This window comes from Oryza sativa, chromosome 6, assembly GCF_034140825.1.
Source record: "Oryza sativa Japonica Group chromosome 6, ASM3414082v1".
In the NCBI taxonomy this organism is placed as follows: domain Eukaryota; kingdom Viridiplantae; phylum Streptophyta; class Magnoliopsida; order Poales; family Poaceae; genus Oryza; species Oryza sativa.
The window spans coordinates 17,080,882-17,152,970 of NC_089040.1; the positions used below are offsets into that span (position 1 = coordinate 17,080,882).

At 41.2% G+C, this 72,089-nt stretch overlaps 3 protein-coding genes and 1 non-coding gene across 8 annotated transcripts in view; 2 read left to right on the plus strand and 2 right to left on the minus strand.

Moving 5' to 3' along the window:
- Positions 1-11,566: 11,566 nt before the first annotated feature.
- On the minus strand, positions 11,567-14,393 carry LOC9269586 (eugenol synthase 1). Its single transcript, XM_015786113.3, has 4 exons — positions 14,037-14,393; positions 13,799-13,933; positions 13,470-13,708; positions 11,567-12,071 (listed from the first exon to the last, which is right to left on the minus strand). Exons 1-4 carry the CDS (start codon positions 14,253-14,255, stop codon positions 12,017-12,019), a joined length of 648 nt encoding a protein of 215 aa, XP_015641599.1. The 5' UTR covers positions 14,256-14,393; the 3' UTR covers positions 11,567-12,016.
- A 10,600-nt stretch (positions 14,394-24,993) lies between these two features.
- LOC112939481 (small nucleolar RNA R71) lies at positions 24,994-25,097 on the plus strand. Its single transcript, XR_003243194.1, has one exon. It is a non-coding gene; the product is annotated as a small nucleolar RNA R71 (small nucleolar RNA).
- Positions 25,098-31,659: 6,562 nt separating this feature from the next.
- On the minus strand, positions 31,660-38,058 carry LOC4341049 (U-box domain-containing protein 6). 5 transcript variants are annotated; one of them, XM_015788715.3, is made up of 8 exons: positions 37,749-38,058; positions 37,606-37,656; positions 37,414-37,470; positions 35,709-35,798; positions 34,854-35,039; positions 34,600-34,707; positions 32,992-34,151; positions 31,660-32,676 (listed from the first exon to the last, which is right to left on the minus strand). In XM_015788715.3, the coding sequence occupies exons 4-8, from the start codon at positions 35,763-35,765 to the stop codon at positions 31,902-31,904; spliced, it is 2,286 nt and encodes a 761-aa protein (XP_015644201.1). In that variant the 5' UTR covers positions 35,766-35,798; positions 37,414-37,470; positions 37,606-37,656; positions 37,749-38,058; the 3' UTR covers positions 31,660-31,901. The 5 variants fall into 5 exon arrangements, with proteins under 5 accessions (XP_015644201.1, XP_015644202.1, XP_015644199.1 ...); XM_015788716.3 differs by having other exon boundaries at positions 37,414-37,473; XM_015788713.3 differs by having other exon boundaries at positions 37,606-37,661.
- Positions 38,059-59,761: 21,703 nt separating this feature from the next.
- Positions 59,762-72,089, plus strand: part of LOC9269452 (protein RADIALIS-like 1) — a 12,530-nt gene continuing 202 nt past the window's right edge. Inside the window, exons 1-4 of the mRNA XM_015785897.3 lie at positions 59,762-60,070; positions 62,320-62,559; positions 69,185-69,572; positions 71,775-72,089. The exon at positions 71,775-72,089 is cut by the window's right edge and continues 202 nt beyond it. Coding sequence (XP_015641383.1) covers positions 69,340-69,572; positions 71,775-71,793 — 252 coding nt within the window. The 5' untranslated portion in view covers positions 59,762-60,070; positions 62,320-62,559; positions 69,185-69,339 and the 3' untranslated portion in view covers positions 71,794-72,089. The remainder of the gene's footprint in view (positions 60,071-62,319; positions 62,560-69,184; positions 69,573-71,774) is intronic.

Genomic DNA, 72,089 nt, shown 5'->3' on the forward strand with positions numbered 1-72,089 from the left:
ATGGTCAATCGTGTTATGATAATTAATTGATAATTAAAATATGATTAATGGTGGATTGTGAGCACATGGTTTTGAAGGTCGTGCTCATGACAATTAAGGACCGGTTCGCGAGCTACTATTGTGAGACATTAACCGTGCCAACCACAAGCTAGCGTGGGCAACGGCTTTACCTTTTGTATAGCATAGTTCATTACGGGGTGCCAGACTGAGAAGCAGCGAGAAGTCCGTGGGGGTCGCTGGGGAGTCCATGCCTCTGGTTTTTGAGGGGGTGATTATGATCCAGGAATGGTGCATTATGGTGAGTTGTGTTGTGCGAAGGGTATTGTCACGATTTCCTCCTTTGCAGTGCTGTGGTGGTACTTTAGGGCATGGCAACAAGTGTGGAATCGTGTCTTGTGGGTACAGTGGTACATCTCTGGCCAGAGTAAAACTATTCGAATAGCCGTGCCCGCGGTTATGGGCGGGTCTAACAATGTTTTTCGTGATTAGTCCCACACTACTCATTAATGGTAATAATGTGATAATTAACTTGACTCCTAGTTTGGAATGGATAATTCCTGGTTTGGAGGTTTGATCTGTACGATCGGGGTTGGTTGTTCAGGTTTGGTTGGGCCTGTGCAGCATTGGGGTGCTGTTCAGTGTTGATTAAAATTGATGATTAATTACTCTACTGTTTTACTTCTCTTAAATCTTTGCTAAATGCTGCTTTCGCAAATGAGCCTATATTATGCCATCCTTTGGTATCCTTGTGCACTTGCATATTTGCTGTGTGGCTTGTTGAGTATGTCATATGCTCATTCTTGCAATAATTATCAAACCTCAGTTGAAGAAAAAGGATCCAGAAGGAGCAGACCTTTGGCTTAGATCCCAGTTGCGCTGTCTGTGGGAGTGGAGCTGAAGCTTCGCTAGATTTTATTTTCCGCTGCAGTTTTCTTCATGGTGAGGACTAAGTGCCTCTTATGTAAGTATTTATCATTTTAGTTATTTTGATGAATCTGTATATTAAATTGTCAGTTTGTGTTCCTCGGTTGATTCCTGGACGAGGATTTTAATGCACAAATTAGTTCAGGAATTACTTGTGAATTTCTGGGCGTGACAAGTTGGTATCAGAGCCATCTCGACTGTAGGTCAAGCCAAACGGTTAAACCCATAAGGACGAGTCTTTGCAAAAACAAAAATCTATTTGCAAAAGTTTGTTTTCCTCCTTATCCCATTGCTCCTTGCAAAAGCTTTTCCCATCCTCCCTTCCCCGTCTTTCAACTTGCTTTAGATGAATCCCTACAAGGAGAGGTTGGAAAATATGATGGCACGCTTTGATGAAATCTGGGGTGATGTGCCCAAGAAGATTGGTCAGATTAGTGAGAGGAGCAACACAAGAAAGCAAGGCATTTTTCTAAAGGACTAAAGTATCTATTCAAGTTGGAGACCAATTGCATTGCAAGACAACCGGTACTCTCGTTTTTGACAAGGAAGATCTTCTCCAACTATCATTTACTAGTGAGGCCAATTGTTTCTTCTATGCTTGTGAAGGAGTTGTTTACGAAGCTTTGTGTCGTCTCCGGCATCATCTCAAGGATCGTCTCGAGAATCCTATATATCACTACCATCTAAAACATGGTGATGATTTTTGGATGATTTGTGCACATAGTCGGGGAGGAGAGAATCAAACTATGGTGCAGATGACTACAAGGTTGGATGCTATTGATGACCTCCACACTAATTACAAGACTCAAGCCATAAATCATTTTAGTTATTTTGATGAATCTGTATATTAAATTGTCAGTTTGTGTTCCTCGGCTGATTCCTGGACGAGGGTTTTAATGCACAAATTAGTTCAGAAATTACTTGTGAATTTCTGGGCGTGACACTATGCTAGAGACAAATAAACCTTCAACATACTGCTAACAAAGCTCTCTTTTCTCATTTTTTTCTCATTGTCATATTATTGCTTGATAAAACCATGAGGTACAAACTCCCCCTCAAACCATGCCAAAAGGATGAATTACGCCCAATTCACCACAAAGAAAAGCAAAGAGATTAGAATCCAAAGGTTTAGTGAAAATATCAGCAATTTGCAACTTGGTGTCCAAAAACTGCAATACAACATCTCCTTTCTCAACATCATCCCTCAAAAAGTGAAAGCGAATATCAATGTGCTTTGTGCGTGAGTGTTGAACAAGATTCTTAGCAATATTGATAGCACTAGTATTATCACAAAAGAGAGGTACTTTCTCAAAATTAAAACCATAATCTTTCAAAGTAGATAAAAGCCAAAGAATCTGTGAACAACAACTAGCAGCAGCAACATATTCAGATTCAGCAATTGATTGAGCAACACTAAATTGTTTCCTAGAAGACCATGCAATCAATGATGTACCAAGAAAATGACATGTTCCACTAGTACTTTTCCTATCAATTCAACAACCTCCAAAATCAGCATCTGAATATCCACTTAAGCATATAGAAGATGAAGTAGAATACCAAATTCCAAACTCAAGTGTATGATTCAAATACCTCATTATTCGGTTGACCGCTTGACTATGTGAAGCACGAGGAGAAGCTTGAAAGCACGCACACAAACACACAGCAAATTCTATGTCTGGCCTAGAAGCAGTTAGATACAACAAAGATCCAATCATACTTCTATACTCCTTTTGATCAACAGCTTCATCTTCATCAGGATCCAACACAGCTGTAGAACCAATAGGTGTAGAAATTTGCTTGCAATTCTCCATCTTGAACCGTCTCAAAAGATCATTCGTATACTTCGTTTGATGCACAAAAGTACCTTGAGGTGTTTGCTTAATTTGCAATCCCAAAAAGTACGATAACTCATCCATCATGCTCATCTCAAATTCCCTGCGCATAGTCTCAGCAAAATCTACAACCAAAGCGTGAGTCAAACAACCAAAGATGATATCATCCACATAAATCTGAACGAACAGTTGATTATCACCATGCTTAAGAACAAAAAGCGTTTTGTCAACCTTTCCCATTATAAAACCTTTCGCAAGCAAAAAGTTCTTAAGCCTATCATATCATGCCCTAGGAGCTTGTTTCAAACCATACAAAGCTTTAGACAATTTAAAAACATGGTTGGAAAAATCAGGATTTTCAAAACCTGGTGGTTGTTTGACATAAACTTTCTCCTGTATAAAACCATTTAGAAAAGCACTTTTCACATCCATTTGATACAAATTAAAACCTTTTGAAGCAGCAAAGCCAACAAAAGTCTAATTGCCTCAATTCTAGTAACAGGAGCAAAAGTTTCATCAAAATCCAAACCCTCAACTTGAGTAAAACCTTGAGCAACAAGTCTAGCTTTATTTCTCACAATCAAACCATCCTCATTTTGTTTATTTTTGAAAACCCACTTGGTTCCAATAATGTTATGTCCAGAAGGTGGTTCAACTAAAGTCCAAACTTTATTTCTCTCAAAATTTTCAAGTTCTTCATGCATGGCGTTAATCCACGATTCATCAGTTAATGCATGTGACACATCTTTGGGTTCAAAAGAAGCAACACATGCAGAATTTGCACAAACATCATGAGTCCTTACCTTAGACCTTGTAGTCCGCTCACCTATATTACCAATAATTTGTTCCGGTGGATGTCGTCGTTGAATGTGCAAAGGAGCAGCAACTTCTGAAGTTGATCCACGTTCTGTATCCGTACTGGTCGAAGTTGTAATCTCCGGAGGACCATCTCGATCAGCATCAACAGATCCCTCAGCCGACGACCCTGGCCGGTCTGACCGCACGTCATGCGCCGGTTTGACCGGAGGTGTGCCGGCGGTCTGACCGGCCTGGCGCCCGGTCTGACCGGCCGAGCCGACCTCGTTGTCGTCGTCGTAGTCGCTCTCGTCTTCAAAAATACGACCATCCTCCTCCTGAACCTGTGACAGTGTACCTGCGATTTCATGTCTAGTACCGGGACTAGCCTCATCAAAAGAAACTTCACAAGTCTCCACGATTTTGTTAGTCCCCAAAATAAGTACACGATAGTCACGAGTATGTGCGGGGTAACCAAGAAACAATCCATCGGTAGAACGTGCCTCAAACTTATCCAAATTTCTAGATTTCAAGACAAAGCACTTGCAACCAAAAACACGCAAATGTGAAACTTTGGGTTGATGACCAAATCGAAGTTCATAAGAAGTTTTTCCAAGTTTAGATCTCAAGAAAACCCGATTTGAAATATAACAAGCAGTGTTAATAGCCTCAGCCCAAAATTTTCTAGGAGTTTTATATTCATCCAACATCGTTCTAGCCATCTCAACCAAAACACGATTTTTCCTTTCAACAACACCGTTTTGTTGAGGAACACGAGGAGAAAAAAATTCATGTTCAAGACCTCTTTCGTTGCAAAATTGTTCAAATGAAGCATTTTTAAATTCACCACCATTATCACTTCGAATTCTTTTTAAAGAACCAGGAAATTCAAGATCCAATCGAAGAAACAAACCACGAAAGTGTTGAAAAGCTTCGTCCTTAGTTGCCATAAAGAAAACCCAAGAATATCGGGAAAAATCATCAATAATATCCAACACATACCACTTTCCTCCAACAGATTGCACTCTAGCTGGACCAACAGTGTCCATATGTAATAGCTGTCCCGGTGCATCCGTCATCACAGAAACAATAGGAGCATGTGGAGTAGAAACCATCTTAGCATGACGACACGGTATACAAACCAAATCAAGATCTTTCTTAAGTTTAGGCAAACCACGAACAAGATCCAAACCACTTAACCTAGTGAGATGATCAAAACCAACATGTCCAAGTCTACGATGCCAAAACATCACATCTTTATCAAACTTAGCAACCAAACATGTTATCACAGGTGAAACAGGATTTTCAAAATCAGCTTTAAACACTCTTCCATAGTGAGAAATATTCAGCACAGAATCACCACAAGAATCAAAAACTTTACTTCCAGTTTTCTTAAAGTGAACCTCAAAATTTTCATCAACAGTTTGTGAAACTGAAAGCAAATTGTACTTTAAGTCTTCAACCAAAGCTACATTCTTCAATTCAAATTTTTCATTTACCTTAACCAAACCTGTAGCGAGAACGACACTTGTAGCAGTATCACCAAAGATAATCGATTCAGTCTTAGATGCCTTCTTTAGGGAGGAGAACCAATTTTTATCACCGGTCATGTGCCGCGAACAACCAAAATCCACAATCCACACGTTCTCCTTCCTTGCCACCAAAGCCTACACACAAGCAGAAGTCGAAGCCTCAGTACTGGGGTTAGATGATAATAAAAATTTAGGAATCCAGTACTGAGACACACGACCAGAAGATCCAATAGACAAATATCCACGTGCAAAATCAATTTTAGAATTTTCAGAAAAATTCATCCGAGGCCGGTCTGACCGAGGTACGGTGGCCGGTCTGACTAGGGGCCGGTCTGACCGAGGCTTCACCGCCGGTCTGACCGGTGGTCGGTCTGACCGAGGCTGTTCAACCGGTCTGACCGGTCGCCAGTCTAACCGCGGGACCCACTGCGGTCTGACCGGTGTCCTCGAGGGAAAACCGGATTTTTGCCACTTTGATTTTGCAAAAGCAATCTCTCTCTCCTTTTTCTGTTTATGAGCTAATCTGAAACAAAAATCAACAATATGTCCATCTTTGCCAAAAAAAAGAACAAGTATATTTTTCACGTTGTTTAGACACATTGTTAGAGCCAGAAGATTTAGCAACACAAGCAGAAACAGGAGGTTTTGCATGCACAACATTGGATTTTGAAGAAGATGCATTCATGGTAGACATGATACCAGCAGATTTAAACACAGTTTTATTAGTATCATGTTTAATCAAAATCTCACCACTTCTAGCACCAACACCTAACACAATAGGAGGATGTCTAGAATTATGAGCATAAGGATCAAAACCTAAACCACGGTTATGTGTGCTAACCTTTGATTGATCCAAAATCTTTTTACCATCAGAAAATCTTAGCAAAGAATTTTTCAAATAAGAAACCTCTTTTTTCAAATTAGCACAATTTTTTCACAATCTACCATGACACCTGTCACGTCCGGAAATTCACTAGTAATTTCCGAACTAATTTGTGCATAAAAATCCTTGTCCAGGAATCAGCCAAGGTACACAAATTGACAATTTAATATACAAATCCATCATAAAAATAACGTTACATACTTACAAAAGAAAAGAAAACAGCAGCGGAATAACGGTCTAGCGATGGCTTCAGCTCCACTCCCACAGGCAGCTCAACTAGGGTATAAGCCAAACGTCTTCTCCTTCTGGATCCTTTTTCTTCAACTGAGGTTGATTGATTATTGCAAGGTGAGCATATGACATACTCCGCAAGCCACACAGCAAATATGCAAGTGCACAAGGATACCAAAGGATGGCATAATATAGGCTCATTTGCAAAAACAGCATTTAGCAAACATTTAGAAGTAAAACAGTAGAGTAATCAATCATCAATTTTAACCAACACTGCACAACACCCCAATGCTGCACAGGCCCAACCATCCTGAACAACCATACCCGGCTGTACAGATCTAACTCCAAACCAGGAGCTAAGCAAATCATTATCAGTTATAACATCCATAATTATTGTGAGAGGTGTGAGACTAATTACGAAAAACATTGCTCAACCCGCCCATGACCGCGGGCACGGCTATTCGAATAGTTTTACTCTGGCCAGAGGTGTACCACTGTATCCACAAGACACATCCTCAACATCATGTCTACCATGCGTTGCGATACTGGAAAGTACCCGAATAGAGGCTGTGACAATACCCTCTGCACAACACAACTCACCACAGTGCACCATACCTGGATCATAATCACCCCCTCTACAACCAGAGGCATGGACTCCCCAGCGACCCCCACGAACTTCTCGCCGCTTCTCAGTCTGGCACCCCGTAATGAACCATGCTATACAAAAGGTAAAGCTGTTGCCCACGCTGGCTTGTAGCTGGTACGGTTAAGTTTCACAACAGTAGCTCGCGAACCGATCCTTAATTGTCATGAGCACGACCTTCAAAACCATGTGCTCACAACCCACCATTAATCATATTTTAATTATCAATTAATTATCATAACACGATTGACCATCGTGAGCTACCATTAAATATTACCATAAGTAATAATGTAGTATATATGATTCATCCCATTAATGAGCTAATGTTTCTAAGCATGGCTAAGCAATTATATATATATATATATATATATATATATATATATATATATATATATATATATATATATATATATATATATATATATATATATATATATAGCATTTAGCTGAACCAATCCAATGTGTAAGGTCCAAGCTAATCAAATTATAACCCAGAGGAAAATAAAGTCATCTTCGGCCATAATCAACTGGGAAGGCTCACCACCCGATGACATTCGAAAATAATGCATACGTTGAAATAAAACAATAGCTTTAAATGGGTTCAACATGCTCAAAGGGTTGTTTGGGATCTGTGTGACTTGCCTTGAGCTTCCGCAAACACTTCCGAACCTTCCTTAACGAAAACGCTCTCCTCCGGAACGTCGGAAACTAAAGCGAAAGAACAAAATCAACAAAACAGTACAAAAACAAGCATAACCAGTACATGTAGATATTTTTAACATGTAGATCTCGATTTTAGATGAATTTAGCAACTTGAACCACTCGAATCTGAGTTACGATGATTTAGTTATGAATTTCCGAAGTTTAATCGATTTTCATCTAATAAAGAAAACTAAGAATAGGGATTAATGATGTCATCGCTGACATCATCAATGTCGACTCGACATCAGCGACGACCTCGCCGGCGCTAGAAGACTCGGCCGGACTTTTGGAGGGTACCTACGCGTAGAGGAGAACAACGCGATCTCACCGGTACTAACCAATGCGACGAACGACGACGGATGACGACCGGCGACGAGCTTGTGCGGCGGCGGCGGTTCGGTGGACGGCGGCGGCGGCTCTCCGGTGACCGGTGGCGACGGCGAAGGGGCGGCGGAGCTTCTACTCCACCGCGCGCATCTAACGGCGGCGACGGGAGGCGGCCGTGACGACGCAAGCGGCGGCGTGAGGCGGCTGTTCGCCGGCCGGCGACGGCGGCGGTTTGGGTGGCGCGGCGGCGGCACTACGGGGCACGAGAGAGCTCGGGAGATGGGTCAAACGAAAGAGGGCGACTAGGGGATGCTATTTATAGGCTTGGATTGAAGAGATCGGACTCCAACCGAGAGGATTTGAGCCGGAAAAACCGAGGGTTAGTTGGAGAGATAAACTCGAAAACGAATCCAATTTCGCGTCGAATTCAAAGGGATAAAGTCGGATTTTTGGGGGAAGAGATAGAGGAGGATAAGAGGAATATTTCCCCTCAACTAATTTTGCAAACGGAGCACGGGATGCGGCGGATTTGGTGGAGGAAGCGGCGGTTGCACAGGTACAGGACGGCTGGCTCGGGCTCTGTCCAAGCTTGAAGACGACATTGTAGCAGGGAGACGAATTAGACTTTTCGTCTTGGGCTGGCTGAAAACAAAGCAAAGAAAGAAAGAGGAGGAGCTCGGCTGGGCCGACTTGGGCTGCACAGCACGCGCGCGAGGGAGAGACATGTTGGGCTGAAATCAGCCCAACGGCTTAGGAGAGGATTTAAAAACTTTTTCCAATTAAAATAATCACTGAAATGATCTTTGAATTGTTAAAAATACTTCCAATGCTCAAATAGTTTCAAGAAAAATCCTGAAAATACTTGGACACTCAAAGTACTTAAAAAAATTATAATCAGACCATTTAATGATTAATTTAATATGTGGATAATTACTGAAATGTTCTTTGTAGGGTTAAAATTAGGAATTGAGTTCCGAAAAATCCGAGAATATTCCAGAGAGTATAATTAACCATGGAGAATTTAATAAAAATTAAATCCATCCATGCTTTATATTTAGGAAATTTTATTTCCCACATTTAACTTCACTTATAAATTAATGAACATTTAATATAAATTCTAATAATAATTTATTAAATAATTTTTTAAATCCTAAAACGAAAATCAGGATGTGACAACACCTTTGTTTTTACGACATTTGGGGCAAGAAAGCACTTCATTGTTTTTCACAACATCTTCCATGTACTCAACACGACCTAAAGCATCTTTTAGTTTCATCTTATTCAAATTACATGTTGAGCAATCCAAAACAACATGAGGTTGTTTTAACTTTTTAGCAGAAATCATGTTAAACATCAAACTAGCATGAAAGGCAATTTGATATTTTTGCAACAACTTTTTAGTTAAAAACAACTCATCCAAAGTGCGTGTGTGCAAAGCAAAACTACAAGCAAGAGAAGATCTATTTTTCAAATCATGTGCAGCATTAACATCTCTAATTTTTGAAATCTCATTCATTAAAACCTCACAATTTTCACAATCATCATCATTAGGAATAAGATATTTTAATCTATCAATTTCAGATTTAAGAGATTCAATGATAAATTCCTGTTTTCTATACATCTTCTCACACTTCTTATTTTTTGCACTCAAAATAGTAATAGCTTCCTCAAAAGCACTCACCTCATTGTCTTCATACTCTGTGTCAGATTCACCACGCGCCATGAAGCAAACATCGGAGACGTTCTTTCCCTTGTCATCATCTCCACTTTCACCATCTACATTACTTAGTGGCTCGAAGGGGGCACAAACTTTTTGAAAAGCCTTCCTAAGATTCTCCATCTTCCTCCCTTGGTAAGAACCCTTCGACTTGTTGTTGTTGGTCTTCTCACCATCCTTGTCTTCTCTTTTGCCTCTCCCAAGCTTAGGACAATGCGAACGAAGATGATCAATTGAACTACATTCAAAGCAACAATTTGGACCACCTCTTTTCCTGTTCCTGGCATTATTCATAGCTCGAGCAATTCTGTTAGCAACCAAAGCCAAATCCTCCTCCTCGATTTGTTCGAGTTGATCATCGGATGTGGCATTAAAAATAGCAAGAAAAGACGACTTAGATGAAGAGGCATCAACATCCAAAGAGGAGGAAGAAGAAACCAAAGCACTCGATTTAGAATCAACTGCGAGAAAGAACATTCATCTCATGTGTTTTCAATTTTGTATAAAGTGAATCCAAAGTCAAAGTAGACATGTTAACAGACTCCTGAATAGATGTAACTTTCATCTCCCAAATAGACATGTCGAGACCATTCAAAAAGTGACGAGAAATCTCAGATTGTGGATAATTAGCATCATAAGAAGAATCAACAGATCTAAGATTACTCAAAATTTTATTAAACCTAAAAAGATAGTCATCCAAAGCTTCTCTAGGTTTCATCTCAAATTTAATGTACTCCTTTTTAAAAAGATCTCGACGAAGCTCTTTAATGTTATTTGTTCCTTGATGAAAATTACTCAAAGCAACCCAAATCTCATGAGCAGTTTGAAGATGAGCAACACGATCATAATCCGAACGAGAAATACCACTCAAAAGAATGTTGCGAGCTTTGCAATTTTGTTCAAAAGCAGTTTTTTCAGCAGCAGTATTAATAGCTTCAGGAATCACATAAGCATGAGAAACTTTTCTCCAAATATCATAATCTTCAGCCATAATATAAGATTGCATCCTACTACACCAATGAGAAAAATCCGTTCCATCGAAAACATGAGGCTTAGTTGAAAACCTAGCGGGAGTAGCCATGGCAAAAACTCTAGATCGATAAAAATCCAAAGAAGAAAACAAGGCTCTGATACCACTTGTAGGATCGAATCACAAGAACTAAGCCAACCAGAGGGGGGGTGAATGGTTGGTATACCCAAAAACCGAAAACTTTTAGCGGAAATAAAAGTTACCCTCGAAATCGATGGATCGCGGTCTGACTGAAGTAGTTGCGTCGGTCTGACCGCCTGATGAATGTCGGTCTGACCGATGTAGATCGATCGGTCGAATCGCCGAAAACGCCTGCCACCAACTCCTGTCGCCGCCGGTCTGACCGCCGTGTGCCCACCGGTCGGACCGCCGCGATGCCGCCGGTCTGACCGCCGGTGCGCCGCCGGTTAGACCGCCGAAACCCAGTGAACCACAAATCGAAGAACTCTTAAAGTAGATAACGACTTTATTACTTCTCTCTGTGTTTACAAAGTGCACCAATAGCACTCCTTACAAAAATTTTGACTAAACTCGAAACCCTAACTCAAAACTCAACTCTATTGCTCTCTAAAACGATACCGGGAAGCCTCACGCTCCCCCTCTATTTATACATGAGGTAGACAGCCTAAAGCCACGAACCAAACTCATACTAGGAGTCCTAAACACCTTAGGAAACCCACTAGTACAAGAAAGAAACTTTACATAACCAATCGTACCAAATTTGGACTCCTTCCAAATTCAACTTCGCATCCTATACGCACACAATAACTCCATCGTATGCCATATGGAATCTCCATCAACCACGTGCATCAACTCTAGCCTAAGTATCCCGCATGATCTCTGACCACAACGGACGTCGTCTTATCCCCAAGCCGACTCCCGGTCCATCACCGCAAATACTCTCCCGAGACATTGAGTCACCTACACATGGAACAAACAAAGAAACCATATTCCGAGACCAAGCTATCTCCAACTTGATTCATTAGCAGCAAACAATAGTATTACATACGTATAAACTCGGATATCCAAATAAACAACCCGAAACCGAAACCGACACAGTGTCGGCCGGTCAGACCGCGGGCTGCACCGGTCTGACCGCGCATTACACGCCGGTCTGACCGGCTACTAGAGCCCGGTCTGACCGGTCACACAAAATGATAAAATCCTGCGATCCCCTGTAAATCTAATCATCTCCAAAACCACTTTGTGAATAAATTCCAAATAACAAAACCAATAATCTCCAATGCCCAATTGTTCATCATAGAATAATAATTGATTTTACAAGATAGACTCTCTCAAAGGTCCTCCCCATCTTCTTCTCCCACAGGGAAACGAGATCGTTCATTGACAGGGCATTCTCTGGTGGCCTTATATGCAGGACCTTGTTCAGCATCCTTGGATCATCCACTCCTTTGATGGTAAACGTTGCAATGTCCTCCTCGTCGACAAATATTGCTGAAACATTTCGCAAAGAACGAAGGCCGGCCATAGTTCAGTGCATCTTTTTTTTTTTAAAAAAAAAGTTTGTGAATATCCATGCAGAAATGTTGATCAATGATCAATACCAGCTCTGAAGTAGCTAATCAGTACTCCCTCCGTCCTAAAAAGACTCAATTCTTGAGTTTCCGTGTCTAACGTTTGACCGTCCGTCTTATATGAAATTTTTTTATGATTAGTATTTTCATTATTGATAGATGATAAAACATGAATAATACTTTATGCATGGCTTATCTTTTTAAATTTTTTTCTTATTTTTTCAAAGAAGACGGACGGTCAAACGTTAGACATTGAAACTTAGGAATTGAGTTTTTTTTGGGACGGAGGGAGTATATAACTAGCCATATAGGTGCGCTTTGCGTGCCTTTTGATTCTATTTAAGACTTCTGTGTATGGTCTATTAGTTTACATTAGCTTTTAAGAAGGTTCTGATATAAGTTAATTTGTTTACAAAGTATGGATTGTAAGAGAAATCACTAGAAGCCACCTTTGTTCCCTCTCTTTGAATCATATGCTTAATTAGGAGGAGATACAGAAACCTCTGGAAATTTGGTTTTTTAATACATGCACTCTTTCGATCCGATGACCATTGTTTATCCGAACTCTTCATCGACGGCTAATATATTTTTGATGATATGGCACATCCTCGTGCAAGAAAGCTTACTGCTTTCACTATTATAATATAAGATAAGATAAGTTAAGATTAGTCTGATTTTGCTTTTTTCCTTTAAAATGTTTGATTTTGCTCTTGTGGAAACAAAATCCATTGTCTTTTTTTTTTGGCAAGCGTGCATGAGAACTATGCATCATTTTACATTAAAAATTATTTTCTCTCGAAATCCATGATGAAAAAATCCTTACTATTTGGCTTCTGCGACAAAAAAAAAGAAGAACAAGAAAATACTCCAGAAAGAAAAAAATGTTATTGAGAAATTACTTTGAGGTAAATATATTTTATATTAAAAATTTTACTAATTATAAGCACCAAATTTTACATTATAAAATATAATATCTCTAGGCTCTTTAAGAATGGTAAATTTACCTCAGCGCTGCATGCATCTACACACATTCATTGTGATGTTACCGAAAAATTAAGGGCCTGTTCACTTTGATGTCATTTTCAACCTTACCAAGTTTTGGTAAAGTTAAAAAAAAGTGACTACATTTAGTTTGCTGTCAAATTTTAGTAACTATATAAGAAATCCTGCCAAAATTTTGGCAAGTTACCAAAATTTTGGTATAATTACCAAAATTTAGATAATACTAAAATTTGGTATACTAAAATTTGGTAAGTTTTTTTTGGCATCAAAGTGAACAGGCCCTAACTGAAGATTTGTTACTCCGTTTTCTTTTTACCTTTTGGTGTTGCCGTCTCCCAGAATGACAACCTTGTCAGCTGGGAGGCCGCTGGCTCCAGGCTGCACAAGCGTGGGGAGATAGTACCCCGCGAAAAAGTTGCAGCTGACGAACGTGTAGGGGATCCCCTCGGCCTCCACTGTTCGCCGGATCTGCGCCTCGACGTCGAAGGTCGCCTTCGCCGGCTCGACGATATGCGCGTGGTCGGCGTCGTTGCCGAAATCCGACGGGATGAACCTCTGCAACTTCCCAATTATTTACAGCTTGATCAGTGTATATATACAGAGCCAACGGAAGCAGGGGCAGCAGATCGACATGAGGGCGTTGACCTTGATGTTTCCGGCCTCCTTGATGGCGGCGATGATCTTCATCTGTTCGCCGACGTCATGGTAGCCGACGACCGATATCACGACGTCGGCGGCCCTCACCGCCTTCACCAGGAGATCGTGGTCGCCGATGTCGCCCTATATGTGTGTGTGATCGATTCGGATTTCGGACGACAAGCATGTTATTATTTCAGACGCAGAAACGATCGAACAGCAGCACGCGAGGTACGGTTGTACGCACCTGCAGGATGGTGACGCCGGCGTCCCTGAAGCTCTGCAGCAGCCGCGCCCTGGAGCTGCTTCCTCCGCCGCCCGTCGCCGGAGGAGGCGGCGCGGTGGCGCGCACGAGGGCGGAGGTCGGGTGGCCGGCGCGCGCGCTCGCGGCCACGATGAACTTGCCGAGGTGCCCCGTGCCGCCGATGATAAGGATCCTGCTCTTATTACGATCTCCAGGTTCCATCGGATTATCGATTCCGACGACGCGGCGACGACGGTGGCGGAGCTAAATTCAGCGCGACCGTGTGCGGGCGGGTGCACCTGCCGTTGGTGCTGGATCAGGATTATTCTATTTATTTTCTATAGTAGCAATGTTGCGGATGATTGTATGACTTTCTGATTGGGTATTTGTCATGGGAGAATTTATTTTATGCCACTACGAAATGTCCACTCTCATATATAATATACTAAGAAGATTATGCATCATTTGTTTTATCATTAAAAATGTACTTTAAGCCTGACTTAAATCTTTGTATCACTAGCAAAAGTATATGTACGGTGCAACATGCGAAGATAATTTTCACAATTGAGAAAAACCTCTGCCAATTTAAATGACAAACCGAAATAATACAAGCAAAACAAAGTTAGAAATCATATATAGGCCGTGTTTAGTTTCTTGTCAAATTCTTTTTTATGTATATGGACACACAAAGTATTAAATGTAGACTAATCACAAAACAAATCACAAAACAAATTACAGATTCCACCTGTAAACTGCGAGACGAATCTATTAATCCTAATTAATCTGTCATTAGCAAATGTTTACTGTAGCACCACATTGTCAAATCATGACACAATTAGGCTCAAAAGATTTGTCTCGCAATTTACATGCAAACTGTGCAATTGATTTTTTTCGTCCATATTTAATACTCCATACATGTGTCCAAACATTTGATGTGACGAATTTTTTAGAAGTTTAAAGGGAACTAAATACAGCCATAACATTGAATCTGGATGCGCTCGCATCATCGTCATGACACAAAGAATCCCCCATGTACACAATATCGGATGACTATTCCATAAGTTGTCCCATGTATATTTTGCTATACCTAATCAATCAAAGATTGTCGTTTTGATGATTCAATTAGTGAAAGTTTTTTAACTGTTGATGGAATGCATTTGCAAAGTAACAAACTTACCACATACACACCTTAAACGATCATAATTTCAAAAGGAAAATATTTATGAGGAGATAAATTCGGAAGAGAAAATATTTATGGTGCCACAATTTTACCAAAAATCATTTAACTACATTATAACTACATTGTAATTTATGAAAAATACATTGTAAATTTTAAGAATTACATTGTGATTTTAATACTTACATTGAAATCATGCTAATATTCACTGTATATGAGGTGTTGACTACAAATTATTAATTCATTGATTATATATCAAAATAGCGTTGACTAAGGAGCTAAGAAAAGAAAACGGAAAAGAGTAAGAAGCGAAGGGATACAGATGTATGTGATAGACAATATCGGACGTATGAATGCAAAGCCCATCAGGTGGCTGGTCCTAGATCTGATTGAAATCAGTTACGAATTGTGACAGCAGATTTTTACCAATACCAAAAGAGAGGAGGAAAAAAGAGAGGATATTGGAACAAGATGGCGAGGATCAGAATGATTGGGAGAAAAAGAAAAAAAGAGAGACAAAAAGCGATCGGGAGAGGGGCGCACGTGGCTTCAAGTGGAGGCGTATAAGATGGGGTGGCGGGATGATGTGAGCCGATTGGGTTGGGTTGGGCTGGGAGGGGGTGTATAATAGTCACGTCGAATTGGATAAAGGTGATACACAACCAACTCAAATATCGATGTCGTACCAAATTCCGACGGAAACATCTTCAATTTTTATAATACTAGAGATTACACTAAATATTTGAACAAGATAAGTGGTTTTGGTACGTCATCTGTGTTAGAGTTGGTTTTTGAGTTTGTCGTCCGTATCTAATTCGAGAGTCTAGAATAACTATTATACACCCCCCAGCCCAACCCAACCGAGCCACACCATCCCGCGCGCATCCACTAGGTGCCACGTGCTCCCCTCCCCTAATTGGCATCTTTTTGTTTCTCTGGTTTTCGTTTCTGTTTCTCCTTTTTCTTTCTCCTGATCATCATGATACTCTCCCGATCCTTCCTTGCATATTCCAAATTTCTATCCTCATAATATTTTCCTTTTGAAATTATAATTGTTATAAGGTGTGTATGCGAAAAATTTGTTACTTTGTAAATGCTTTTCATCTACTATAAGAAAACTTTCACTAATTGAATAATCAAAACTTCAATCTTTGGTCGATGAGGTATAGAAAAATACACATGTGTCAACTTATAGAATAACTACCCGATCAATTTGTGAGGCCACGAAAAGGTGTACACGAAAGATTTTTTGTGTGATGACGCATGAAGCTAGTGTAACCGGGCTTAATGCTATATATAATTTACGACTTTGTTTTGCCATTGTTTTGTTTCTCTTGTTTCAATTTTTTATTTAAATTGGCAGAGTTTTTATCAATCGTGAAAATTGTTTGTAGCGCACATATATTTTGACTAGTATGTTCAAAATTCAACAACATATAACAAACAAGGGATTACTAATTTTTAAACCTCCGTCTTATGCCACAACTCGGCTGTTGGACAAGGGAAAAGGAAAATTGAGTTAGGAGGAGTCTGAGATGGATCAACCGACTCTAGTTCAAGGAATAGGAGGGGTTCTGTTGGAGTCAAGTCGAGTCGGTTGATTGAACTGACTCTGAAGGATCTATTTTGGAAGTTCAGTAATGATGTTGTATCTTTCCGATTTCGTACATTTCCTATTTTGTGCCGAATACTTTCCGCATTTATCTTCCATATTTTCTTTTGTGCACATTACTCGTTTACTTGTCGGATTGACCTTTCAGCCGATCGTTTATGAATTGCAAGTCTTATAAAGTTCTTTATGGGTTTGTTGTTCGAGTTTACTTCACCTAGGTAAATTAGGAGTTCTTCCTTTTCATCAGAGGAAGAGTTTTAGTATAAGTCTTAGGTGTGGTGCCTAGGCTTTATATTTTCAAGAGTAAAATACATGGAGGACCACTTAACTTGTTTACGTGAATTGTGTAGGTCAATCTACTTTCAAAATGGACATCTAGATCACTAGTGTGAGTTAAGTCAATCAATTTGCCTTTCTAACTATCCACATGAGCATACCTTGTACACATGTTATACTATCTATGATTGAAAAATTTGCTATCAGACATGTGCAAAAAAACCGCATGTGTTTCTTATCCTTTCTCACAGTACTAGCACTGAGAAATATACAAAATTAGGGGAACCAAATCATTTCACTTGTGTCTATTTTGATGAACTTTTCAGTTCTCAGTCCTCTCTCTCGTTTGCCATCAAACCTGACAGCGGCGACAAGCTATGAATATAAACAACGACGAAGGCAAAATCCTAGGCAGTGGCGGCGACAAGCTATGAATATAAACAGCAACAGAGGCAAAATTCGAGGAGGCAGTGGCTAGGGTGTGCAACGGCTGCAGATGCCTATACATGTGCCACATTATGTGTACAAGGTGTGCTCACGTGGATAGTTAGCTAGCTAAATAACTCAGTTAACTAATCCTATGTGGCACGCTTCAGGGGCGGATTTAAGATCCGGCTAGCCTGGGCCGTTGCCCGGGCTCATGGGCCTGCATTAGTGGACCTACTACTTATTATCCATACTAGGAAAAAGTACACTGATGGTCCCTCAATTTGTCATCGAGATAAAAAACGCCCTGGAACCACAAAACCAGATATACAGGGTCCCTTAAGTATACAAAACCGGTCACCCGAGATTCTTCGGTGGTTTTGACCCTGGTTTTGGTCTACGTGGCGGCTGAGTCAGCGTGGGACCCACGTGAGCCCCACACGTCCACGTCAGCCTCCTCTCCCTCTTTCCCCTCTTCTCTCCCTTCCTCATCTCTCTCTCTCACTTCTCTGTCGAGACGAGCGGCGGCCGAGATTGACGAGATGAGTGGTTTCCAGCAGGGTGGATAGCGTGATGGGCGGCGAAGAGATGGGCAGCTGCCGGCGAGGAGGATGGCGCGACGAGCGGCGACCAGTGGGGAGAAGGGGCAGCGCGCGGTGGTCGGCAGAAGGACCTATGGAGAGATCGCCGTCATCATCAATATCTCGAACAGCGAGCCACCGGCGTCGTCGCTGCGGTGGCGGACGTCGCACACCATGCACAGGCGGCCGTCGAGCTCCCGCGAGCGTTTTCCCAACCGATATGGCCGGTCACATGGAAGCCAGGCGGCGGGGGGGAGCAAGGCGGCGACGCGGTGCCGGCGGCGACGACACGGGAGCAAGGGAGCAAGGCAGCGGAAGCAGCCTCCTCTCCGTGCGACGACGCGGGAGCAGGGGAGCAAGGCGGCGGCGGCAGCGTCCTCTCCGCGGCGCCGCTAGCCGACATGTGGTAAGGAGAGAAAGGCGGCAGCGGAGGGAGCAAGACAACGACGCGGCGGTGGCGGGAGAGCAAGGCGTCGGCGGCGGGACAATGGGAGGGCGCTCGCCTCACTCACTAGGCCGACCCTGTGCTTCCCCACTAGGCCGCTGCCGCCTCAGCCTCCTCCTCGCCGTGCTCACCTCACCAACGCCGCGCGCGAGGAGGCCCACGCCATCACATGCGCCGTGTCCCGCGTCATCGCCGCGCACCCTGGCCCGTTCCCTCGCCGCGCTCCCGACACGGCCGTGCTCCCAACGCCGCCTGCTTCCCCAACCTCTGCGACCTCGGCTTCTCCCTCATCGGCATCACCAACCAGGACATGCACAGACTCCAGCCTCCCCGCGCCTCATCGCCACCGACAAGCCGACGCCGACGCCGGCCTCCCCGCGCCTCGCCACCACCGACAAGCTGACCCCGTGCTTCCCCACTAGGCCGCCGACGCCGCCACCACCGTCGCTGTCGCGGCGCCGCCCTCATCCTCTCCCGCTCGCCCCGGCTAGGTTGCAGATAAGTGAAAGAGATATGAGGAAGGGAGAGAAGAGGGGAAAGAGAAGAGAGAGAGGAGGCTTACGTGGATTACCCTGACATGTGGGGTCCATGTGGGTCCCGCACTGACTCAGCAGCCACGTAGGATAAAACCCGGGTCAAAAACCGCCGAGGGACCTTAGGTGACCGGTTTTGATTAGTTAAGGGACGCGGGATATCTGGTTTTGCGGTTTGACGACAATTTTGTATCTCGATGACAAGTTGAGGGACCTTGGGTGTACTTTTTCCTCCATACTATTCCACAGAGAAAACCACCTCCCCTCCCAAGCAATGAGTGAATGAGGCCCACGTATTTAGCGCCAAGCCCACGAGATTCGGAGACTGTTTAGCTTCCTGTAGCCCATTTTGGCGAACCACGCGACCACGGCGACGCTTCATTTCTCACGAGACGCGGGCACTTATTTCCAACGCGGTGGCAGGCAGCCAGCGACGCTCCCAATTCCAAAAACTTAACACTGGGCTTGCTGTGTCAAGGGCTTCAGCTTGAGCAGATTGCAGTCACATCGGCGCGGCCACGCGCCCGGCCGGCCGGCCGGTAAGCTCGGAGTCAGAGGCACCGGCGATTAGGCACTTAGATTAGCTAGTTCAGTTGGCTTCTTGCCTACTTGTTCACTGTTCAGTTTTTCACACAGGTTGCAGACTTGCAGTTGTAGCATCGTAGGCGAAGCAAATGGCAGAGCAGCAGGAGCAGGGGACAAGGAAAAAGCTTGGCCAGAGAGGTAAAAACTTGAAGTTGGATTGTTAACCAGTCTATTGTTTAAACTATGTCATTTTAAATTTTAATCAACTGAAACAAGTGATTGGATTAGATTTGGAATTTTGGATCCTATATGCAGACGTGCTTATTCTTGGCTCTTGGCTCTTGCTAAAATTTCAGGAATGAGGGAATTCTTGGTTGATTTGAGGAGCCAGGAGGAACCTGTTGTTGCTGATCCTAATGGAAGGCATGGGACTCAAATTCAGAACAAGAACAGCCACCGGAAGCACAAGATCATTTGCAACCAAGACCAAACATGAGTAATTCTATCAGTGAGTTCAATCCAAATGAAATCATATGCGATCCTTGCTTGTGTTTAAAACTGTTGCGTTTTAGTTTAAAACTGTTGCGTTTCGCAACCTTGTTTGTGTGTGCCGCGTGAATGATTTTACGCATATTTGTTATTCATCATCTGGCTTGCGGCTAGCTTGCCCAAGCTCATGAAATATCCTGGATCCGCCACTGGCACGCTTTGTGTACATGATGTGTTCACATGGATAGTTAGATAGCTAAAATGTTTCACTTAATTCACATTAGTTATCAATATGTGTATTCTATATGACACAACTAAATAAGTTGGATGACCCTCCATGTATTTTACTCTATTTTCAAGGAAGTTAAATTAGAGAAACGGACAGATATAGTAAATTGGAGAACAGCATCCTTTCACCACGTTAGCTCTAGCATGTCGGTGTTGGCGAACAGGGTAGTATTTACCATATGTGGTTACCTATTAATGTGCCCAAAGTAAATACATCTGTATGGGTTTACCTATGCTCAGTTTTACTCGATCTGAAGTTGTGCTCGACCCCAACTATCTCCTCTGACTTCTTGAACTAGATAGGTGTTTTGCTTTATCCGTGTTCTAAAAATCTTGCCACATTCTTTATTAGATAAAACACCATTCTAGCTACTATAGATTTTCTTTGACAACACAAGGTTAAAGAGAGATATACTTTAACCATCCAAGTGTCCTTTGGGATCAATGTGATGTCCCAAAATAATCTGTGGTGAAGTACTTTATTACATGGGCAACCATAGGCCCTGAGCCCCTTACATCCAAAGGTTTAAAATAAAAGATAGCACATCAAAGACTATATGGATCAGCATTCACAGGCACTTAATGATGGCACAAACTACTATCAAAGCCTTCTCCTCCATTATCTCCTAACCCAATGCTTAGCAACCCATATTGGAAATGCATAGCAATGTATGAGAACATAATGAACTAGCAGATAGGGTTTATTTTGCGTAAAACCATAGTTTAAACAGTCAAAGCACATTTTTAAACATGTTCTTGATCCAATGTCATTATTGTAATATCATCAATTTTGCGTAATCCCACGAATCTATCTTAACTCAGCTAATCCACATGACTAAACCATCATAATCCATTCTCCCAAGATTTACAAAGTTGGGACTAACTTGGAGTAACATTATTCAACATGCTCATTGTAGGAACGAATACAAGAACGAAGCCTCAAAAACGAAATCTTTTTGCAGAATAAAAGAAACCCTTTAACATGAAGGAGCACGGTGTGACCTCAAGTAGTTATGAGGTCTGACCTCTCATATACCTACAGTCTAACTTCCTGATCTCTGTAGATGCTCTAGTCTGACCTCCTAGATGCTTCCGGTCTGACAACCCGGGTGTCGCCGATCTAACTTTATTGCATCAACTTGTGTTTACAAAGTGCATCTAACACACTCATTTCACAACTCATGAACTAGAATCGAAACCTCAAAGCAAACCTTTACTTTTCTCTCTAAAAGTTGCCTTAATTTTGAGACTCAACCCCTCGTCTATTTATATCCACAAACATGGCTACCTACAACCATGAATGCAACTAGAACAAAGAATCCTAATCAAATCAATGATACACGCATCCGCTTACAACTCCAAACTCCAATCTTACCAAACTTGGTCTCCTGCTTCCCATACACACAATTCTTGTTGTATGCCATATGAAAACTTCACCTCCACACACATTATTCTTTAGCCTTAATATCTTGTATGATCTCCTTGGTAGTCTAGACCTCAACTTCTCCCAACTCTAGTCTCGATCCATCATTGGCAATACTCCCGAGGTCTCAAGAGACCATATCCAAGTACAAGTTCTTCCCCAACTTGACTCACATTAGCACACAACAGTATATATCACATATAAAAACATCTAGAAATCATATACATTAAGAAATCAACATACTCCATAAAATTAACTCGAAATCGACTCCCTCCTGAAGTCTATCAGCCTGACCTCTTGCCCCATGTCGATCAGAGAAAGATGATACTCCTTACGGAAAAACCGAAAAGAAATACCATCGTCTGCATCTAGCAAGGTGCAAACAAGAACCCGACTCATCTACCACAGCAAATTTCTCCCATCCTACAACATTCCAAACTCTACGAAAATCAACATCCATACCTATCTTCCGAAGTAGTTTGAGGTCGTATGCTTGGGTGTGAGCAAACGTCCTATCCTTGAGCATATGGTAGGCTTGCATCTCTCGGTCACCTACGAGGTCGAGGTCGGAATCATGAAGGAGTCTTGGCGGAACATTCGCATCCTCCATCGAAACATCAGTCGACGAACGTGTGCTTGACTCGTCTTGGTGACGGCTTGATCGAGAATTTGATCCCTTCTTGAGCAGACGGGTGATCCGTCTCTTCATGACTACAGACAGAGCAAGAATACAAGGCAAACTCGAGCGGGGGTTAAGTTAATACAAAAAATTATACCTATCGGTTAGTCTTGTACTAAGATAACTTGTATATGCAAGAAATTAAATCAAAATGCAAGAAATAAACTTGAGACCAACTTTGCAAAGCTTGAGAAGAATTTGAGAGCAAGAGGAAGTGAAAATGAGTTGAATGTGTGTTGAACCCCCCTCCACTAGCTACTTCACTTATATAGTGCATCCATAACGGTCACAACTGTGATGTGGGGCCCACTAGCCATTGCCAAAAAAAAATTGGCAGGCGACTGTTGCCTGGTCGGTTCAGCCGAACCCCCTGGATTGGTGAACCCCTAGTGGGCCCAACCGGCCCCACATTTAGCCATTGGCTCCCAATGGCTAAATTGGTGGGAGCCACATTGAATTTAGCCGAAAATTTCATTTTATTTTTGCTCAGAAAATTCATTTTTGTAAATTTGTCTCAAATTTAATCCTGATGCAAAGTTTGAAATCTAAACATGCTTTAATGCAAAAAATCAAATTGATGGAAATAAATATGTGATACGTACCAATTTACCTATTGGTGAGGGCAACGTCGTTTTGGGTCCGACGAGCACGACCTGTTCCTCCATCATATTTACCTTGATGATGTGGCACCCGGCTCCGGAGGTGGAGGAGCGGATGTCATCTGTTTCTCCCGCCACAACTTCTTTGTTTTTGGTGCGGCTTGTGGCTTCTTGACTGGTTTCACAGGCTTTTTAGCCTGTGCATCTAGCTTTGTCGATACATTCCTTGGACAGGGCATGCTCACGACTGCTTCCTTTTCCAGGAAGTTCTTCAGTGAAAGCTATCAACCTATCCGTCTTTGGTGGCTTCATTTCGACCTCTTGTATGTTCTATGGATTCGGCCGTACTTGATTCTCACCATAGAACACTGCTCTATCCTTGGTCAAAACTCGAACTTCTCTTCCTTCCCATTGATGTGGAGCCGTATACTCCCAGCTCCCACGTCAATGTTGGCCTCTGTGGTGCTAAGGAATGGACGACCCAAAATGAGCGGCGTCTCCTTATCTGAGTCCATGTCTAACACCACAAAGTCTACCGGGATGAAGAAATCCTAGATCTTTACTAGCACATCTCCGGCGATTCCCGCTAGGTAGCGGAACAAAGAATCGGCCAGTTGGAGCCGCATCAGTGTTGGTGCCAACACCGTGAAGTTGCTTGTCGAAGACCTCCTTGGGCGTGACGCTTACGCTTGCACCAAGGTCATAGAGGGCTTGGTCAAAGTGTTGTCTCCCGATTGAGCAAGTGATTGTGGGACACCCCGGATCTTTCTTCTTTTCCTGGAGCCAGTGGAGTATAGCGTTGCTACACTCCTCCGTAAGCTTCACTACCTTCGTGGTTGGCAGTGGTCTCTTGTTATCCAGAATGTCCTTCAGGTAGCGAGCGTATGTAGGTACCTGCATTGCATCCAGGAGTGGTACGTTTATGTGGATCTTCTTAATGACTTTGACAAAATTAATTAACGAGCGAATTGCTCGTCGATGGATGGCTTTTGATATCTCTAAGGAAATGGCAGCAGATTTGTGTCGTATTATTCCTGCGGCACTACCTTCTCCTTCTAGGTTGCCTCCTCGGTCCCAGCGGTGTTAGTTGGAACAGCTTCCTCGCTATTCCTCCTAGTTCATGCAGTGTTAGGATATGGCGAATCCCGAGTGGATTTTCCTCCCCTCGTGGTGATTGCTTTAGCATTTTCTATGGAGGGTTCAGGTTGCCCCGGAATCCTCCCATATTCATTTGTAGGAACTAGAGCAGCTAGTTGCACCAGCTGAGTTTGTAGCATCTTATTAAAACTCGGTTGGTTTTGGAAAGTAGAAGCAAAGCCATCTAGCTTGACATTTATATTTTCCAAGATGTTATCATTGGTAGCTAACTTCTTGTTTAAAGCATCAGTGGTTTTAGCTTGAGCAAAGACAAGATCCTTCAAGGAAGGCTAATTATTAAAATTACCGTTATTGTTGTTGTTGCTGCCTCCTTGGTAGAATGGGCAGGGCTGGTTTCACCCATGACCTCCTTGTGGACGATATCCGTTGTTCATGAACATTGCCTCCTCATGAGTCTCTGGACAGTCTGTCCCGGAATGACCCGTGTTCCCGTAGACCTCACACATGATGTGTGAGTCTAAGGTCTTGATGGTGCCTTGGGGCTTGTTCTTTTCCTGGTCGTCCAAGCGCTTCATTAGGAGGTCCAGTTTTGCGGCCAGTATTTCCGTCTCCTTGTTGGTATGCATGCCACATTAACGAGTCTAGAGTCGTTCTCGCTCCAGCCTATGTTTGAGACCATTTTCTCTATTAAATCGACGGCACATCTAACCGTCTTAGAGAAGAAAGCTCCTCCAGTAGCAACCGCTAGGTGGTCCCAGTACGAAGATGTTAACCCGTTGTAAAAGCTTTGTAGGATCAGCCAGTCGTCCTTCCCGTGATGACGACAGGTGGCGACGTAATCCTGCAGCCTTTCCCATGCTTCAAGAATGGACTCATCCCTTGTCTACTGGAAGCTTGAGATTCTTCCGCGAAAGGCATTGGTCTTGCCCATCAGGAAGAACTTCGAGAGGAACGCCATAGAGCATTTGTTCCATGTGTCCACCATTGCATGGTTAGCGTAAAACCATTGTTTCGCCTTCCCAAGGAGGGAAAACGGAAACAGTCAGAGCCTGATGGCATTTGGGCTGATGCCTTTCATCGTGTATGTGCTACAAATCTCAAGGAACTATTGCAGATGAGCACTAGCATCCTCATTTGGCTTGCCACAGAAGGGGCTAGCCTGCGCCATTCTAATGAGGCTGGTCTTCAAGTCGAAGTAACCGTCTCCCAAGTCGATGTGTGGCCCAATGGGCACATTGTTAGCAGAGGGAGCGGCGAACTCACGGGAGGTCTTCTCAGCCATATTCTTAAAGCTCGGGGACGCTGGGATGACTGGTTTGTTTGTCGACAAAGTTTTCTGTGGAGGGACAACTTGCGAATTGACACCTAAAAAAAACTTATTGGTTGTCTTGGAAGTTTTTCGGCAAGTCAAAAACAGTCATACACTACCTTGTTTTCACAACAAAGTAAAAACAATCAAGGTTAGCCTGTAAAGGACAATGATTATTTAGAGGTAAATATAAAGTTATTAGCACGTAGTAATCTCTTAATCATTAACCTTCCCGAGCAATAGCGCCAGAATCGCTTGTTGATATTTCTTAATGATATTACTAGAAATATAATCCCCAGTAATGGCGCTGAAATATTCTTGGTATATTATGGTCACGTATATGATCTGCAAACGCACGAATATACCATTGGAACATTTCACTTGGAAGTATTCCAAGGTATCGTACTTATTTAATCCCAAGGGAAGATATGATAAGAGAGCACTATGCTAATAATTTATATGTTACTTGTATACATCAAAGTCTATATAGGGGTTAGTTAATTCAAAAGGGTACGTGACACGAAGAAAGAAGAACCAAGATAATCTCACTAAATATAATCTACACTAAGTGGAAAAAGAATAAGAAAAGAATTCATTCCTATACTTATGTTACACAGTCATCTTTAGTTTACACTTACTATTATACAACCATGTAGCCAATACCCCCCCCCCCCAACTACGCCCTCCTGATGTTTCAAGAGACCATCCCTAATTGTCGAGTTCCTTACGACAATCCGTCATGGCCATCCAACTGGAAATGAATACGGAGGAGTACCCATACCTGGAAAGTGTCTTAGGAATACCCCTATTAAGTTGTCACCATCAGCGGCCCACCTCTATTGTCCGCAGTATATAACCCCAAATAATGGTATCTACTAATCTAAGCCTCATGCTTACATTATTAAATACTACTCTATGTCCTCTAGAATGACATAGAGCAATCATTTGAATGAACATTAAACCCCACACCAGTGCATATCTCTAGTAAGCTAGCTACATAATTATATTAAGACAAGTATAAAGTAAAGTCGGTACTCAGATAATATGGATGAAGTAAAATACTGAAGCTGAATAAAGAAGAATATTTCATTAATTCTATAAGTCTTACAAAAGAAGTAGAAGCTAAGCCATACCCGAAATCTCCTGAAGACTCGAGGACTAAGAGAACTATTCTAATTCTACTCCACCAGTACAAGAACACTAAGCTAAACTTCGGAGAGAGCTTGATCTTCTTCTTGGAGTGTGTGTTGGAGAGTGAATGAGCACCCCTTTATATAACCTCTCAGTGATGGTTATGGCAGTTGGAAATGCCAGAAACGCCCTCCAACCGTCATTGAGAGTACATCTGGAACGTCCACGTGGAAGGACGGGATGAGTGGCTATGGCTAGGGTTTGGCCGAACCTAGGCCGGCCCATCCAGCCTCCACTTTTGGCAGGTGCATCTTTTGTTGGGCTTTATTCTCCGTAATGTGGTGGTTGGGCCTATATTTAATGTTATTTTACTAGATTTGTAAGCCCATCCACCCATAAGTTTATCTCTTGATGGACAGTGATTGATTATTCAGTTATTTTTCATAGATTCTCCTCCAAATATGTAGCAATATCTGCAAACAAATAAAATCCAAGTACAAGTGAAGATAGAGTATTCTAAACAAAATATGCATTGCAGATATAGTTAGTTGTCCTTTATTCCAATTATATCGACGGTCGAAATTGGTCTATAACGATCGTCAACACCTACCCTCCTCAATGGTCAATAGGAGAACGGCAGGCTACAGTGCAAGCCGATTGTTGGTCACACTAGCTTGTGGTAAGTACAGAATGTCCCCTAAGGGGAACCCGAGAACCGATCCTTAATTGGCATCGATGCGACTATCAAAACAATGCATCCATGGTCTACCATTAAGACCAATGAACCATGGCCAAATGTCATGAGCTTGCAACTCATCAAGTAACTAAAGTATAAAGCAAGTTATTATTCCATTTGTGACATAGTGAGACTAAGCATGGCTAAGTGTAACCTATTTCTAGCTAGGTCAACTTGAGAGCCCTAGGCTAGTCAAGTTAACACCCGAATTATGAAGGAATAAGTAAACAATAAACACAACCACATAAAGTATACATAGGCAATCCCTATCCTTAAGTAATTAATGAAACAGTGAATTACATTAGCGGTACATCAACTTAGCAAGTAGGTGCAATGTTTTTAGTGCAACAACTGGAGAAGTGAGCATGCTAAGAACTTAAGAACTGATGTAACAATTTAATTATTTTGAACATGTTTTTTATTATACACATTAAGTTTTCAAGTACTTATTTTATGAATATGCATGCGTAGATTTGTAAATTTGAACTTAGCGAATGAGCAAAACAGTACATCAAAAAACAGAAGCAATACATGGAAGCATTTGTAATGGAATTTTCACAATTTCTGAAAAATTATGCAAGTCACATTGGACCAATTCAACCGATCGAGATGATCCACGGGAGACCGATGGCCAGGATTTGCCTACACAGATAAATGACCGGGATCAGCCGACACACGATCATGCGGGCTCATCGTATGATGGCGCACGGGGCGGCCACGGCAGACTGGCGCACTGAGGTGGCACCGACATGGCGCCACTGTGGTGCCGACATGGGCAACCAAGGGAAAGGGCCACACGGATGGCCCGGATGAGGTTAGCTTGCAGGACAGTCCGACTGGACAGTGGTGGCACGTGGCCCAATGGATGCTGGTGCAGCACCCATCTGGCTTGGCGATGAGCTCGGGAAGCGGCGCAAAGGAGTGGGACGGGATGGGGTCTTCACCGAACGACGAGGAGGACGTCACGTGGAGCTCGACACTGAGGTTCTGGTGGTGGTGGCCTTCAGCTAGCAGTGGTGACGGTCGTCTGGATGCGCTTGTTGAGGAAGGAGCAGTGGTCGAGTGTCTCTGGGACCTAGGGATTTTAGAGGAGGGGTTAGGGAGAGGAGTAGTGTGTTATAGATCGATGGCCAGAACCCGACGAGGCGAAGCGGGCTTATGAGGGATAGCAGCCAGGGAGGCACTTGGGTTGTCACCGACATCGAGGAACCGGCAACCGGAATTGCTCTCAACCTCAAGAAGACGTGGAAGGGTTTTCCGTTTTCATAGTCTCGTGAAGCAAACTTGAGGCCTGGGATGCGGAGTGAGGCGACCTGGAGCGCATCCACCTCGTTTCTGCAAACGAGTGGGGGAGGAGGCAGGGGAGCAGTAGCAATGTGGTTAACGTCAGCCCAGACGCCTCGGTTGGAGGTCAGGGTTGGATCCAACAAGTTGGCCCCATGTATCGGTGCACAAGGGCGGCAACGGTGTAGGGGGTAAGCCAGCCTCACTAAAAGAGGTATACTCCCTCCGTCCCAAAATAAGTACAGTTTTGCACTGTTCATATACAACATTTGATCGTTCGTCTTATTTGAAATCTTTTGATGATTAATATTTTTATTGTTATTAGATGATAAAACATGAATAATACTTTATGTGTGATTAATTTTTATAAATTTTTCAAATAAGACGGACAGTCAAACGTTGGACATGGATTCCAACGACTGCACTTATTTTGGGATGGATGTATTAATTGGAAGTTTTAGTCTACTTGGTAGAATAGACTGGTGATAGAATTGTTTGGTGGTATTATGTGATACCACTGCAATGTAGCACTATGGATGCAATTTTCTGTTTTAACATTTGAGTAAATTTGAAGCACAGCTGAGGGAAAAACAAATGATCATATAGTACTATTTGCTTGAGTAACACTGAGGGTATTGTTGGTGATATGCCTTAGAGGCAATCGTAGAGATGATTATATCACATACTATGTTTACATATTTATCCGACATTGTTCCTTGAAATAGATAACTCATTATTGCTTAATGAATATGTGATTCTTTCATGAGACTTTTTATATTGTATGTTGCTATTTCTAAAGGATCCCTGATCAAATATCATATGTGGAACAAATATGTTTAGATGATCAGCACATGTATTAATTGATGATCATGTCTCATAGATCATGGTACAGAGATACCGAATTAATAATGTAGACACATGTTCGGAAACATGTTGTTGGATAGACCCAACATGAGACATTGCAAGAGCCATATGTGTTGTGTCATCAGTGATCTCATTTAATGTTAGTATTGAATCATTAGACCTGAGATTATCATGGTTCCCAACATGTGTAGTAGCTTACTTAGGGACTGCTAATCGCTACTCCATAATTGGGTAGTTATAAAAGTAGTTTTCGGGTATGCTATAAAACATGTTGTGAGATATGAATAATAAAGATAGGATTTGCCCCTCATATGGAGAGATATATCTGGGCCCCTCGATGTTATTGATTATGGAAGTGCATGGCCATGCCAAAGGTGATTGAGGAGTCAATCATAAGCTATATAATCTATCACAAGTTCGAGTGAATGATTGAACTATTAGAGGATGTCCCATATCTAGCCTTGAGCTTAATCGATATCGTGAGGCAAAGGGGTTCATATAAGTTTACACTAGAAGTTCAACCGATATGATCTTTATGTATGCTCGGTGGGTCAATACGTTCTGCTAGGGACCGCTGTTGACACGTGGACCGAAAAGAAGTTTTCGGGTTGCAGCCGAGTGTATATGAACCTACAGGGTCGCATGTTTAAAGGGCTAGAATAAAGAGATTGGATGGATGGAGAGCCAATATGTACTCAATCGGATAGGGATACGAGTAGGACTCCTATGAGCCTCGAAGCCCCAGTCGTGGATCCTATATATTCGTGAGGGGGTGTGACTGGCGGAATTAACACACCACGTGAAATCCTAGCCGTGACTCCCCTCCCCGAGCAAACCCTAGCTGCGCGCGGGTGCTAGCACATCTGCCCGTGGTGTTTCTTCCCTGGACATGTGGATACCGGTAGAGGCGCCTCTGCTTTGCGGTGCTGATTGGCATGGGAGCACGGCGAGGAGAACGCACGAAGAGGAGAAGGTCGAGCCGGTGCGATCGACTACTTCCTCTACATCGACGCGCACTAAATCGCGAGGGTTCCTTCACCTTCTTAGTGCTTACTTCCGCTGCGCAGTGCGTCGAGTGGTAACGATCTATGATCTAATACTTGCATGATTCCTGGTTTACGCGCTAGAAAATTTTGATTTATGCTATCATAGCCTGTGCGTATCCCAACGGGTATGACCAATCATTTGTTTAACATCCTGAAAATGAAAAATGATCTACTACAGCACAAAACAGGTAATTATGCAATTTTAAAAGTACTGAGCAAAATGCTCTAAGAAGAAATATGTGTATCGATCTAGGACAAGCACTAAGCACTCTGATTTCAGGAGTTACTCTTTAAACATAAATCAGAATGGCGATGTCCAAAGTTGGTGGCTTTTGTCAGAAGCGACAGGTTGATCTCTAGGATTTTTTTTTTTAATTTTTGCTACAAGTTCATAAGGAATACTGAAAAACATTTTACAGCATGTGATGTGTATAACAGAAGTAGATTATTTTACATTTACAACATTGCACGGTTGCAGGTATACAGGATCTGAGTCATGCCCGTTCTGCTGCGAGAGTCTGATATACCCGGAGAGTTTTGGGTACTCAGCTTCATCAACAGCTTGCGGCTTGCCCGCCCCTCACACTGACAGTCTCTTGATGGAGCCTTTAATTTTTACTGTACCTTAGGATGATTAGGGCTGTGTTCCGGAAACGAGATGGTTTATTAATGTATAATTGATTAAATATTAGCTAAAAATAACTTAAAAATGGATTAATATGATTTTTTTAAAAACAACTTTCGTTTCTGACAACATGGTGGTGAATGTTATTAGCTTTTTTTTTTTCTTTTTTTTGTAAAAAACACACGTTCAGTAGTTTGAATTCAGCCTAAGGCCATCCATTGTATTGGATCCAATGAATTTGAATTTGTTGTACTACGCCTGGTAGTATGAGTAATGAATAATTTGATAGGCATAAGTTGGAAATAAAGTATACGGTAACCGAATACTATTCATATTTAAACTTCGACTATTCATCCTTTTAAATACACACACGCACACACACACATAACAAAGACGCCATATTATCAAAGGTGTTGCATCCTTCAGACTGACATGTGCTGCCTGCCCCTTCAGATTTTCAACTGTATATGCAACAGCAGAGAATAAAATGCAACTTTCGACATAAAACCTGTTCACCGTATGTCTTTATCTAAAACAACCTAGTAAAGAAAAGCAAAAGTACTGCAAATACAAACTCTAGAAGAAACACTAGTACATGGGGTTGAAAAAACATCCCATCAAGCATTTCATCTGGACACTACTATCTGCTACAAACTGTACACCAGCTGGTTGGGCAGTGTTTGAAAATGTACAAAGCTCCAACCAAAATCAAACTCGACTCATCAGACGAGGGTCAGCGATCGAGGTTTCGAGAAAATGCTGAGCTTTCTTGAGATATACCGAGCTGATTTTGATATTGGTTGTTTGCAGATCGTGCCAATGGGCGAATTCTCTGCTGCACCATTGACAGCCACCTCACTTGAACATGAATTGCCAAACTGGTCGCTTTGTCTAGAGTCCCTGAGAAGTTGAAGCAACTTGATTGAAGAAGCCTTTGCAACCTCAGTTCCATTGACCGACAAATCGACCAGCGCAGGGATGACACCTTCCTTCATGACAAGAACACAATCGTCGATGCTGCGAGAGCATAAGGCAAGAAGGATACCTGACGCATGCTCGCGTTCCACGGAGCTTCCTGTGTCCAGATAATCTGAAATAGAACTGAGGCATTGATCAGTTCTGATAATGAGATCCGCAGCTTGTTTCCCTTCACTTAAATTTAGTAGAATCTTTAGGCAACACTCAGGCGATTTCCCTTGACTGAGAATTGGAGATAGCTTTGAGATTATTCCAGAAGAAATTAGGAAAGATTGTACATCATTTTTGAATGAAAGCTCGCAGATGATCTTCAAAACTAGTTCTAGGCACAGGGAGTCTGCACTATCCCAAGCTAGAAACACAGATGGAGCAACAACAGATGCCATGAGACGAGATTTCCGACAACTTGGTTGCTGCAGCAGTTCATGGAGTATCTCCAATGCTTCAGTTTTTAACTCTGAATCAAGAAATGAAGCAACGAGACGCACTGCATCTTCACTAATGGATGGAATTCGGGTCCTGTATGAAAAGGAAATCAGCCGTTACAAAAGTTTATTGGAGAACAAACAAAACAAATTGCCATAATCTGAACCCTTTGTTTTTAAAAAGTAGCACAAAACAATCTTCGTTTTTGGAGGATAAATATAGGGCACTCAGTTTTATTTATGGATTTTTATTGAAAAAGGTAGAAACAGGAAATATCTTATGTTTGTCAACAGTAAAATCTGCACAAGGAGATTTTTAGATAATTAATGAATTAAAACCAGAGCTCTACATCCAACATGGTTGTACACAGCCAAACACAAGGAGAATATATTATACAAGAATGCTCACCTGCTATTACGTAGAAAAGCAAGAAAAAACTGAATGCCAGTTCTTTGAGCTTCCATTGTGCATTTTCCATTATCGTTCTTAAGAAACTCAAGAAATGCTTCTAAAAAACCATTGGAAATCATAGAACGCCAAATTTGATATTCACGATTCAGAACACTTTTGAAATCTCTGACAGCCTTCACTTGAAGTTCCATTGGAAGCTCGGACAGCTCGTAAAAGAAATTCAGAAACATCTCCTTGTTGAAGCTGCTGAAGGACAAATACAACTGGTAATAAGCGTTTGAAAAAAACTGAGTAGAATTAGTCCTTGACTCTTCTGTTTCCCGCATTGGAGATGATACATAACTAGAACCAGATAATGCAACAGATGAACTGCTATGATCAGACATGTAATCTCTCTTTGTTCCAGCAACTAGAGGTGCTGAGATATTGTGTAGACTTGAAACAGAGTAACTATGAAATTGTTCAGGTAAAGAAGTGAATTCAAGCTCATTATCTTTGCACCAGTTGCAGATCACAGCCTTCATACAAGTATTTGGAGTAATCGTGAAATTTTCTAACTTTAACTGTGTCCTAGGACAAATATCATATCCCTCACTGAACCATTTCTCAATGTTCTCTCTCTCATAGGTTTGTCCAGATGCTATTATCACAGGATCGTACATCAGCTTCATAGATAGTGGGCAGCAGAACTCTGGAGGAGTAGAAAATCGTGACAAATTATTCTGCTCTTCACATCTTCCAGTCCAAGAGTTTGTAGGTGAAAAGCATTTCTGTGGAGCATCGGTACCACTAGCAATTAGGTTTGTACTCGAAGTAACGTTTGCAACATCCACACCTTCATTCTTTGCACTACCCTCAGGCTTCATAGTCTTTCCATATTTCCTAACTAGATATTGAAAAAATTTGAGTATTCCTTCCTTTTTGGGATCATTACCATTGATCTTGTCCAGTAGTTTCTTGATTGCTCGTCTTTCAATTAAGATAGCCTTTGGTGACGTCAAATTTAACTTTGACGCTGCAAACAAGAAAGTCTGGAGTTCATGTTCTTGGGTTGCATCAGACTGCCGAAGCATCTCCAAAATGGCTTTGCCAGCCTCATCTTCTTCTGGGTCAACAATGAATTTCACATCCCCAAGATCATCATGAACATCAGCCACCTAAGACAAATAGTCAAGTATAAACATGTTAATGTGACAATCTGTGCGATATTTAGATAATGGAAGAACTCATTAAATTGCATCGAGATGATACAATTGTCCTGAGAATTGATGTGTGTGTTTATACTCACACATCTGCCATGTAATCTAAAAAATCTTTTGGAGAAACAACAAAAAACATAGATCATGTTTCTGGATACAGTACTGTCTAAACCTCCAGATAAATGTTTGTGAATAATATCCTGAAATTGTTAGGTTTTGTTGATGCCCCAGAAATAACAGACGCAAGTACTGTCCAAGGAGAGCTTCATCTCTATTACAGACGCAAGTTTGATGTTGTTTGTGTCATCACTAGCTTCAAACTTTTAACACAGCAAACCATGTGGTTAATGCTGTGCAATGTAGAAAAAGTTTGCCTGTTATTATCAGTTCAATTAAGTAAACTAACCTGATTAGCTAATGATGACGGGACCATATTCTGAACCAGGAACAAGCTTCGCCTCAGCGCATCTCTTATCCTTTCGCACCGCATTGCAGTTGCCTCCCCTGTAATAGCCTGAGATGTGCAAATTTGGTATCAGAAAGCAATTGTTCAGAAACCAGGGAAAACAATCTCAAATAAAACAATAAGATAAAAACAAAGGAGTCATTATAGTTTCCTGAACATAATGACTCATTTATCAATATTAAAGAACAACATACCAAGTAAAGACTACTGCACTCAATGCAGTTCTGGATTATGAGTTTTCCTTTGTCAACTATGTTGTACAGGTTGCATAGTTCCTCTATACCCGCTTTACATCCTGGTTGAGCAGTTTCGATTGAGGGAAGAATAGAAGAGACTTTATCTAACATCATTGTCAATTCACTGCACATTGAGCTGTGAACCTAAGACAGAAAGACAAAAGAATAATTGCATTAACTGTAATAAAATGTTGAAGAATATATAATGGGGAGATAATCACTACTGAAAACTATCTATGAAGTAAATGATAATATTTATATGAAACATCAAATAATGATCTTATTGAAATACTGCAGTTTTAACTCTGCCTCTCAACAGGTACAAAGGAATCACATCATATCATAGATAAGCATGCAAGAAAAAATGTTTGTATCAAAGATATGTTCTTTATGCCATACAAAGATATGATCTTTATGAGGAAATTATTGTGCATCTATCTTGAATCAGACAAAGAAAACACTCCCAAATTTGAACTGGATATGTGACCAATTGAGGTAGTCTCAAATTCTTTGCCATGGAGTCACAATTTTACACAGCATTTACCATCTATAGTGATGTGTAGTCTAAGATTTGTGTGCATGTTACACAATTAATGATATTTACTCAGGGATAAAACCTTAAAGAACTCAAATTTCATACCCATAGATCTTTCTGGTACTAAGAAAGCAACGTAAAACTATTTCCAACCAATCAAATAATGCAAATGATAAAGCAATATCATAAGAACCTATATTCCAAACAAAACATGGACGGCAACAGGTAACAAGAAACATTACTAAAAGATGAAAGTTTCAGCGGTCCAATATCCATACCTTTGGATTAGAATTACGCCAGGATATTCCAATCACTCCATCATTATTATTCTCCATCGACTAACAGTAATCCGTGATAAAAGTATCAAACTGCCCAATAAGAGTCAACATACAGTATAACAATATCAGCAGAAAATACCAAAATGATCATAGCTACAAAATACTATCAATTGTATGGCAATCGAGAACCTTGGGGGCTTGTGCTATAGGATCATATTAAAGCAAGATGCAAATAAAGGAACATTGTCAAAACAGGCAGAAAGGTTACGCCACATCAAGCTAAGCAGTCAGTTGAACTTTATCTGAACTTTTCTTAACTTATTGTAGATATCCTTTTTGTATTTGTACGTGAGTCATGCAAATAAAAAAAAGCAAGTGCTCAGCTTTTTCGTCTTTTTATTTGCAATTAGGATTTTTTTTATGTTAGTACAGCAGGAAGAAAAAAACCAAATTGATATTTGAAGTAGTACAGTTTATCATACGTACTCCTGGTGGTGACTATCTAGGTCCAACACACATTGTCCAATGCAGTTCAAGGTGATGTACTCAAATTCTAAGCCGAACATGTACAGCAGGGTCAAATCTTAGACTAAAGACTATTAATAACACAGGAGATCGGTGCAAATTGAAGAGTGATTCTGATTTCAACATCAGATCCAACTATAGGTGAAAGTTGATTAATTGGTCTGAATGCTGATTTGTTTTTCAAAAATCTTTCTTGACAGTTGGAAGTTTTCAGATTAACCTAGCAGATAATAACACTAAACTTTCTTACTATATTTATTTTTTAAAAACAATTCTACCATTCCACAAAAAAATTGTATTTCAGAAGACATATAAGCTTCTATGGTCTATTGGAGTCTCTAAATATAATTGACATGAATAAGATATTTACAGAAGATCTACAATGCTCCAAGAGAAATATGCATATTATGTTAAGGAACTGTTTGGTTAAAAAAAAATTTCTTAACATAAAAAGATTATGCGGGGATAAAAATAATATATTTTTAAGCACCTGTAACAACTCAGTGCCAATTGGTTGGTGCCAATCAAATAATTTCTCTCTAATACATGCTTCACAATCTTGGTATTCTATATTTACTGGAAAAGAAATCATTCGAGTGAACCAAAAAAAATTGCAAACGTAACTAAATTCTTCCAAAAGAAAATAATTATCACTTGCCACTATGTATCTAGATTGTAGACGATCAATCGTAGTCAGTAGGAGTGTAGGACCACCTTTTTTTTTTTGTTTTGAAAGGTCAATTATACTGTACCCTTTTCTTTAGTGGGAATATGCTGTACCATATGATGGAATTTCCAACCTAAAGGATAACAGAGAGCTCATACACGAAAAAGAAGGGAAGCGGTACGAAAGTAAATATTTTTTAAACAGATAAAATTAACAGAGCACTAATCCTAAGCAAGCAGATAAGTACATAAAGGGAAAAGGTAAAGGAGAAAAAGTATAGTGGCCTAGAGAACAAGAGATTCGGAATAGAGAGATTTGAACTCAAAAAGTAAAAAGGCTTTATTTTTGAAATTTCGTTCTCTACATCTATATGCAGAGCAATAAGCAACTCAGAATACTGCTGAGGAAGAGCTGAGAAGATAGGCACCCACAAGCGAACTCCAGCGGATAATCAACAAAAGAATTTAGCAAAACAAAGCTCAGCAGAAGGTGAAACTTGAGGAAGAAACTGACCTCTTTTGGATTTGCCCCTCTTCCTTTCTTGTCCCAGAGAGCAAAAGTGATTATAATCTGCTGGAATACACAAAGATAGCCTAAAAAAACAGTGATTCATGCGCAAAAAAAATAATTTAACATGTAAAAACTGACTCTTTTTTTTAAAAAAAAATTAAAAATAAAAAGGGATGTAACAGAACAAAAGAGTACCAGTAAACTGCTTCTGTCCTGAGTTTCTGGAGCAGATGAAGAAACCTTAAACTGCCCTAATTAAGCAGAGGAAACATTCAATAGATGCTGAGAAAAAAGAAAGAAAAAAGTAAAGAAGAAACAAGACAGGTTGGAACCCTCACCCCGCGGGACAGATAGAAATAATCTTGGCTGGATTCTTGGCTGACCCAGACTAGTTCTTTCGTTCACAAGATTGGGTTCTTCCCCCCTAAAATTGTTGGACTTAGCTGCTGCAGCCTGCAGCTAGCTAGCTACCGCGGGATCGATTCGGCGGGACTGCCTGCTACATCACGGCGACGGCTGCCGCTCAAGTGGGAGGAGGAGAAGCAAGACGCCGGCAAGGGGTAGGATCGAGGAGGGAGAGAGGACGAAACACGAGGACTTCTCCTTCCTGCGCCGGTGAGACGTGAGAGTGAGTGGGGAGTTAATGGTACGGACTACGGAGAGAGACGAGGAGTACTAGAAGAGAACGGAAATGCTTAGAGCAGTTACAGTAGTAAACTATTAGCCAGCTACGACTATATTTTAATGAGATAAAAAAGGAGAGAGCTACCGATCGGGCGCCCGATCGGGGCCGGGGAAATCGGGCGCTGATATCATGCTGATGTCAGCGTCAGATTTACGTGTAAAACTGTTTTAAACTGATTTCTCTTAAATTACTTATCTAAATTATGATCCGATTACACCATTAAATTCGTTGCAATTAAATCTTCAAAACAAGACCACACATGGATATATTCCGACGAAAAAAATTAGCTTATTATTAAATTATTTTTAAATATTACACGATGTTCCACCAGGTATATCGGAATTGTTTCACTAAGTAGTGCGAAAATGTTTCACTCGTTTAAATCGGGTGTTGTTTCACCTTATATAAAAGCAATGTTTCAGCAAATAGCGAAATAATGTTTCAGTTCACTACAACATTAGATCTATACATAGTGAAACATTGTATGTACACTAGGTGAAACATTTTTCGGTAGAACAAAAAATAAACCAAATTCCTTTAATAGGGAGTTTCCAAAATATATGGGGTTTTTTTTCCAATGGAATGTTTCGTTCACTATAACATTAAATCTATACATAGTGAAACATTATGAGTGTACTAGGTGAAATATTTTTGGTGGAACAAAAAATAAACCAAATTCCCTTAATAGAGAATTTTCAAAATATGTGGGTTTTTTGTTGCAAAAGAGTATTTTAATTCACTGCAACATTGGATCTATAAATAGTGAAATATTGTAAGTAGACTAGGTGAAATATTTTTTTTGGAAAAAAGGGAGAAAGAAGTGGGTGGGTCCAACAGTACAAGCGTGGGGAGGGACGCGCGGGGGGAGCGTCCGATCCGGCTCCCCCCCCCCCCCCGCGTCGGGCGCTTGGTACCGAGCATTCTCGGATAAAAAAAAGAGAGAAGAGCAATGGGCTATAGATCTGTAGCCAGCTGCAGCACGGACTCCCAGACACAATGTGTGTATGACAGGTGGGATCATATTGTATGAATTGGCTATTAGATTGGCTATAGATGAATTGAAACTAGTAGTGTGCTATATATATCTTTGTAGACAGACGGGTTAAGGCTCTGGAGCTTAAGTCTTCCGTCTAAGAAGATGTATTTTCACAAGCGGATGGCCATCATATCCCTCACCCACAACCATGCAGGTGGCTATTTAGGAACGAAAATTCGGCTGGCCGCATAGTGAAATAGGCCTTTTGACAGCGGAAATCGTTTTTCTAATAGCGTGCCTGCAATGATTCATTTTCTTCTTATTCGAAGCAAACCATGTGTATTTTACCTAGCTAAAAATATAATCACCTAATTCTTTGCGATTGATCAGCATTCAGCAACGAACCCACTATACTCATCTTATATAATTATAATGGGAAAATTGTAATGGCCAAATGGCTGGATAGAATGACATAACGTCGCTGGCTCGCAGCATCCAAATACAATATTGCAAATGTATTGACGATTGGTGTCAGTCAACGAGCGGTGACGGTGGCAGTGGCAGGGCAGCCGGCCGGCGTGACACGTTCGTAACGCGAGAGGCGGCGACCGGCCGGCCGCGGTCGCCGTGGAGGACTCCATTTGACCGACCGACCTCCCTCTCGCCGGCTAGCTTAATTAGCTATCGATATCAAAGACATGCCCCGTCAAAAGAAAGAAAGATACTGCTGCTACTAGTGAAGCTTGTAGTAGTATTTCCCCTTTTTTTTTTTTGACAAATTGATCCTTATAGAAAACTTATTTCAAAACTAGTCCCTACCAAAAACTATATCAGAAATAGGCCGTCGGCTCAGCGCTAATGTCTTTGGCGCTGAGATTGTTCCTATCAGCAACGGAACTGGCGCTGATATCATGCCAGCGTGGCGGGCGAGCCGCGACGTGGCGCGGTCTCAGCGCCAATATATCTGGCGCTGACCAAATGTACACACTAATTAAACTGACGCGCTATAGTTTATTAGCAATGTACTTGTGGTGTAGTGGTAATTTCTTTGATGGTGTACCCTTCAGCCAAAGTTCGAATCCCCATTAGGTCATATATTTTCATTCTTTTAATCTGCATGCGTACATATAAATGATGATCTCTGTTTTTGAAAAAAAAATAGAAGAATGGATTTAAAAAAACTTGAGTTTTTAAAAAGAAAATTTAAACAACATTTTGAGAACTAAGGTAAGTTTTATTTTAAAATGTCACGTGTTTTTTTAAATTAAAACAACACTTGAACTTTTAAAAGAAATATCACTTTTTTAAAAAAAATATTTAAAAGGAATAACACATTTAGTACATATTTAAAAATATAAGAATGGACTTAAAAATACCTGAGCTTTGAAAAAATTAAAACCGCAAGTTGAGAACTAAGTGAAAAAAAGTTTAGTAAAAACATATAGGAGGGGGTTTGAACCCTGGTCACTGCAATACCAACTCACAAGTACCTACCACGTCGCGGCTCGCCCGCCACGCTGGCATGATGTCAGCGCCAGTCCCTTTGGCGCTGACAAGAACAACCTCAGCGTCAACGGTTTTGGCGCTGACCCAACAGCCTAATTCCTAATTCCTAGATATAGTTTTTGGTAGAGACTAGTTTTGAAATAAGTTTTCTATAAGGATCAATTTGTCAAAAAAAAAAAAAAACAGTAGTATTTCTCCCTGTGGGTCAATATGCCGTCTACATACGTCGTCGCCTAGTTGCCATGCATGGCCACATCTATCCTGACGTGGATCGCCTCTGCCCTGCCTGGCACGCTGCCTGGCACGCCACCTAGCTCGTCCCTCGATCTGTCCCTACCAGCTTCATAAATAACTTTCCATAGGTGGTGTTTGGATCCAGGACTAACTTTATTCCCTATCACATCGGATGTTTAGATATTAATTTTGAGTATTAAACATAGACTATTTATAAAACTAATTACATAAATTAGAGCTAATTCACTTGACAAATTTTTTTAAGTCTAATTAATCCATAATTAGCACATGTTTATTATAGCATCACATAAGTTAATCATGGATTAATTAGGCTCAATAGATTTGTCTCGCGAATTAGGCTAATCATGGATTAATTAGGCTCAATAGATTCGTCTCGCGAATTAGTCTAGAGTTATGGAATGGGTTTTATCAATAGTCTACGTTTAATACTTCTAATTAGTGTCCAAACATCCGATGTGACAGGGACCATCCAAACTGACGGATCTCCCAGAGGCGGTACAGGTTGGAGCCTCTGCTAAGAGCATGTACAATAGTAGACTATAAGCCAACTATAAACACATATCGAGAAGATAAATAAGGAGAGAGATGAGCAGCGGGCTACAAATTTATAGTCAGCTGCAACACAGACTACAAGATACAATATGTGTATGACAAGTGGGACCAGGTATAACTAGTGCAGTATATGATTATAGATAACTATTGTATGAATTGGCTATTGAATTGACTATAGATGATTTAGAGCTAGTAGTTGGCTATACTATTAAACTTGCTCTAAGGCTGTGTTCGGCAGTGCAGGATGAGAATCCATCCCTCCTGCACGTAAAATGGAGCAGTCTTTTAACACATGATTAATTAAGTATTAGCTTTTTTTTAAAGAAAATAGATCGATATGATTTTTTAAAGCAACTTTCATATAGAAATTTTTTTTTTTACAAAAAACGCACCGTTTAGTAGTTTGAAAAGTATGCGTGCGGAAATCAAAAGAGGTGGGTTGGGAAGATGAAGTGCTGAACTCAGCCTAATAATAGTCCCCCACTGCATCTTTACTAAAATTTTCTACATACATATATGAGAAGGTGGTCTAGTTTGTTCAGCCCCTTCTATTTTTTTCTGGGTTCGCCTCGGCCACGATTTGTGCAATGGATGCAGTGGTCCTGACCTTTCTAACAGTACATATGTTTTGACAATGCTAGCTCTTGCTCTACACTTTAAAACAACAGCAAGAATGAAAAACTATATTTTGAAATTAACCTTTTCAAGGGGATGTGAACAAGTAATGATTCTTGTAAGACGGGTTATTTTGAAGCTGCAACTTTTGTGTTTTATGGCCAAAGTTCCATAAAACAACATGTATTATAACATGTGACACATAATTAATCCTGAGTATTTGGTTCCAAGATTACATAAAATTACATTCCTTGACAAATTCAAGAAAATGATAAGATTTTATATAGGCCCACATTTACTCAAATTTTGATGGTATAAAGTGTTTATAGGATTCTGAATTATTGATTAAGATGACTTAACTCTTTATTACTTCGAAAAATATTGCTTTAGACCTGTTAAAATTAGCTGAAATTTAGATATGGCTAAAGTGTTATGGAACTTTTAAACCACTAAGCCAAAGGTTGTGCACCACAAAATCATAAGAACCGTTGTTTTCTATAATTTTGACAATAAAAAAAAAGATTTTACAAAAATTACTCAATCGTTTTTATCTCCTTATAGTTATACTACTAGTATATATGTGAATGGAGAGAATCAAATCATTTTACCTTTAGCGAAGAAGAGAAAATGGGTACCAACACAACACGAGTGATAATTTGCTCTATGGCCACATGCCATGTACTATGATCGTGTTCTAACTTTTAAACTGCTTGTGTGGTTTGGATCAATTTAAGGGAATTCAAGAGTTGGAGGTGGAAATTGACTGCCTGAATCCAGGGCAATCAATAACTGTGGCATAATCACCTCCAATGTTCTCCAAACCAAGGAAACAGATTTCATCCACGACAATTTATATAGACAAATTTTGCTAACTTCGTAGTTTTGGCCATAGGACACCGCACGAAGTTACTTTTGGGGAACACACTCTAAAAATGTGGTTATTTGCCAGGAGACACTTCATCCATTAAATTAATGTTTTCATGCTGACTAGGCGAGAGCGAGGGCCACTTTTTTTACATGTCTCGACCAAGTTACCCATCATTTCTCTCTCTTTCTTATCTCTTCCTCTCTCCCCCTTCTTTCTCTCTTCTCCCGATGGACGGCGTGGTGGGAGGCGTCAACATTGACGTTGGCACCCGGAGCGTGCGGACTGCTCCGCGGTGGTGGCGGAGCCTGGAGCACGTGCAGGCTGCCCAGTGGCGGCGGCATACGCAGCCTGCTCGGCAGCGGCGGTGGCTTGGCGCGCGGATCTTCGCCACCATGGCTAGTTCGACCAGCTGCAGTGTGTGGGTGGCCTGGCGCCGGACGAGCACTTACTACTCTAACGCATACTTTCTTCCCTCGACTCGGCGACCTCTGACCGCAGCCGTCGCAGCTCGTCACGTCCGCGGTCAACGCGCCAGCAAAGCTCCTCCACAGCCGCCTGCTTCTTCCCCGCCTCCTTCTTCCTCGCGATGATGGTGTCTTTCGTCGACTCGACAGCAGACTTGAACGACGGTTCTTGGCCACAGCCAGCTAGACCTAGAGCAGCTCAGCCTCCTTGCCGAGCAGGCATGGAGGAGAGCCACGCCTTCACCGCCAGCCATAGGGTCACCCTGTTGATTGCAGGCAGCCAGCTATATGCCGACAACCTCACCAAAGAAGAGAGAATGGAGGGAGAGAGAGGAAAAGAGAGAAACGAGGGGTAATTTGGTCAACATATGCAAAAAAGTGGGCCTGCTCTCGCCTAGTCAGCATGAAAACTTTAATTTAATGGATGGAGCGTCTCCTGGCAAGTAACCATGTTTTCAGAGTGTGTTTCCCCAAAAGTGACTTCGTGTGGTGTACTACGGCTAAAACCACGAACCCGTGATGTCCTGTAGCAAAATTTGCCTATATAACTTGTTGTGGATGAAATATGTTTCCTTGGTTTGGAGAACATTGGAGGTGATTATGCCACAATTATTGATTGCCCTGGATTCAGGCAGTTAATTTCCACCTCCAACTCTTGAATTCCCTTAAATTGATCCAAACCACACAAGCAGTGTAATACTAGCACATACACATGTGACGTACTCTTCAAATTCAAGGAGCTCGCAATTCCTGAAGTTTGTAACACTACTACAGAAAACACAAATTTGTGCCGGTTGAGAACACCTCTTAGGTGCAAAAGTTACCAAGTTAAAGGCCGTCGAATTGATATTTACATCGTTGAAAATTCAGTATGGCTATTAGATGAATTTATTGATTTGAAAGATTTGTTTGTTAATTGAACGGTTCCAGCTAGAACATTCTGTTCTCTGATTTGGAACCTTTTCAATTCAATTTAAAACTTCCGTATCCTGATTTGAATTATATGCAGAGGAATGATTTGGAAGCAGGGGATGAGGCACAGTCGCACAGAGGGTGTTAGGATAGCAGGACATGTGGAAAAGGGAGGACGTGGCAGCCTTGCACCTTGCAGGGTGTCAAACATCGCCGTTTTGTCTAGGGTACGTGACAACAAATACTCAACTTACTTTGTGTTAAGTACACCAAAATTAACCACTAGAAATCATTTATAAACTTTTTGCCGCAACGACTTCCATTGAAATCCTATATTAACAAATTAAGAACAGACCACTTGAAAAATTGTGCACCAAAACACGGTACACAGATCGTTGGCATTATCTATGCCTTATGTTCATTAGTATATTTTCATCTTGAAGTTCAAGGGGCCGCGCTGTTAAAAACTCGATAAATATCAGTAGAAAGCAGTGAGGACACAACAGCTAACAGAAAGAAACATATAAACATGCGAGGAAATCTCATGTATTCTCCACACGATTTTATGCCTCGCATGTTTATCGAAGGAGGGGAGTGGAGATAAAAGTGCCCCCCACCCCCCAAACCCAAAAAAATTGTGAAATTGCAATAGTATTTACAGTAACACGTGCTAACGAAAGTTAGTGATCCATGCAACCAAATACATTTTCTCTCAATTGCCCTTCCAAAGTTATGTTTTGTAGTCAACAATTGTTCCCAGGAATTGAAACTTTTAGGCAGATTTAGCTGAATATCTCCAATTTGCTGTCCAAATATGATATAAGATTTTCCATCTCAAATATTCTACTTATTTGCACAAAAAAGATAAACCTTTGTATATATATTTTTTTCATTGAAGTATGTCTTGTTGGTTGGACTTTTTATTTCAACTGTGAATTCAAGTTTCTTTAGGTTTCATAAATAAATTGAACTATCTAAATCTTTTTTTTCATAAAGAAAAATGATCATTCATGACTTCATATAAGCAACTATAGTTCGTATGATTTCTATTTGTATACGTTGTTGGAATAAATGTTGGCCCACAATTAGTGCTATGAGATTAATATCATCTTGGAAATTCAAGTGGAGAGATGTCAAGTTAAATAGGAAACTATTAGAGAGCACCTATTGACCGGTTGAGATGGTGGGACTGCCACATGCGCGAGCGCTCCAATCCGATCGAGACCGTGGGCGGGGCGGGGCTGGCTGGCTGGTTGCTGCTCTCTCTCTCTCTCTCTCTCATTATTTTGCAACGGTTGAGAATCACCACCATTACCTCTGCAACAAATGAGAGAATCAATCCTGATTTAATCATCGGGTTAATTCTATCGACTCTCTCTCATTTTTTTTTGCAACGGTTGAGAATCAACACCATTACCTCTACAACAAATGAGAGAACCAATCGCGATTTGATTATTGGAGTAACTCTGTTGATTGCTCTGGTAACGGGCATGTTGATTGCTCCGGCAACGGGCAGATTCCCCTCTCGCGCACTATATAAACCCATCACCTGGACAGCCAGAGACACATCTCTCGGCTCTGTCTTCTCTAGCGCATTGTCTTCTTCCTTGATGGTTCTTTGTTTCCTCTATTCCTGCGCTACTTTCTGTTTCCCCGGTTCTGATCACCTGAGCGCACGGGTACTCGGGACGAGCAGCCCTCTGGAACAACATCCGCTTGTGTACCTGCACGGGTAGGTGGGTGATCAAGTTTTTGAGGAGCGTCATCCGACATGACTGCTCTACATCAACTACGTCTTATGTTGTTCTGTATCGGCTACGTCCTTTGCATCAACTGTCTGCGACGTCTACTTCCTCTCTAATGTGATGTCTTCAACCGACACTTTAGCAGGAGAGAACGGCGGTGCCCCAAGAGGAGGAGGGAATGGCGGCACATGAGAGAACGTCAATACAAATGCCTCATCATCCAGTGGAGCATTCTCTGGGTATATCTCCATTCTAATCTTTGTAACTATTAGCATGATCATGTTTAGCACTAGCACTAGATCACTTCCTCCCGCGATCATCATGATTATTATCTTGTTTTTTGGGATTAAAATATGCTAATTTATGACCAAATTTCCAACATTCCAAAAATTTGATAGGTCTTTTTTGGTAGTTGGTTTTGTGGCATTACTAAAACCACATGCTTTCGATGGTCCAAATTATAAAAGATGGAAAGCATGTGCACTATTGTGGTTGATGGCTGTTGACGGTAGTTATAGACCAATTTCGACAGTCAATATAACTGGAATAAAGGAGAACTAGCTATGCTTGCAGTGCATATTTTGTTTAGAATAATCTATCTCCACTTGTACTTGGATTTTTATTTGTTTGCAGATATTGCTATACAAATGGAGGAAAATCGACAGAAAACAACCGAACGATCAATCGAAACCCGTTGAGAGGTAGACTTATGGGTAGATGAGCCTCTAAACCCATTAAAATAGGCATATTTTGCTACAGGACATCGTGACTTCGTTGTTTTAGCTATAGGACACCGCACGAAGTGACTTTTGGGGGAAGACACTCCCAAAAGATGGATATTTGCTGGTGGACACCGCAACCATTAAAATAATAATTTCCAGGTGAGGAGGAGTGAGAAATCGTGTGAAATGTAAAAAATGCCCTTGGGCCATTTCCCACTGCCACCGCCGGCCATGGCGCTTCCACTTGGCGAGGATGTGTTCCTGGTTCTGGGAGGCAGGCCGGGAGGCAACGGCCGGGGCCTTGGCGACGTCGGCGACGACCATGGCATTGTAGCTTCGCTTGACCTGGCGCACCTGGGAGAAGGGTGCGGCCACCGCGTCCACCTCTTGCTTGGGCTTCAAGGCTGCGCCAAGGGTGCCGCCGTAGTACGGGACGCTCCCTTGACTGTAGGTTGGTTCATGGCATCTCTTGACCGTTATGTTGTTGTGTTTGGTTTATGAGTAGGAGTGTGTGATTGAGCTCAAGAACCGATCTTTGGCTTGGAGAGAATCATTGAGGGAAGGGGAGTAGAGACCCGATCTATTAATCTTGGAATGACGACGCAGTGGTTCTCCAATATGGTAAATTTTTTTGTCATCTCAATGTTATGTTAATCGTGCTGTGGATTCGAGTATGGTGGTGTCTGCTGATATCGTTCGATGGTTTCTTTGGTGGCAGGTGATGGATGAGCCAAGCTTTTTTCACCAATGGCATTCGGATGGGCTACTGGAGCAGTACACGAAGCGGTAGATCACCGAGGCGTTCGGGCAGGCCAGCGAGGTGGACGCGGTGGCGGGGGAGCACCGGCCGTGGAAGGCGGCGAAGGTCAACACTAGCTGGGACTCGTGCATCACGGAGTAGGGCTCTTTCGCGGACTCCTCCTTCGGCGGAGAGAGCCCCGTACTACGACGCCCCGTACTACGACGGTGCCCCCAGCGCGGCCTTCAAGCCCAAGCAGGAGCTGGACGCGGCAGCCACGCCCTTCTCCTAGGCGCGTCCAGTCAAGCGGAGCTACAATGCCATGATCGCCGCCTACAATGCCCTTGGCCGCTGCCTCCCGGCCTGCCTACCAGAACCAGGAACACATCCTCGCCGAGAGGAAGCACCATGGCCTACGGTGGCAGTGGGAAATGGCCTAAGGGCATTTTTGACATTTCACACGATTTCTCACTCCTCACCCAGAAATTATTATTTTAATGGGTTCTGTGTCCACCAGCAAATATTCAACTTTTGAGAGTGTCTTCCCCCAAAAGTCACTTCGCGCGGTTGCCATTAAAATAATATCAAATGGGCTCAACCACTACACTACTGGGCTGAGTAATCAACGAGGAGTGCACCTGTCAAGTTTTGGGCCAGTTGGGCTAGGCCAGGGTTCGGCCGAACCCTGGGTTCGGTCGAATCCCCATATCGGCCGTTGACATCCAGGATCCCTCCCCAATGACGGTTATGTGGTATTTCCGACCATTCCAACCACCACAACCATCATTGGTAGCCTATATAAGGCCATCATCTCTTCCACTCCCTCACACACTCCAACAAGAAGATCAAGAGATCTCTCTCAATTTTAGTTTAGTGTTCTAGTGCTAATAGAGTAGGAATAGAATAGTTCTCTTAGTACTCGAGTCTTTAGGAGATTTCGGGTGTACGGCTCTAGTAGCTTTTCCTTCTTTTGTAAGACTTTTAGAATTAATGAAATCTTCTTCATATAGCTTCGTTCTTTTATTTATTTTATATTATTTGAGCACTGACTTTACTTTATACTTGTCTTGATATAATTGTGTAGCTAGCTTACCAAAGATATGCATTGGTGTGGGTTTAATGTTCATGCGAGTGATTTCTCTATGTCATTCCTAGGGATGTAAAGTAGTATTTAATAATATAAGCGTGGTGCTTGGATTATTAGATATCATTAATTAGGGTTATATACTGCGGGTCAGAAGAGGTAGGCCGCTGATTGTGACGGCTCAGTACGGGTAGTCCTCCACGTTAGTATATAGTCCTAAGACACTTTCCTGGTATGGGTACTCCTCTGTATTCATTTCCGGTTGGATGGTTATGACGGATTGTCGTAAGTAACTCGACAATCAGGGTGGTCTCTCAAAACACTAGGAGGGCATAGTTAGGGGGTATTGGCTACATGATTGTATACTAGTAAGTGTAAACTAAAGATGGCTGTATACTAGAAGTATAGGAATGACTATTTTCTTATTCTTTCTTCACTTAGCCTAGATTATATTTTAGTGAGAGTATTCTGGTTCTTCCTTCTTCGTGTCAACCTTATCCTATCCTTGAATTAATTAACCCCTGCATAGACTTTGATGTACACAACTAATATATAAATTATTAGCAAAGTATTCTCTTATCATATCTTTCCTTGGGATTAAGTAAATACGATACCTTAGAATACTTCCGGGTGTAATGCTACAATGGTATATCCGTGCGCTTGCGAATTATATATGTAAACATAATATACCAAGAATATTTCGGCACCATTGCTGGGAATTATATTTCTAGTAATGTCACTAAGAAATATCAACAATGACTATGCAATGCTTCTTTGCTTCACGGGGCAAGATGTCCGAACAACCTGTCTCACCTGAGAAGGAGGCTAAGTTTGAGGTGACGGATTGCCTGTTCCGTGTAGCATTAATCAATGTACTAGCTGACAACATAGTGGACATGTATATGCACATGCCTTCAGGGAAGGACATGTGGGATGCACTTGAGGCCAAGTTCGGAGTCTCCGATGCTGGCAGTGAGTTGTATGTAATGGAGCAGTTCTATGACTACAACATGGTCGATGACTGATCTGTAGTGGAACAAGCTCATGAGATTCAGATGCTGGCAAAGGAACTTGAGAACAACAAATGTGTGTTGTCGGATAAGTTGGTGGCAGGTGGCATTATTGCCAAATTGCCACATTCGTGGTCGGACTTTGCCACTTCTCTGAAACACAAGAGGCAAGAGTTCAGTGTTACTGATTTCATTGGCTCTTTGGGTGTTGGAGAGAAGGCGAGGGCAAAAGACAACCGCGGCTAAAAGGTCGAGGGAGGTTCTAGCGCCAATTTGGTGCAGAAGAAGAACCCCCATGCATCTCACAACAACAAGAAAGTCAAACCTGATGTCAAACCCAAGACAACAATCAATTCTAAGAAGAAAGGCAAGGAAAAAGTGAAAGGCGACTACTTTGTGTGCGGTAAGCTTGGGCATTGGGCCAAGGATTGTCCTGATCGCAAGGACAAAAATTCTGCAAACATGGTTGTTAGCAATGGCAGAGGAACAATGGGGTACGGTAATTTTTACCTACAATTCTCTCTATTTTTCACTCACCTAATTGGCGGGTTGATAATGGTGCTAATAGTCATTTGTGTGCTGACATTTTCCTGTTTTCTTCTTATCAGATCGCCGGAGGTTCTTCCTTGTTGATGGGGAACAGATCGCTTGCAGCTATTCATGGTGTTGGTATGGTAGTTCTGAAGTTTACTTCGGGAAAGACCTTGCAGCTGAAGAACGTGCAGCATGTCCCCTCAATAAAGAGAAATCTAGTTAGCGGCTCTCATCATGTAGAGATGGTTTTATACTTGTGTTTAAATCCAATAGATGTGTCGTATCTAAATATGGAACTTTTATTGGTTAAGGTTATGATAGCGGAGGCTTGTTCCGCTTTTCTTTAGATGATAGGTGTAATATAGTTGTGAACCATGTAAGCAATGATGATGAGTCCAATGTGTGGCAATAGCCACTTTGCCATGTGAATTTTGGTTGTATGACACGCTTAGCTAACATGAGTTTAATCTCGAAATTCACTTTAGCCAAGGGTTCTAAGTGTCATACTTGTGTTCAATCGAAACAACCTCGCAAGCCTCACAAGCATCAGAGGCGAGAAATTTAGCACCTTTAGAACTTGTTCATTCCGATATGTGTGAAATGAACGTCGTGTTGACTAAAGGAGGAAAGAAATACTTCATGACACTTATAGATGATTGCACTAGATTTTGTTGTGTACTTATTGAAAACAAATGATGAAGCATTGCATTACTTTATGATCTGTAAGGCTGAGGTAGAAACCAACTTGAAAGGAAAATCAAACAGTTGGGGTCTGATCAGGGTGGAGAGTATTTTTCTACCGAGTTTACTTCATTTTGCGAAGAGTTTGGAATTTTTCATGAGAGGATGCCTCTCTATTCACCCCAGTCAAATGGGGTAGCCGAAAGAAAGAACCGCACTCTAACTGAGTTGGTGAATGCCATGTTAGACACTGCGGGACTTTCCAAGGAATGGTGGGGTGAGGCAATATTGACTGCTTGTCATGTCCTGAATAGAATTTCTACTAAAAAAAGAAGTAACATCATTCGAGGAATGGGAAAAGAAGAAGTTAAATCTCTCATACTTGCGCACATAGGGATGTTTGGCTAAGGTCAATGTGCCTATAGTCAAAAAGCGCAAACTTAGACTAAAAACCGTAGATTGTGTGTTTCTTGGTTATGTTATCCACGGCGTGGGATATAGATTCTTAATAGCAAATTCTAGAGTATCACAGCGTTAGAATCAACACCATTACCTTTGCAACAAATGAGAGAATCAATCCCGATTTGATTATCGGATTAACTCTGTTGATTGCTCTGGTAAAGGACCTGTGGTCATGGCGAGGGCGAGGCATGGCTTGGCTTGCTGCTGCTGCTCTCTCTCTCTCTCTCTCTCTATCTCTCTCTCTATTTTGCAACGGACGGGAATTGAATCTGCAACGGTTGAGAATCAACACCATTACCTTTGCAACAAATAAGAGAATCCATCCCGATTTGATTATCGGATTAACTTTGTTGACCAATCACTTGGACAGGCAGAGACACATCTCTCGGCTCTGTCTTCTCTAGTGCACTGTCTTCTTCCTTTGCGGTTCTCTATTTCCTCTATTCCTGCGCTACCTTTTGTTTCCCCGGTTTTGATCACCTGAGCTCACGGGTGCTCAGGACGAGCATGCCTCCAGAACTCCATCCGCTTGTGTACCTGCACGGGTAGGCTGGTGATTAGGTTTTTGGGAAGTGTCATCCGACGCGACAACTCTGCATCGGATATGTCCTCTGCCACATCTACTCCTCAGCATCAATTGTCTGCGATGTCTAGTGGAGCGTTCTTTGGTTATATCTCTATTCTAACCTTTGTTTTAATCATGTTGCTAGATGTTTTTGTACCTATTAGCATGATCATGTTTAGCACTAGATCACTTCCTCCTGCGATCATCATGATTATTATTTTTTTCTAGATTAAAATATGCCAATTTATGACTAAATTTCCAACATATGTTGTGGTATTCCATTTGTATTCTTATTCAGAACTTTTGCATCCACATTTGTCTTTTATCCTAAAGTTGGGGGGTCAATGTAGTTTGAATCTTTATTTATTCAAACCATGCATACATACATTTCCTTTTATGACCCATATGATTCACCATACATTATTCATGATATATATTATTCATTTTCATCGTTGTAGCCACCAACTAAAGAGTTACATTTCCTCTTAATCATAGACAGGGGGTCATGTAGTAGAGTCAAAATGGTCTTTAAATAATAGATTGGTTAAACCTATTAGCAAAGTACTGTTGGGAAAATCAACCAATTTGGATGAAGGTCTTTGTGAAAAGCATGGTGCTCTCTAGCTAGCTAGCAGCTGAGTCAACTACTTTACTAAGGTAAACTAATAACCACTTAGCATCAGTATCTCACTCATGGCATCCATAAAATCTGCAGCGCTTTCTAACATTAATACAATAGTAATTACAGATAACGACCACATTTGATAAGGAAATTACCTACAAAAGAAGAGAACTTTTGGGTGCACAATTTATCTTAGTGGTGCCCAAAACACCACTGGGTAAATTTTCAAAGAATATCGAAATCACGCATGCTCGCTCCTTCATTCCTTCCTTTCCCCTCCCTTTCGGTCATTGTCCCACTGTTAGTTGAAAGAATTTTTTATAATTATTTATGTAAGAATTGAAAATTTCACATGAAATTCCTGTGTTGTCGGTTGATCAGATTTTACTAGTTGGACATTGTAGAGTGCGGACACCATCAACACTACAACAGAAGATGCATGCACATTGGCATCCATGCTGGCGGCTAAGTTTACGGTTTGTCTACATCAGCAGTAGTATCTTCCCAGAAATATCAAACACTACACTTGTTGCCATTTATATTGCCATGCTCTACAGGGAGCATGTGTAGGAACAAGTGTACAAGAGACTATGTCGATACCCAAGAACTTACCAGAATACAGATGCTTGTGTGGATTGCACGAAACAACTGCAATTACACGTGCTAAAAGTGAATATATTTGTTTTATGTGTAATTATCTTCGTGCGTCTGGATCATATATTTGTTCATATATGTAGAATGGCAAATTAAAACTGACCATGTTTGTACTACCTCCATCCCAGAATACTTGTTTAGCATGTAGTAAGGTTAAGAGAAAAAGATTATAATGCCCCTCAACAAATGATGTATAGTTGGATGTGAGATGATGGTTGGGGGTAGAATGGGGAGAAATTTCAATTGGAAGTTGTTGATGTGATAAGTACTACTTCAAAGTGATAACTATTTTGGGATAACTTTTGAATAGTACTAGAAAGAAAAATATTGTGGGACAAAGGAAGTAATAATATGAAAACCTTGGGAAAGAATAAGATAATTAACATGATCTGTTCAATAGCGGCTGCAGAGTTGTTCAGACAAATCAAATGGTTGAGGTATATATACAAGGAGATAGACGATGCTAGTTGTTTGTGAAGTAATTGATGAGAGTTTGCTAGCTGTTCTCCAGATTAATTATTAGACTAGCACTGGTTAATATTTGTTTGTTCCTCTCCCCTAAAGCTGTCTGTGTCATGATGACTGGGATGTCAATGAATTAACCCAAAGATGGGATACTTTTTTATATATAATTTATTTAGATACTTAAGTACACTGGTGATACCATGTTTGTGGCATTTCAATTCAAGCCCAAAAAAGACCAAGCAGGTACATGCAACTACTCCCTAGTACAACGAATTTGGACTTGAGCCTTTGTTAAAAAAACCAACCTAGACAACAATGGGTTATAACCTACTATAATGAATCTGGACATGCAGACGATACAATTAATCTGGACATGACTAGGTTATGTCCCATCGTTGTTTAGGTTAGCCTTTTTCTTTAAGAACAGAGGGAGTGGATCACTGTCTCTGGTGATTACTAATTCACATGTGGAAAGTTGTGCCTTCTCTCCATTCATTTTTTTTTCAGAATTTCCATTTACAAAACATGCTTTACTCAGTACACTGGAGAGATGTTTAACTCCGATGGTGTTGGAATGTAGGCACAAACCTGTTCTTCAGTCTGTGTCCTGCGATGTCAAATACGCCCTTGATTCCCAAGTATAAGGGATTCTAGATTTTTCTGGAAATATTAAGGATAGAGGAAAAAAACTATAATATCCATTATTAATGTAATGACCACACATGAGTGGTTAGGTAAGATGCGGAGAAATTTGAATGAGAGATGATTGATGGAATATGTAGTACTCCCCAATCTCTTATGTTTGGAGAAAATTTTGAATATCCCAACCACATTTGGGAATGGAGGGAATAACTACTACTGTTGTTGTTGTTATTATTATTATTATTATTATTATTATTATTATTATTATTATTATTATTATTATTATTATTATTATTATTATTATTATTATTATTATTATTATTATTATTATTATTATTATTATTATTGCTGCAAATTACAGATTGTTGTAGTTTGAGTTATGGCTGAATTGAAAGGTGTAGGAAAAGTTCTTTCAGGCAATTACATGGATAAGGATCATTTCGCTCTTGTCACTGATTCTCTTCTGAAAGTTGGTTGTCCCATTGAAAAAAATGTCACAAACTTTGGTAAGAAACATGATCAAAAGCTAAAGGCAAAAATGAGTTGTTCTAGAGATTTCTTTCCTTTCATTTCTTAAAAGGAGTTTCTTTGCTGTGAATGGGTTCACACTTATCCACCAAATGGGTGGGGCTGATTTAACAAGAAGTAAACAGGTAATTCTAACAAATGTCCAAATGCTTCATCAAAATATTTCTTATTCCCCAACAATTAGACCTCTGTTTGGAAAAAAAGTCCTAATGGAATTGAACTGTCTGATCTGAAACTCCAGTGTTAGAAATGGAACCTATGCCCTTTTAATAAAAGGGTTAGTTCTCTTTTCTCTGTTGAAATGAAGTGTAAAATTGTACTACAGTTATTAAGCTGCCAGGTATGCCGCTCGATTTTTTGGCATTCCCTATCAATGAAGGTAGGAAGATGAAAAGTTCCCGCTTGAAAGATACCGAGGGTAGGTTTGGATGAAAGGATTTTCAGTTTGCTGGAATGGAAAGCGAAATTCCTTCCAACTAAGGGCAGAGGGTAGAGCTTATTAATGCTTGTTTTGAGTAGTACTCCAATATCATTCTTTCTGTAATGTCGTTCTACAGTCCACCACATTAGAGCTTGACAAGTGACAACTGTGGCAATAAGCTGTAGGATTCTCGTGCACTGGAAGCAACATCTAGCCAAATTGACATAGTGTTATGTCTACATGACATGCATCTTTGACAAATGTTTATCACTTTGTCTATAGGGGCTTCAAGTGGAAGTTAATTGCCAGATGCCCAGATGGATATTCTACATGGATTCTTAACAAATGGTGTACAGCTTTCGTAGAGATTGTTTGGAAGATCAAGTCATTGTTATTCTCATCCATTTGGTTGTTGGCAAGAGGTGTTTTTTAAATATAAAGGAAGATTTTATTGATCTTAGATGATTATATCAAATTCATAGAACCGTACTAAGAATACTTTCAGGATCTGCATAACTATGATGCACACGGTCAAAACACACACGCGCCCACAAAAGAGTTTTGTAACATATGAAAGAAAGCAATAAAATCTAAGGAGCGCCGATCTTCAGACTAGACCGTCACCTATACCTTTGGGTAAAATACTCCCTGACCACCTTCTCCAAGTGTTGACACGCCACTGCAACCAAATCCAATGAACCAGGCTTTTAAAGGATAGTGTAGGTATAGAGCCAGTGGATAGCTAAAAAAATAACCCGTCAAGAAGAGTACAGAGCCAGCGTAGAGTTTTCTTTCGTCAAACACCATCTCATTAATAGCGACTTCAAGTCTTTCTTAATTCTTCGTAGCCAATTGTTAGCAAGAGGTGTGAGTATGAGAAAATATAATCTAATTAAAATATGGACACAGTAAAGAAAAATAATGAGTACCAGACAGTTTCTTCAGATTTTGCTGCAGAATTTGAACTGCTAAACTGATGTTAAAGAAGTCCAATAGCCAATATGATATAAACCATTTACTCTGCTATTCTCTTGGCAATTGAAATTCAATCCTAACGCGAAAACATGTGTCACCTCATGGGCCACGATAAAATAGGATATCAATATCACTATACCAGCTGATTGATCATAGTTGGTGTGTTGTAGTGTTGTTGGCAACATTCGAAAAAGAGGGAGAAAAGGGCAGCATAGCGCGTTTTGGTTTCAAACAAGATCTTAACAAAGATTATGGGCTCGATGGCGATAGCTCATGGGCTGATTAGCTGATATGGCTATGGCCCTGATCGTTTCTTCGTTTCCTTGTTTAGCAGTTGTAGTTTTCTCTTTTTCGTTAGCATAATTTCTAAACTATTGAATGGTGAGTGTTTTTTTTAAAAAAAACTTATATTAAGCTTTTTTAAAATCAAATAAACATATTTTTCAAGTTTGTAATAATTCATACTCAATTAATAATGTGCTAATGACTTATATCGTTTTACGTGCAACTGAAAAGCTAATAGCTAGAATTGAGCATAAGTGCTGGATAGATAGGCCAAGCTTTACTTTTCCTCTACTTCTTAATGTTTTAAGGTCTCTCTAGCTAGGCTAATGGGCGCCAGAGAGGAGGCCACATTCTTCATAGGAAAGGCGGCCTTCCACTGGCTTCTTTTCTCTTCTGAAGGATCACATCTGCTTTATAACTAGCATAGGCCATAGGTTACAAGCTTTTGCAGGATAGCGTGGCTTTTTGGATTTTGGTACACAACAATCTTTTTCCATAATTCTTATAGGAAATGAACTGCTTTCTGGAGAAAATTCTACAATTCTGATTTGAGTTGTTGGACCTACACCTAAGAAATTCAGAGATTAGGGATGGCCGGCCTGCCTGCAGAAAATGAGAGAAAAGACAGCAATTGGAAGTGAAATAGCTCACCTCAGTCGTCCTTGATTCTGTTTCTCGTACGAGGAGATCTAATAAAGGATGGTGTTCGATGCATCCAAGGACCAAACTAGCTAGATCACCAGGTCACCACAGAATTCTGTGTCACCTGTACAGACTTGTACACGATGATGCTACTGCTGTTCTATCATCTCAATCAGTACATACTGCTGTCTTGCAAAAATCTCAACGCGGCCCCCTCTTTTATTTTTTTGATTTTTTTTCCGTCTTAACAGATTATCATGGGAAAGCTTCTCAAACTCCTAAACAACAGTAACACGTTTTTTTTTTGGCAAAAGATTTCTATATGTAAGTTCATTCAAACACTATTTTGAAACAACTTTTCAACTTTGTAGGTGTTGATTTATTCGTTTGTATCCTTGGAATATTATCACAAAATTGGATGATCTATCAGCTTAGATAAAAAGAACCCAGTACATGACTAGTAGCTATTGTGAGCCATCCATCCATCCATGCTGGAAAAATGTACTGTTGCAAGCTTGAATTTTGATTTATAGCATTAGAGCATCGACCTATAATGTAAAAATGCTTGACACACGCTGAAGAAGATTATCGTGTCCTATCTTAGGGCTGCTTGAGATTGCAGGAATTTTATAGAAAAAAATGGAGGACTTTGAACCTTGAGATTTTTTCCTTATACAGTTTTTTTTTCATCATAAGATTTGTTTCCTATATAGGACTTTGAAAATATTTTTTTCCTGGAGAAGACCGACAGGAAGATGAGTGGTGTCGATTGGCCCCGAATGATGTCCTGGCGACCTGGCCAGATCGGTGGCCTAGAGTGGCCAGGTGCATCAAAGGAGGTCGGGGTGGGTTCCAGACGTCAACGATGGCGGGAGCTCAGGGCCGGGTACCAATGCTGGCGAGGCCGGTGGTGTCGGCGTAAATAGGAGGCGGGGGAGGAGCTGGTGGAGGAAGAAGTCGGGGTAGCAGAGGCCGAGATCGAAGGGCGGAGGCGGAGAACAGCAGGACGACGAGTGGTAGCGTTGATGTGGTGGGGGCTCACGCGTGCGTCGAGGGCTGACGGCAGAGGCGGAGAGCATCCGCGAAGCAGATCGGATCGCATAGCTCGAGCTCACTAACTCCCTCGCCTCTCTCCTCTTCTCCTCGTCCGCCATCCCTCTTCCGGCCGGTGAACTCCCGGGGAAGAGGGGGAATTTAACTATTTGCCACTTTTAGGTTTACCGATTATCCAAATGTCCTTCTTATGTTTGTCTTTAATTTTTTTCCTCCCTATAAGAGGGTGGAATCTTAACTATTTGTTACTTTTGCCCATGTGGTATGCCAACATAGCAACACAGTGTAAAAATCGACGTGGGACCCACTTGTCAACCGCAAGCTATCGCCTTCCCTCCTCTCTCGCTCTCTGGCATACCCGTCGACTGCCGTCGCTACTCCTCTCTTTCCCGGCAGCACGCCGGCTCGCGGCTGCGGAGGAGGGGGAGCCGAGCGCTGCTCCTCTCTTTCCCGGAGGCGAACCATGTCAGCGGCAGCGACAGCGTGCTGGCTCGCGGCAACGGAGGAGGGGGAGCCGAGCGCCACCGTAGTCGAGGATGTACGCGCTGGACTGGACGTGCAAGGTTGTGCTCATGTCGTTTGCACCGACGGTGGTCGCCGTCCTCGCCAAGCGCCTATCTCTCTCGCCATGGAGCCATGGAAGGAGGAGGGGGAGCCGAGTGCTGCAGCGAGTCCGACCTCTGCCTCGCTATGCTCGACCGCAACCACGGCCTTCAATCAGCCGACGGCGGCGTCCCTCCCTCCCCGGCCATCCACTGACGACGCGGACGGCTCCGCGGATCTAGCCGACTCGATCCCGCCGATGACGATTCCATCCCCGCGGATCTAAGCTTGCCGCACTCTTGGTGAATCCTGCGGTTGCAACTGAGCGCAACGAAGCGAGGTCGGACTCCCGGCGGCGGTCGGCTCCCCCTCCTCCTATGCAATTGCAAGCCGGCGCACCGCCGTTGCCGAGAGGAGCAACGCTGGCAGCCGACGGGTAGGCCGGAGAGCGAGAGGAAGAGGATAGCTATGCGGCTGACAAATGGGTCCACATCGATTTTTACACTGTGTTGCCATGTTGGCATGCCAGATGGGCAAAAGTGGCAAATAGTTAAGATGCCACCACCTTAGAAGGGTAAAAAAAATTAAAGACAAACCTAAGAAAGACATTTGGATAATTGGCAAACCTAAAAGTGCAAATAGTTAAATTTTCCGGGGAAGAGAGGGGAGATGTGGAGAGATGGGAAAGAGAGTGGATAGGTAGGGAGAGGTGGAGAGATGGGAAAGAGAGAGGATATGTGGAGAAAGGCAAAGTCCATTTACGTATGGGCTCCACATGTTTTTCTTTATTTTTTTACTGACTAGGATATACTACGTCAGTCAGAACAACCATCCACTTATCCACGCTGTTACGGGATTACTTAGATAGTTTTATCAATATAGAGATAGCCAGAATAGCCGTCCACTAATCCACACTGTTACGGGAGAACTTAGACAGTTTTATCAATATAGAGGGTGGAGATTGCTAATATCGCGGTTTAGAGTTGTCCCTTAAACTCATAAAGATGAGGGATATCAAGTGGACTTTGTGCATAGAATCGACCAAAAGACAAAATTCAAAGTTTGGGCCGAACGAGAGATTAGTTGCAAGGGACGGATTGGTCGGCCCAACGCGAAGAGAGAGGATCGGGGCCTCGGGGGGCCGGCGGAATTCCCGACTCTCCGGCTCCGCCTACGCACGCCCTCCCGTCTGTCCGCCCGCTCCACCGTCTCCTCCGCTCGTCGCCTCGTCGGCGCGCGTTGCGATGCGCGGTGGTGCCGTACGGCTGTCCCCCGCCCCGCTAGCCGCTGCCGCCTCCCCGCTGCCGCAGGGCCGGGCCACATGGCCCCCGGTGGTGGTGTACTGTTCGCCGGTACGTCCGTCTGCTCGGAGGAGGGGCAGGATGAGGATGAGGAGGTAGCGCATCGGCGGCGGCGGCGGCGCGACGATGCGGGCACCGAAAAGCGCGCGCGAAGGTGAGCGTGTGTTCCTCGGATTGTTCTAAATGATTATTTAAATATATTTTGGTCTCAATAGTCATTATATGGAAATTTGGGGCAGGTTTGTGGATTGATTAAATGCGAATAACCTTCTTTTCTCTCTCTCTGGTAATTACTTACGACGCAATTTAGTGGGCAGAGTTGTGGAGAAGCCAGGTTAATTTTGCAAAATAATAGGGGACGTTCTTCACTTCTTCTGTATGTCTGTCGCGGATGGTATTGGTACCGGTTTAATTGGATCCTCAGTTATAAAGGACTATGGGTAACCGTCATCAACGATCGTAACTAGATCACCGCAGAATTCTGGTTGATCTCCCACAAGTCACAGCAATGGCATCCTCCTGCTAAAAAATGCATCTGGTGGTTATCTGCTTGCCCCAAAGCTAGGGATCCATTTCGTGGATTAGAAAATTCCTTCCGGATCTCTTTTTCTTAAAATCCGTGTTAATGTCCGCCTAGTATTGTTCCAGTTGATGTTGTCGAGTTGATGTTGTCGTCCTCCGACCTCGCTTTTACTGATGCTTACCGCCATTGGTGAATGCTATTGTTCGGAACACTGCTTGCCACAATTCTGTCCTGAGAAGTAGGAGCACATTCTGTAATGAGGAGAATTAGTGGTCTGGGGTCCTCCTCTCAGTGATTTTATCATATCTTATCCAATCATCACGCTTTTACTCTCAGCCATGGTTTTGTTGTCAGCCGTCTGTTCACAGGGGTTCTCTACTTTTTTTGTAGAAAGTGCACACGGAACACATGACACCAACCATTCTAATTCAACTTGTATGATTCTTTAATTCTAATGACATCATCATCACAGAATGCTGTACTTATTCAGAACTATAGCTGTGATACTTAAGGGAGGGGGAGAAAGCTAAAAAGGGCGTTTGCATTTATGTCTGTGTTGTGGGATGGGGGCATCAGAATATTGAGGAAATCAGCATCTGACCATCCTCCCTAAAAAGGATGCCTACCCAACTCCTTTTTCTAACTGCCCATCAGTCTTTTGGGCATAGATTCCATGTCGAGCTGCTAAATAAAAATCACTGCTGTCCAGTAGGACTTCTACTTCATATGCTCTAATTGCGGATTAGGTTCCCTTAATTTCATATTTTGTCCATTCAAACATAGGAGAATAACTTATTCTTTTTTTTTTTTGCAGTTTTTTGCTCAGGATTTCACACATCATTTTGGGCTGATGTGCTTTGTATCTTCCTGCTATTTTTCAATCAACATGAAAATTCCATTCAGATAGATAGATTCAAAGGCTATCATGAGTGCATACAACTTGTACAAAATGAAAAATAAAATAAAGACTAGAAAAGATGAAAAATGTAGTGTCATGTATTTTCTTGATGTCGATGTGATATCACAAAGTTCCATATGAACTTTTTAGAAAGAAAATGTTCTGGGAGGATTATACTTTAAAGACATATTACTGATAAATAGACATTTCTATTCCAATGATCAGATAGGTATTTCTAGTTGTATTAGAAATGTAAGCAACTTGTGCACATTTTTTTTTGCTAGTCAAATCCTACCATCTCAAGGTATTTAGCAATTTGTCGTGTGTCACATGGGAGATTCGCACTAGAGGACCTTTGGATGATGTGGTTGTTGTAAAGCCGTAGATGAATCCGTACCTACAGGTGCAAAATCTACTTCTGAGCTTTTGACAGAATCATTCTTTTCTTGTTGCAAAGGCTTTCTTATCAGAAGTTTCCAATTGGCTTTTGAAACCGGACCATGGCAATCTAAGAGTTATGTGGTCTTAGTTAGATACAAGTAGTTTAGCTATACAACATATGTTGCTAGAGGATCAACACATGACACATAGACAAGAAAAGTTGAGAAGAATATGTATAAGATTTTCGCACATGATTTTGTGCTCTGAGTTCCATGTTTTCGACGCGGTTTCATAGCTGAAGCACAAGCAATGCATTTATTCTAGATTCCAGCACATGGAGAAAAGGTGTCTTTAGCCTGGTAACTTACATGATTTTTCAAATCTTCTCTACAACTTCCATTAAAACCATAAGTATCTAAAGGCAGGATATGTAATGTTAGTTCAACCGCGAATCACTGAGGATGATATAAAATGATGTAAACAACATTGGTTTCGTGTTATTATACAATAGTCTGTAGTTTATTAACATGAGTTAGTTGTCTCGCTTACCTATTCAGTCATCCTGTCTCCTTACAAGTAGCCTCTATTTCTGCTGCTGCAGCCTGTACTAAGCTCTACAGAATGTGCTCTGGTTGGAAGGCTATCTTAAACCGTGGCGTGTAACAGTTGGAGTTTACATCCTGCATCTTTCTGTACTTCGAAAATGACTAAAGCTGGAGCCACTTGAGATGAGATGATAGTGGGAAGCATCTTTGAATGGAAGTATCATGCTTTTTTAATGATGTGGACTGCTCAGGAAAATCTTCTGTTCAATCTAATTCATGCTGCTTGACCTTACAAGGTAATCTCACACTCTTCATGTAAAACTGTAGTGTTTCTGCAAACTTCTCATGTTGGAGTGGAAGCTTTGTTGGGGCGAACAGGTTTTTTTTTTTTTTTTTACAAGTAGTCTTTTGTTTTCCTCTAGGTCAAATTTGATTGAATTTTGGAGAAGATCTTTCTCTCGCTCAACCCCTGTTTCCATTAATTGAAAGAAAAACTTGTCTCAGTTTAGTTTTTGCCCCTTAAATCCAAAAAAGGATAATATTCATTCCTCCTCTCTAATGACTAGTGACTAGGATTCCAGCTGGCCCTTGTTGTGACAAGGCACCAAGCCAACATAATTGGTTGTGTGCTTGTGGTCCTGTGCTCAAGTGATGTGGCAGAAACACCGAAGTAGGGGGAGAATCTCCAGTCTCACAATGTCGTGCTCTTGTAGGGAAAGACCAAATAATGGCCAGCATTGCATGATCGGTATAGGAAACATAATTTCTATGGTTATTGCTGATTTTGATGTTTTAGAGCAGCTGAGCACGAGAGATTATCTAGAGAGCAGAGAGCTTTGCTCCATTCATAGAAAAAACTGTATTTTGGCACTAGATGCATGAGTCCTAGCAGACCATTGTGGAAAGTCGTGCTTTTGAGCAAAGAGTAAACTTCTGGGAGCAGCCTAATCAAAGATGGTGTGAGAAGGGTTGTGAGTAGTGGCAGCCTCAATGAGGTTCACGGTACGACACCAGTGAGCTACAGTGAAGGCATGCCTGTGGTTGGGGAACACAAAGCTTAGGCTCTTGTTGTGGTATGGATGGTGAGAGGAAGGGTGGTCCGGACAGCAGGTAACAATTGGGTAAGAAATATTATAGGAGCATTCACTATGGTGATTACCTAAGAACTTATGTGGGATTTGGGGAAGACATACTCCTGATCATGGCACTGTGCTATGGCCAACAGTGCAGTAGTTTCGTGAGTCCTGTACTGTATTGTGCCTCTAGAGTACATGCTTCTCTCTCTTATCTGTTGATCTTCCCTGCCCATCCTATGACCTGTGTTAAGACAACAGTGAAATGAATAGAGAGAATATCTACCCGGATTATGACTTGTAAACAACTTTTACAATTTGGAGTTTTGGAGTTGAGGGAACAACATATGGACTAACTTCAAATTAAAAGATTCCCCAATCTTTACTGTGATAAATTCCTACTTATCATAACAGCTGTAGCAGATGCGTGTTAAGCTCTCTAATATATTGCTATGATGGTGTTCAAATTTACATTGTCCTCTAGTGCAATAGGATCCAACTAATATGTATCTTCCTTCCTCTGCCCCTGTACTCTGAATTGTGTAGTCTGTTTCTTGCTTATGAATAAAAGTTCAGGCTGGTGAAAATACCCACCATTGTTTCCCTCAGAAAAAAATATTCCATTAAATTGATGTGTTCTTTCTAGGATCCAGATGAATTATAAAACTACTATTAACATTGGATGTTATGTGCTGATGTTTTTCTTATTCTCTTGTAATGCATTTGCGTTATGATAAGATGTGCTGAAGTTAGACAGTAGCATGGAGCAGGAGCTGAATTGGAAAATCACATTTTGTTGGAGCTTTTTATAAAATTTATCATATTGCTGCATTATTGGGCGAAATCCTTTTGGAGCCACTCTGGTCTCACCTACTTTAGTGAATCATGCATATATTCTTCCAAAATCACTTTATGACACAGCCTGTTAGGATGCTAGATATTCTCAGTTTGTACCAACTCAGTTCTCACAGAATCCCACTTTTGTAGTACATGCGGAGTTTTATAAAACAGTGTATAGAGTTGTCTAGTCAACCAACACATCTGGATCACTAGTTTCCAGCCAGACGTATAGGAATTTACAACTGTTGCTGAAAATGGCTGTTCATGTTTTGTTCTATCTTCTTGAAATTTATCAGTTTATTGTTGATGTTTGGTTTATGGCTATTGTCTTATAACTTAATCAAAGATACGCACAACAGAGGTGTGAAAGATCCAAGTATGAATTAAAAGAAACTAGGAAGGTAGCACACACGTATGCGCGGGCACTTATTTAATGTTGCTTGAATTTTTGTTACGAATGTTTACATGTATATGATATTTTTAAAATAGATCTTGACTCTATTTTAAACATGTTTTCGTTAATATCTAGTTTGGACATATTACTTGAAACCGTACAACCTTGAATTTATGAAAACATGTGTCACGATTATGGAATACTGGAGTTGTTTCATATCTATTTCTACTATAAGTGATTTGTTTTAACCTGGATAAAGGGTTTTTTAAATACTACCACGATAATTTCCAAAGCACCAGATTATTGGTTATATTTTGACAAATATCTATAATTTTGAGTTTTTTTTTCAATGCCTATTATTCATAATCAGATGAGACACCTTTACTAATTAATTTAGAGAATGAATCTATTTTCCCAAACTTATTTACAATAACTAATTTATTGAAGTATACTTTATAGTCACATCAATAGGGTGCATGACATACGTCCATCAAATTATGCCTGATGTGTTGGAATTCTTCAACTATAAGAAAATATATCATGAGTAGTTTATTGCGCATGTTACTTGATTGTTTATTTGTTATCAAAACAATTTGACACAGAGAAAAACCTACATATGACCATAAATCTCATGATGGTTTAAGTGGTTGTATTATAGCAAGAATAATTGTCTTGAAATATTTTTCATAATTCTTTTTACATCTATGTAACATTTATGTTGCCCACTTATCAGATACTAATGAAATAATTCTAAAGATTAAAAAAAAAGAGAATCTTAATCTCTAACAAATTAAAATCAAATCAGATCTACTTAAAAAAATACACAACTAAATTGTGTTGTTTTCATTTATTTTACATATGTAGATTTAAATTAGCATTGTATAGTCGTGAAGTGATATTTGACACCTGAAATATGATGTGAATTTTTTTAAAATAGGAAAAAGTACGAATTACCCCCATAAACCCGAAAACCAGACATCTTTCACCCTCAACTATTAGTACCAAACGAATTACCCCCTAACTCAACCCGAAGTGGTTTTGTTCCTATATGACAGTCCAGTAAGCATTTTTTAGAAAATAAAATAGGTGGGACCTACTAATCACACTCTCTACCCTCTCTATCTCCACTCTCCCCTCTCTCTCCCTCATTTCCTCAATCCCATTCCCCAGCCTCTCTCTCTTATCCCTCCCCTTGCTGCAGGGGGCGGCTGGGCAGGTGTGCCGCCGTCCTGCCGCTGTTCTCCTTCTCCTTCGTCTATTCCACTGCTCTTTCTCTCTTGATTGATCCACCTTGTTTTTCTTGATTGGTGCTTTCTCCTGACGTCTCGTCAGGAGAGAGGCATTGGTTGTGGGGATCGATTAAGAACCGTGGTGGGATGGCATGCTGTGGTAGATGGAGCCACGATTGCATTTGTTGGGGGAGTTCTCAATGGCAGGGGCACAGCCGAACCTGGCCATGGAGGACCAGCACAGGTCCTCGCCTCTAGCGGCCGTCACGTGATGATGAGATGTGTTGGAAGGGATGGAGATGATGGCCTCCGTCGAAGTGAGAATGTGGCGGCCGAGATAGTTGAGGAGGAGAAGCCTTCACCGCTCAATGCCCTCAACCGCCTCCGCCTCTCGAGCTCCTTCGCCCCACCGCTATTGTCCTCTTCACGCGCCGATGGGGGTAGAGGAGAAGCCGCGCGGCCATCAAGGAGACACGCACCGGTAGATGCCGAGGAGGAGCCACCTCCGCCACTCACCACTCGAGCTCCTTTGCCCCGCCAATCATCGCCCCTAGCCTTGCCGATTGACAGTAGGTATGTTTCGTTGATTCTTTTCCAGTTACGTAAGACACGAAGTACTTATGTTTGGTTTCTTTTTTCCGGCCCACAGTGTACATAATAAAATTATTACTTTTTTAAAATAATACATCTAATCTAACGATAAAAAATATTAGGTTCACCAATTTAAGAGAAAATCAACGGTGAGATTAGACCGTGCTATGTGGCGGCCTAGGAGCGTTTGTAGGAGTGCCACGTGACGGCTTGAGAGCGTTTATAGGAAGTTTAATGGACTTATATAATAGATAGATGTGCTATCAGTGAAAGTTAGAGTGAAGCATACCACCTTCACAGCACATCCTGGAGGTACAGAGGATGGCTTCAATGGGCACTTTAAGTAGATGCTGTAAACCAAAAACGGAATATTGTTTTTTTATTTGTTTTGATGCTTAATTTTCTGTTCATATATTAATCTATATTTTAGTTGTTTTCATTTGTTGGATATATTTATTTTTTGACTTCATTTTTTTAAAAACTAATCAGATATATTCACAACACAGAATGCATACTTGATCTTCAATTTGAGTTGAAAATAATATATTTCCATCTCAGGTAGAGGCCACCTACAAACAACATATTCACTCCACCCCAAAATATAACAATTTAGCACTGGATGGGACAACCTGTTTAGATTTGTAGTACTAGGATGTATCACATCCTGTACTAGGTTGCTATATTTTGGAATGGAGGTAGCAGTGTTTAATGAAACACATCTTTTTTGAAACTTTGTACTTCATAGAACTAAGGCTGTGTAATCCAGAGGTGAAAAGTTTTGGCGTGTCACATCGGATATACGAACACACATTTGAAGTATTAAACGTAGACTAATAACAAAACAAATTACATATTCCGTCTGTAAACCGCGAGACGAATTTATTAAGCCTAATTAATCCGTCATTAGCAAATGTTTAGTGTAGCACCACATTGTTAGATCATGGAGCAATTAGGCTTAAAAGATTCGTCTCGCAATTTACATGCAATCTGTGTAATTAGTTTTTTTTTGCCTATATTTAATACTCCATGCATGAGTCTAAACATTCGATGTGTCAGGGTGAAAAATTTTGCCAGGGGATCTAAACAGGCCCTGATAGATGTTATACTTTTATAGAATATAATAAAATAATATTTTCTTCTGTATAATTAATTATTTGAAGAGAAGCTGCTCGAACATGGATAGCAAAATCAGATCTTAGCTGAAATGCATGCACAGTTCAGTAGTCTATGGGCAGATATTGTTCTTTTAGTTATCAGTTATATATCACTGTCCTGTGCAACTATGGAAAAATACAGTCTCTTAACTTTTGGTCTTGTAGGTTCTAGATTTGGATCAGATCTAGTTGTCCCACTTGTGCACACATCTGAAGCAATTAAAACAGTCTTTGATCTGAAACAAACCTGTGCACCAAAACAGTTCCATGTTGGATCTGTCTATCAATACAGTTTAAAAAAAAATGGGTCTAGGTTAGCTATGTATCCAATTTGTCTGCCATTCCAATAGCAACAGAAAAATTTTCAGCGGGTGGGGGGGGGGGGGGGTGGACATGGATTTTATGCACCACTTATCCTTCAATTGGGATCCATAAGCCCTCATGGGTTGAGAATTCAGACAACTGGATATATGGAAGGGGAGATGAACCTAGTCTCCTATCCTTTCTGATCAAAAGGAGGCATGTTATGTACCTTTTCATACCTCCTGAACTAAAGAAAGGCAAACTCGGGTTGGTCTTATTTGCACCAGTCCTAATAAGCTCTATGACTTTCCACCCTTTGTATGAAAGTGCCTTCGGTTAAAATCTGAGGTGAAGGAGCTACTACCTTTTAACAAAGTTTGTTGAAATATGAAAAAAAAAATGTAGCCAAATTTTGTTCATCACTTATGTTTTGTCTTATTGGAGTAAAAGTCTAAAGATCATTGGTAGATTGTGATCAATAGATCTTTGAAACCACAACAGTGCTAATTTCTTAGCTTCTTGCCTTAGAGCTGCAATAATTGTTGTCCCATTTATTCCCAAAATGGTCCTTCTTGTACAAACTGGAATCATGGTACATATAATTTGCCATATTGAGCTGCAACTGGCGGTGGATATTGTGCCTTGTGTCTCCAACATACAGTGAATCAGTGTACGTCAAAATGCCAGGCACAGCAGCTTTTTGTCGTGCTAAATATTCTCCGATACAAGTTGGCACATTACTTACGAATGACGTATCTAACAGTACATGTCTGCACTATTTTAATACTGTTTTAGGTGTAATTAGCGTATAATTAATGCTTATATTAACAATATTGATAAGTTATTGTCCAGCAAAGAGGCCGTCACCCTTTTCGTTTGGGCATTGCCCAAATAATAATGTTTTAGGTATATATAGCCTATGATAAATAGTAATTATATCATTTTAATTAGCCCCCTGAAAGCATGGATAATCCAACATTGAAGCACCATGGTGTTTGAGCATTGCTCGGCTAGTGTTTGAGGTATATTTAGTCTATGGTAATTACTAATCATAGTATTCATTAGCCTGAATAAAGTATTAGAGTCATGCAATGAGAAAAGGAACCAAATGGTCACTATGAAGATAGGGAGACAAAAAGAGATGAAAGGGGCCTCCCCCTCCCCCAGCAGCCCTGAGGTGATACTGATTCCTCGCTGCAATTCATACACATCAAAGTAATGAAAATATGATATGAAAATCTTGGCTCTTTCTTCCTGTGGTTCCTATGCAAACTTGTCATTCATTTGCTGCTACTGTTTTCTGACACTACCTCCATTCCATCTCCCACCATTCACAGCATTATTCTCCAAGCCTGGCTTGCCACTATATAAGCTGCACCGTTGCCCTTGCATTCTTGCGTAGAAGCACGAACCAGTGAGAGCACCAGCACCAGTCACTGCAAATCGCCTTAGCTTTAGTTTCTTTACTGAAGAATTTCTTCAGGCACTAAGCATGGGTTCGTCGTGGACACTCGATCAGAACAAGGTCTTTGAGCTGGCGCTGGCGACATACGGCAAGGACACGCCGGACCGCTGGGAAAATGTGGCGCGGGCGGTGGGCGGTGGCAAGACAGCGGATGATGCGAAGAGGCACTATAAGAAGCTGGAAAATGACATCGGCCGCATTGATTCAACAGGTGCCAGCAGCAGCAACTCCAATGGCCGTAGCAGCAGTGAGGGGCAGAGGTAGTTAACTAGTCTATATATCTCTTCAGTTAAAGACTGTTCCATCCATGCATGCATCCTCGCATAGTGACCACCCTCTGCTGTATGCCTGCATGCTAGTCATGTGGTGTGTGCAAGGACAGTGTTGCTTTCGGCTTGGCTTTCTGGGTGCAGCTAGTCACTTGCTCTGGGAAGCTTTTGCTTGTTTCATAGATCCCATGTTGGATTTCCTCCTCCTGTTATGGTTTTTGCTTTTCTTTCTTCCTTTTGACTGTTCATGCCACATATCTGTATGAACACTTGCACGCGAGTCATTGACAAACAGGCCCCTTAAAATTTAATCATCAACTGGCCCGCTGTCATTGACTCATTGAGAATTCAAGGAGTTTTCTGTCAGTCAGAGTGGGGTCACAGTCTAGTCTTGGTTATCCTGTCTTCAATGGAAAATATATGTTTTCTGGATTGACTTCTTTTGCAGTTTTAGTGGAAAATATATATTATCACTTGGCTTGGCTTCTTCACCTTTATCTCGAAAGGACTGCAAACTTGCTGTTTTCTTTATCATTTATGTTATGGTTGTCACATAGTTTCCTACCATTGTCTGAAATTGAGCCCTCCTGTTTTTCTCGACAAAATTGTATTTTCAAGGAAGATATTAAACTAGTGATGCAATTTTGTTCTCTTTTCTCTACTAGTCCGACTATCTTAGAAACCTGGGGTTTGTGATTCAACTAACTTATAACTTTATTCGTTTTTGGTTCATTCAATAATTCATTATTTGCCTTTCTGTGCATAGAAAAATGCTTTGCTTGGCATAAGCAAATTGAAGTAAGAAGATGCATGTTCTCACTTAAATTATGTTATCGTATATGATCGTAACCACTGCCTAATCTTCCCAAAATAAATTAGTTCAAAACTTATCTTGTGCATGAGATCATGTTCTATGATGTTCCTTGTTATATCTTAATCACGCTGTATAACATGGTCTGTCTGTTTAGTTGTTCGCAGAATAGATCTCTATTGGTCTATTTCACTCAGAATGAATTGGTTAGAATCACATAATAAATGGTCTTACATGCTAGCTAGCAATTACGATATCCAAAGTATTGATTTCCCTTTGCAAGTGAAAACTCATTTGGTTTTCAGTACAGTCTTGTTTTGTTTTTGTCCTAATTATTGTGTTGAGTAGGTCCCTGAGAAAACCTGAGCTCCTCATCTGAAACATAGAGAATATTTCTAGGTATGACATATTTGAGCAATATTGGCCAATGTAGTTTGAACTATTTGCATTTCGAGAGCTTGGATAGCATCAGTCTATCAGAACACAGCTTATACGTATTTAGCATTGATATGATTTCTAACAGTAACATACAAAAATACCTAGTTTTGAGGTTACAGAAGTTGTGAAGGTAGTGCATGTCAGAATAACTTCAGACATGCAGAATATCATCCTGATTCACCTATTCCTGAAATAACTTGTTTTTGTTCAATGAGGTTTCATCTATGATAGTTATTTCCCGCCAGCTTTGGCAAACTTTATCAAAAAGAGGGCTTTGTTTAACTTAATTTTAAGTAGCTTTGGAGATGAACCCAGCTGCCCTCAACAAGATTATATTCTTTTAGCTTATGAGTTGGTATTCTCAAGATGGTGGAGAGATAGCACCCGTCAGATAATTAACTATTATAGCTTACCGCATTAGGAGCTTTGTTGTGCCTTCATCCAAAAGATTGTTAAGCATGCCCTTGATTAGCAAAGTGTTTACTGAAATTGCATGGCAGGTGAAGTAGGGATGCTGATATAAAATACAAAGGAAGAAAAAGGCTTCCCTTTTTTGCATGTTGATAGTTAGCAGCCAGAGCATGCTTTGCTGATGATTTGCATGTAGAGCATTATGTGCAACATGACCCCACCCCAGTCCCTTAAAGCTTGCAGTCCTTTCGACGGGCATAAAGTGCATCAAAACAGTTGAGAATCGTTCTCTCGCATAGAGACAAACACCAATCTTAGTTTTTCTTTTAAAATAACCAAACATTTATTCCCTTGTCCCTAGATCCTTCTTTTCATCTTCTTGAGGAAATTGATGTCACCATGGGCTCATTCATTCTGTCTACCTGCATATCCTTGCTGCTCCTGCACTCTAATAATCTCATTTATATACACACACATACCTTCCTTCATTAATGTGAACCATGGATTAATGATTTGTTTATTCTCTTCCTAAGGTACCTCAAGCCCCAGTGATGGTTGGTGCTCACCTAGGGCTAGCCTCAAGCTCCAGCTAGCTCCACCAACTTCAATTTCCAGCATCCAACAAGTACCCTACATACACTAGATTATATACATAACATGGTTGTGATCGTGATGGAGACGACGATCCTGCTGCTGTCCTAGCTGCTACAAAATCTTTATTACTCCGATGACGGATGACGACGACGATGATTATGATGAGCCTTCTTCTCCAGCTTGCTAGAAGGCGAATTCAGAAGTAATAAGGAGAAGGGGTCCGAGACATCATCAACCTCCCCATGGGGAATACT

What these genes read in the sequence shown, in the direction of transcription:
- LOC9269586 (XM_015786113.3), bottom strand. Translation starts at nt 14,255, where the DNA reads ATGGAACCTGGAGATCGTAATAAGAGCAGGATCCTTATCATCGGCGGC. An exon ending in CCGGCGTCACCATCCTGCAG is followed by an intron (nt 13,934 to 14,036) that starts GTGCGTACAACC and finishes ACACACATATAG; the next exon opens with GGCGACATCGGCGACCACGA. An exon ending in AGGAGGCCGGAAACATCAAG is followed by an intron (nt 13,709 to 13,798) that starts GTCAACGCCCTC and finishes GGGAAGTTGCAG; the next exon opens with AGGTTCATCCCGTCGGATTT.
- LOC4341049 (XM_015788715.3), bottom strand. Translation starts at nt 35,765, where the DNA reads ATGGAGAATAATAATGATGGAGTGATTGGAATATCCTGGCGTAATTCT. An exon ending in CGTCATCATTAGCTAATCAG is followed by an intron (nt 34,152 to 34,599) that starts GTTAGTTTACTT and finishes TATTTGTCTTAG; the next exon opens with GTGGCTGATGTTCATGATGA. An exon ending in GCTTTTCTACGTAATAGCAG is followed by an intron (nt 32,677 to 32,991) that starts GTGAGCATTCTT and finishes CTTTTCATACAG; the next exon opens with GACCCGAATTCCATCCATTA.